Source organism: Schistocerca serialis, chromosome 4, assembly GCF_023864345.2.
Source record: "Schistocerca serialis cubense isolate TAMUIC-IGC-003099 chromosome 4, iqSchSeri2.2, whole genome shotgun sequence".
Taxonomy (NCBI): domain Eukaryota; kingdom Metazoa; phylum Arthropoda; class Insecta; order Orthoptera; family Acrididae; genus Schistocerca; species Schistocerca serialis.
The window spans coordinates 120,292,642-120,355,086 of NC_064641.1; the positions used below are offsets into that span (position 1 = coordinate 120,292,642).

General features: G+C 41.3%; 2 protein-coding genes across 2 annotated transcripts; both read right to left on the reverse strand.

The window, feature by feature from the left end:
* Positions 1-40,169: 40,169 nt before the first annotated feature.
* Positions 40,170-40,691, reverse strand: LOC126474307 (piggyBac transposable element-derived protein 3-like). The gene has a single exon (XM_050101772.1). It carries the CDS (start codon positions 40,689-40,691, stop codon positions 40,170-40,172), a length of 522 nt encoding a protein of 173 aa, XP_049957729.1.
* An 81-nt stretch (positions 40,692-40,772) lies between these two features.
* LOC126474308 (piggyBac transposable element-derived protein 2-like) lies at positions 40,773-41,333 on the reverse strand. Its single transcript, XM_050101773.1, has one exon. The coding sequence runs from the start codon at positions 41,331-41,333 to the stop codon at positions 40,773-40,775; it is 561 nt and encodes a 186-aa protein (XP_049957730.1).
* Between the last annotated feature and the right edge of the window lie 21,112 nt (positions 41,334-62,445).

Consider the following 62,445-nt stretch of genomic DNA (forward strand, 5'->3'; position numbering starts at 1 on the left):
TGCCATATGAAAGCAGAGAGTGAAAAGAGGCATAGTAGGCTAATTTACTGACATGTTTATCACAAAAATTTGCAATAACCCTAATAGCATAAGTAGCTGAAAATAACAATTTCAGCAGATCATCAATGTGTTTCTTCCAATTGAATTTATCATCAATACACACACACAGAAATTTCGAATATTCTGTCTTAGCAACATATTTCAGTTCAAAATCTATATTTATCGGTGATATATGCCATTTACTGTACATAATTGTATGTATTGTGGTTGCTCAAACTTTAGTGAGAGTCCATTTGCTGAGAACCTCTCAATAATATTCTGAAAGACACTATATACAATTTCCTTAGCTAATTCTTGTTTGTTGGGTGTGATACTACACTTGTATCATGAGCAAAAAGAACTAGCTTTGCATATTCATTAATGTAGAGTGGCAAGTCATTAAAATATATTAAGAACAATAAGAGACCCAAAACTGAGCGCTGTGCGACACCAGTCTTACTACCTATCCAGTTTGAGGACTCTGCCTATTTTTGCAGTCTCTCTGTACTGTTAATTTCAACATTTTGCAATCTTCCAGTTAAATATGAATTAAAACATTTGTACACTGCTCTACTCATACCACAATACTTAAGCTTATCTAGAAGAATTTCATGATTCACATAGTCAAAAGACTTTGATAGATCACAAAATATCCTAATGGGTGATGTTCAGTTATTCAGAGCATTGGCTGATAGTTGCTAGCATCAGACCCATCCACTTTTTTATGCAATGGTTTCACAATAGCGTATTTCAGTATCTGTAAAAATTACCTGTTTCAGTGAGTTACTACATGTGTGGCTGACAATCCTTCTTCCCTGTTGGGAACAAGCTTTTAGTACTCTCTTGGTAATGCCATCAATTCCATTTTGTACAGTAAAGCACATCATGATATAGGACATGTCAATTAAAAATTATGGTAAGATGGTGGTGGTACATATTTCGCATAGCAGAATACATGTAAGAATTATAGACAAAAACTTAAGGTTAAAGCTATAGCTTAAGATACAGTAATTTAAATTATTACTAAGTAGAAATACATACAAGTGCCAACAAATAAGAATTTATATTACTAAGAAATAATCCACATGTTTTGTATAGTTATCACTATCAAGAATATTCCATACAGATGGGTGCTTACTTGAAATTGTATTTGTATTATGAAGTTTTGTTCACATAGCGCACACACAGATAAGAATTATGTGCCACACATTATATTTAAAACAGAATACAGCTAATTAGAAGTACCTAACATTTTGTGTCAAGAAATTCGTGTACAGCTTAGAAACACTGACTTAGTAATAATTCCTTTAATTTAATCCCATTATTTTTTGATTTCTTCTAGGGTTGTTACCTGATGGGAGGTGGCTGTATATTTTAATGCCCATTCGTTTAATCCCATTAGCATATAATTTTGTGTTGTGTACTATAATTTGTGATTTGGTTTTGTTTCTGGTTTCATGTATGTGGCAGTCTAAATTTCTGTGGAGGAATTTCAAGTGTTGTACTGTACAACAAGTCAATTCCATTATATAGAGACATGGCAGTTGCAGGATTTTTAACTGCTTAAACAGTGGTTTAAACTACTGCGTTCTTTTTTGTAATGTCATTATTCTTACCACTTGCTTTTGTAGTTTGACAATTATGGGATATTCAGAGTTATTTACCCAGAATATCAGGCTATAACTCAAGACAGACTCAAATAGGACATGGTACACCAGCTTCAAAATATCTACACTGGCTGCATCTTTTAATCATGTTAATAAATAAGAGATTTTGTTAAGCTTTTATGCCAACACCTCAATATATGGTTTCCAGCTTAGAGTGTTACTGATGGTAAGTCCAAGAAATTTTTTTCTCCTGCTTATCTGTAATGTTATTTTCGCCGGCAACTACAACTGCATTGAAAGGGTGGTCTTACTTACAATTTTCTGTGTACTTATGAATAGTCTATTTGTTTCAAAACAAGATTGTAATTGACAAGTAATTTCATTGACTGCATCTTGCAACATGTCATCTCTACTGGTTATTAAAATATTTGTGTCCTCAGTGTACTGAAAGGAGTTAGCTTTTGATATGTGTTCAGGGAAGTCACTGATTAACAATATGAAAAGGACAGAGCCAAGAAGGGACACCTAAGAGACACCAACTTTTTTTTGGAACATATCTGACCTGCAATACCTGGATGTGTTAGAATTTCTTATTTCTACATATTGCTTTCTTTCACTGAGGTAGCTACTGAACCAATTGTGGGCTACAGCTCTAATCTCATACCTCTGGAGTTTCATAAGGAACAGCTTGTTGTCGACCATCTCAAATGCCTTGGACTGATCAAGAAATATACCTTTAGGAGGTTATTTATAGTCAACAAAGCTTAAGCACTTTTCCAAAAATGCATATAAAGCATGTGTGGTGGAGCTACTTTTCCGAAATCCATATTGGGAAGTTGAGATTACGTTGTCAGAATTTGAAAGTATTTCTAATCTTACTGACATACAGTATACAAAGATTTTTGAGAAAACAAATAGCATAGCAACTGACCTATAGTTTGCTATGTCAATTTTCTCTCCCTTCTCTTAGAGAGGTATAATCTTAGCAAGGTTTAGCCAGATCAAAAAATATTCCCTCTAGAAATGAGATATTTATGATATTCGACAGGGGCCCACTGATGTAGTCTGAACACTAATGAAGTAACAAACAGGGTATCATATCATGCCCTGCAGAATGAATCTTTTCTACTTTTTTTTATAGTATCTTCATTCCACATGATGTTGTAGGATATAGGAATAAGGAGTTCAGATGAGTATTGTTTTTGAGAAGAGAGTGTACAGTGTTTGAATAATTGGTCAGGAGATTTGTGGAAATTTAGCTTTTAACATTGATACTTTTATGCATCTGTAGAACCACGTCCGCTTGTGACAGCAAAGGGAAGAGTATGTCAAGTCATAAGAATGGTACTGATATTTCTATTTCCAGAGCCATAGCCATCAACAGGGTGTATTTCCTATACTTTGCTCATCATCGAATGTTGTTCAACTGACATGGATATCCTAACATTTAATTCTAAGTATAGCGATCAAATATATATGTGACTGATTCCTCAGGATGATGATTCTACCTGTGTGTGCTCGGTCTGCAGAGTCGGTGACCTGTGCGGGGGTGATTCATGTTTCCCTTCAACGGTAGGAGCTGTCAGAATGGAGAGGCCTGTTGGAGTGTAGGAATGTAGATGAATTAACCGTGTTGCCCTCTAGACGACCGAATAGCGAACTAATACTTAGCTTTTGTGATCGCGTGGAAATTTGAGAATGAAAATGGAGGTGCGTTTGTGCTGGACCATTATTCCCTCCAATGTAAATTGTTTTGTTGACTGCTTCTTCATATTTCACACCTGATCGATTGTAGGGTGTGCATCTAGCATATGGAAGACACATTTGCTGGTTTCCTAGACATGAGAAACACCTTAATTGACCTTGTAAATTATAGGGATGATTTCGAATGTGTTACATCACTGAGATTGGTGTTCGCGGGTGGAAATACCATTTTTCGTCTCTTTGTTTCTAGTTACTCAGTGGTGTAGAGCACGCTCCACCTAGCTAAAGTTTTGGGTTTATACAGAAATAATTCCCAGTCTATATCTTTGGAATTATTTTGCATGAGCAATCGGTAGGATACTGCTGTGTGGGAACCATGTGAAATTAATTCTTGTAATCCCAGAGCCTGGAGATGGGTGTAGAAACGCGAGCAAGCAGGCAGGTCTGGACCAAAAACCGTAACCCATTTGTACCAAGGGAGGGAAACGAGCCAGTCTTTGCACAACAGTTCTGAGAGTGAGTTCGATCCATTGACGACTTTCTGATGCAAAAGGGATGATTTTGCATGGTGGATGTTATGAATTGTATGTTTACTACATCGACATGGTACGCGGTGATATATTTCTGGGCTGAAGATTGGTTTCATGTTCTAATATTCAAGCTCCTGTCCTCACTGGGAGAGCAGTGTAATAGAGTATGAGTCTTTCCGTATTTGACGAAATGTATGGCACTTTGTGAGGTTTAGTTGTCGGTGCAATGTGGTGATCAGTGTAAAATAGTTTATTGCCGCTGAATGTCATGTCTGTAGAAAGAAAGAAAAGGCTGACGGTGCTAACCCTAGGACTGATGAGCATCGCGACATATAACTGGTGTGAGTTTAGGTATACCATGATTTTTTCGGGTGCTGTACAGATATAAAAGGTAACTGCATTGTTTGTGTAAAATGTGTATATATTGTATTGTAAAGTTACTGTGGCTTACGTTGTGTAAAGTTACTGTGGTTTATGTTGTAGCATGACTAGAGAGAATGACTATGTGTCCTATCGAGAGGGACATATAGATTCAGCACATCGATTACCATGAAGGTATGAGAGAGATTTTTTGCATGGAAAATTATGTGCGCTATAGATACTGAGATTCGTTCCAGAAGCACAGTCGTCATGAGGAGACATTACTTGTATGTCGATCGGTGTCAGACTGCAGCAGCAATCGTAATATTTAATTGTAGTTACACTGGTAAATATCTTCCTGGTTTCCAATATTCTTGTGCATCTCATATGTATTCAATGATCTGTAGACAACTCTGTGGGTTTAACTGTCAATGCAATTCAGCGATTTGTGCAAAATAATTTTACAGGTGAAAATCCTGTGTGCAGAAAGGAAGAAAAGGTGGATGGTGCTTCGATACCGGCGGCATTAGTAATTTGGCATGTAAATTCGATAAGAGCCAGTCATAATGCTCCATTCATTCGCAAGACAGTCTTTGTGCTGGGGTATAGGACTCTGTACATAGCGGTGAGAACATTTGCGTATGTTGAGAGCAGGAAGGGTAATGTGGTGGACTGGGTTATTATGCACTGTTTTCGTAAGCAGCTTCTGTTAGGATCAGAATTTCCGTGCATACAAGCTGAGACATCGGGAAAGTTCTTACAAAAGAGACTGTTAACTATTTCTGGGACACTATACAATTTTTGACAGGTCGACTTGGCTCTTATTTTACATAGCCATGTGATATCAGTATGACATTGAGAATGTTGCTAGATGTTCTTGTTCTGGTATGTAGCTACACACAGTGATGCGTCAGCCACATGTCACGCTTGGTCCGTTAGAATCGCTAGGGGGAAAGCAGCCTGTGCTACTCTGGAACGAATTTCTGCAGCGTCGCTCAGCAATTAGCTCTTCGCCGGACCGCAAGAGGGAGGGTTCAACCCAGCAGCGGCGAACACATGCACATGCGGCCCACCTTGGTGCGTATGTGCTCTGGAAATAGATCTTCACTTCCCTCTGCTCTTGTCATCAACGGTGCCTAGGTGATCACGTATTTCGAGATGAATTTCTCAGGTACCAAGTATGAAAGGGATGTCGCTGCCTCATGCTTAGGGAACAGCTGTGCGTGATTTGGCAGCTGATGGCCGCGGCTCTTCGCTGGGGCTGCCTGTAGCCTCCAGTGCGATCTAGTGGGCAGGGGGTGCCGGAGGGTGCTTGCACGTGTTGATTGCGTGTCTGTTGCATTATTTTGAACGCAGGTCTGTAGGCTGTGCTATGCATTATTTGGACAGTTTACGATTTCGTGTATGCACATGTGTGTACTGCATTATTTAGGAGGAGTTACCATGTCTGCACTGAAATTATTTAGGTAATTTAGGAGTTATCTGCGTGTCTGCAGAGCATTATGTAGGAGTAGTTTACAGATCTGTGGGCTGTGTGGAGTGACCCCAAGCATGTCAGAGTGTGTGTTTTGTATCAGGGTGATAAACTTACTCCATCCCTAAATAAAATGTTCCAAAATAAATAGAGAACACTCCTTCCTTACTCTCCCCAGCAGCCCAGTGCAGGCTGAGTCATTTTCGTACCATTTTCCCCCTCCAGATCACTATCTTCGATTATATCACAGTAGGGATGACAGCATGCTCTGGTGGCAGTACTGTGTACTAGGTCAGTTGGACTCTAGTTCTCTTGGTGAAGATTCTGTTTCCTGCCATTTTCCCCTGCCATCTTGGATTACATCACAGATAAGAGCATCTTCTGGCTGCGGTACTGTGTACTAGGTCCAGACCTATAGGTGACACACTATTTTCCTACATCTTGGATAATGGTACTTGCATCATCAGCTGAAGTCATGGTTGCCATCTTGGATTACGTCATGGAACAAACGACAGCACCCTCTGGTGGTGGTACTGTGCACTAGGTCAGTTGGGCTCTGAACCTCGTGGCAAGCACACTGGATGGCAGTAGTGGCTCAAATTGTTTAAATAAAGACTGGTGCACGTTTTTGACAGTTGATGATTAGCAAGCATGTTTGCAGAGTCTTTTAGATCATTATTACTTACACAACTTACGAGTTTGTTTGCCTCTCTGGACGTAAATGTACTGCATTATTTACGAGTGGTTTGCAGGTTGTAGGCTGTGAAATGCGTTATTTTGACAGTTAACAATTAGCAAGCGCATGTGTAGAGCACTATACATGAGTTATTTAGGAGTAGTTAGCAGGTCTGTATGCTGTGTGGCATGTCAGAGAGTGTGTTCTGTATCACTGTGATAAATATGCTCCATCCCTAAATAAATTGTTCCAAAATAAATAAAGTACACTCCTTCCTCTCTCTATCAGCCTAGTGCAGGCTGAGTCCTTTTCCCACCTATCACTAGGAAAAGGTGGCGGTCAGGTGACTTAGGTTAGTTGAGGTGAGCTTTGTTTCCCGCAATTATCTTAGGTTGGTAGAGAAACCCCAAGTGACCTTTCTTTACCTCCAAAATTCAAATTTGGCGCCAGTTTCTAGGAGGAGGTGGTAGTCAGGTGACTTAGGTTAGTGGGGGTAGCCCAAATCATCTATCTTCCCACGATTTTATTAGGTTAGTAGAGGTAATCATGGTGTGATGCATTATCCTGTTGGGATTTGAACTTCCCGCCATTTTTCTGAGAGAGGGAAGGGGAGGCAGATTAGGTTAGTGGAGGTAGCCCTATTATCCTATCTTCCCGCCACAATCCGCCATCTTGGCTGACGTCATGGCCGCTATATTTGATGATATTTGATGACATCATGCACTGTTGCCAAGTCTATACACCACCATTTTGGATGACATCATCGCCGCCATATTGGATACATCGGGCAACAACGGAGAGTGGGGCCGCATCGGCCTAGCCCCACTACTCGCGTAAGGGAAGCTTGCGGAAATACTTCAAAAGATATATTGCGTAGATGAGGTATTGGTTGGAGCCAAACCTTCACAAAGAAGTGCTCTGCGAACTGAAGGCAAAACTTCCCACCCACCTAAGAGAAAAAGTTGATTAATGTACCGGATGAGGCCTTGGAACAGTTTCTGTTCTTGATCGACTCACTCGATCTCATCAAAGAAGATGCTAAGTCGTATCAGGCTTATTCCAACAACTGGAATAGGTATCACAATAGTGATAACACTACGTCATTGATGGTAACAAACAACACCAGAGTGGAAAGAACCAGGACGCAAAAGTGAATGCGGCTGCCTACAGTCAAAATAACCACTCAGCAAATGAACCAAACACGAATTACGGAAATAATAAGTTGAATCATAACAACGCTAACCCGGCAAGTGGTTCCAATAGAAAACGTAAGGATGGTAGCGGAAATGGTTACAATGATTCCAACCACGATAGGAAAACGCCATGGAAAAACAGTCGAGAAATTCCTGGAATAATAGCAGTAATGTACCGATCCAGCAAGGTGCAAATAACAGGAACAAAAGTAGTCAGCGAAATCATAATCATGGAAATGGTTGGCCTAACCAGCAGCCAGTTTTATGGTTTGGGAATCCAACGCAAAACATGATGCAAGCCATGCCTGTTATTTCGAACCCGAACAGTTGCAATAACAGTGACAACGGCTGCCCTACAACGAATCGCTTATGCAAAGTCGTAGAGCAGGATACCAATCCACAACAGTTAAACTAGAACCGACCGTTCTAAACAGCCTTCCTAGTGCGGTCGTATTCCAAAGTGGAGGCAACTTCAAATCTGACCTGAACACATTGAGGTACAACGACGGTGTGGATATCAGGGAAGAACTTTTACAAGAGCCGAACACATGCACGTAAGATTATGTTATGCAAGCTGCAACGAAAGTCTTGATAAACGGTATCAGTGTGGAAGCTATAATAGACACAGGAGCAACAACAAGTGTCATGAATTACGCATTATACAACTAAGTAAATCGCATAAGGAGACTTCCTGTTCTGCCTGTGCAAGACTGCCGTGTTTCGGGGGCATTAGGCGCATCTACACAGTGTGTGAAGCAACAGGTGCAGGCCGATTTGATAGCAGAAGACGAGCACATACAACACCACTTCTTACTCATAAAAAAATTATCGGTTTCCTGCATTCTTGGCTGGGATTTTCTGCGCAGTAGCGATGCAATGATCGACCTACAGACGGGAAGATGTGTAGTCACAAATGAGGGTAAAAGGATTGCACTGCAGCTCATTAAAACTCCGAGCGTGCACAACACATACTGTCGTAACGTTGTTGTAAATGAAGGAGGTCCACGCATACTACATACTGCGGAACAATTTGGAGAGACAGAATTCCTGCACTCAAATGATTCAGAAGCAGCCATACACAGTAATCTTGCCACTATCAGAGCTAAAGTATCAGGATCAACCTATCAGGAAAACATAGAGAAGGAAGAGCTGGCGAATCTCATTCAGGAGTACGCAAATATTTTTGCAGATAAACCCGGCGTAATAAAAAACTTTGACTATGACATGGAAGTTGCCCCACATGAGACATTTTGCAGAACATCGTACGCCGTACCATGGACTGAAAAGGAGGCTGGCAAAGACTTTTTATTGGACCCTATATAATAAGTGAGATGCCTCATGGAGCTAGCTATTAGTTAAAAGTGCCATTTACAAATAAAGTTAAAGATTTATGTATATAACCAAAGGGACTTCAGAAAGTACTATGAATGATAAGGTGTACATAGGAAAACAAACACTTCCTACACTTCGTGAAGTGAACTTTATTACTGAAGTGTGATTCATTTTTATGATGTGTATATACCGTACATAGCTAACGACCTGTATGTTATTAATGGATTCTACACTACTGGCCATTAAAATTGCTACACCACGAAGATGACGTGCTACAGACGCGAAATTTAACCGACAGGAAGCAGATGCTGTGATATGCAAATGATTAGCTTTTCAGAGCATTCACACAAGGTTGGCGTCGGTGGCGTCACCTACAAATTGCTGACATGAGGAAAGTTTCCAACCGATTTCTCCTACACAAACAGCAGTTGACCGGCGTTGCCTGGTGAAACGTTGTTGTGATGCCTCGTGTAAGGAGGAGAAATGCGTACCATCACGTTTCCGACTTTGATAAAGGACGGATTGTAGCCTATAGCGATTGCGGTTTATCGTATCGCGACATTGCTGCTCGCGTTGGTCGAGATCCAATGGCTGTTAGCAGAATATGGAATCGGTGGGTTCAGGAATAATAAATTCAATTGGGAGGAGCACACCACAGAACTGCTGAAGCGTCTTAACAAATCTCTGTTTGCAATGCGAATTTTGTCAGACGTAGGGGATATAAAAATGAAAAAGCTGGCATACTATGCTTACTTTCATTCCATAATGTCATATGGGATTATTTTTTGGGGTAATTCATCAAGCCAAGCTAAAGTTTTCCGGGCACAAAAACGTGCAGTAAGAATTATATGTGGTGTGAACTCAAGAACATCCTGCAGAAGCCTGTTTAGGGAACTAGGGATACTAACTACAGCTTCCCAGTATATTTATTCCTTAATGAAATTTGTCATTAAAAATATATCACTTTTTCAAACCAACAGCTCAATTCATGGAATCAATACTAGAAATAAGAATAATCTTCACAAGAATTTAAAGTCACTTAGTCTTGTACAAAAAGGTGTGCATTATTCAGGAACACACATTTTCAATAACTTGCCAGCAGCCATAAAAAGCTTAACAACCAATGAAATTCAGTTTAAGAGAAGCCTAAAGGATTTATTGGTGGCCAACTCCTTCTACTCCATTGATGAATTTCTTAGTAAAACCAACTGATTTGTATATGAGTACAACATAACTTCTGCACAATTTCAGTGCAGTAATGTGTTCACTGAAAATTTGTGTGTGTGTGTGTGTGTGTGTGTGTGTGTGTGTGTGTGTGTAAGTATAATCTAACTTCTGCACCATTTCAGTGCAGTAATGTGTTCATTGTAAATAAGTATTACAGTAGTTGTATTACATGTTTATTACCTTATAAATAAATAAAAAACGTTTTTTATTTTAAATTCAGTGCATTAGTATTTGTAAAATGACTCTTAGTGTTCATTAAAAATGACGATCATTCCACTTGGGACCTGTGGAATGGTACATTAGTTTATTTGTTTTAGTTGTAAATATTTGTCATGTATTGTTGTTTTTCTGACATGTTCCACATCCAGGAGGACCTCCTCACTACGGATCAATTGGAATGAAAGTAAATCTAATCTAATCTAAAGGAGGGTAATACGGATCGCCGTGCTGGATCCCAACGGCCTCGTATCACTAGCAGTCGAGATGACAGGCATCTTATCCGCATGGCTGTAACGGATTGTGCAGCCACGTCTCGATCCCTGAGTCAACATATGGGGACGTTTGCAAGACAACAACCATCTGCACGAACAGTTCGACGACGTTTGCAGCAGTATGCACTATCAGCTCGGAGACCATGGCTGCGGTTACCCCTGACGCTGCATCATAGACAGGAGTGCCTGCGATGGTGTACTCAACGACGAACCTGGGTGCACGAATGGCAAAACGTCGTTTTCTCTGATGAATCCAGGTTCTGTTTACAGCATCATGATGGTCTCATCCGTGTTTGGCGACATCGCGGTGAACGCACACTGGAAGCGAGTATTCGTCATCGCCATACTGGCGTATCACCCGGCGTGATGGTATGGGGTGCCATAGGTTACACGTCTCGGTCACCTCTTGTTCGCATTGACGGCACTTTGAACAGTGGACGTTACATTTCAGATGTATTATGACCCGTGGCTCTACCCTTCATTCGATCCCTGCAAAACCCTACATTTCAGCAGGATAATGCACGACCGCATGTTGCAGGTCCTGTACGGGCCTTTCTGGACACAGAAAATGTTCGAGTGCTGCCCTGGCGAGCACATTCTCCAGATCTCTCAGCAATTGAAAACGTCTGGTCAATGGTGGCCGAGCAACTGGCTCGTCACAATACAGCAGTCACTACTCTTGATGGACTGTGGTACCGCGTTGAAGCTGCATGGGCAGCTGTACCTGTACACCCCATCCAAGCTCTGTTTGACTCAGTGCCCAGGCGTATCAAGGCCGTTATTACGGCTAGAGGTGGTTGTTCTGGGTACTGATTTCTCAGGATCTATGCACCCAAAATGCGTGAAAATGTAATCACATGTCAGTTCTAGTATAATATTTTTGTCCAATGAATACACGTTTATCATCTGCATTTCTTCTTGGTGTAGGAATTTTAATGGCCAGTAGTGTATTTCTCAGTACTTAGATTTTAAATTTGTATTTTTTGAATAGAGTGAAATATTTCCTACTAAGAGAAGTGATTAATCATTTAACAAGTCAAGTCATTTTGTTCAGTTTCTTGACGAGTTTTGCATGGGCATTACTTGTTTGTTTTTCATACAGATAAACTTTTAAGTTAAAGAAAGAAATACATAGATCTTTTGCTTTTCTTTTAAAATCAGTTATTAGTTCTTAAAGAGTTTGGTGGTTCTGATGAACGTTTTCATTTTCTATAGACATTTAGAAGTAGATTCTGAATTTATGGTGATGGATAGTTCTAAGTATGTTTTATATTTGTCTTAGCGTAGGAAAGTCGCTATGGAGAATCAAAGGAAATGGCTTCCTTTTACTTATCAGAATCTACATGCTTCACATGCGTATATGATAGCAAATTGGCTTTTCCTTTCTTTATTTTTGCTTTCCGCCAGTAGGTATAAAGCAGCGAGATTTTTTTCTCTCTTGGCTGAGCAATAGAAACTTCACTTGTGTGAGTAAAGTTATGCTTTCTCGTGTAAATATGTAAATGAGTGTAATCCTCAAATGACTGAATTTTGTAAACCTCTTGTGTGGAATTCATATTAATTCTGGACAGTAATGATGGTGTAATGATCAGCATTTGTTACTGTGAAACTTAACGATGAGACCTCCATCGTGTGTGTAAATTTTGTGCACAGCAAGGGACTGTGTTAACTAAACTTTCAGTGGAACTTATATGGGACAATCTGCAGTGAATGCGTCGATAGAGACTTCCACCATGAAGCATGTTGGCGTAGTTTCCTGTGGAAAAACGTGATTCTCTGACAACTTTACAACAAGGGAAAGTTTATCACAACTGTGTCTTGTGTTAGAAGAGTTCTAGACTTGTGAACCGTGGTTTTGTGTGGTGACAGTTCCCCATACATTGCTACGTGTAAATTGTGTGAAATGCTTGTTTCACTGAGCAAAAACTGTGTGAAAACCAGATATTGATCTCTGAACCATGTACGTTAGTGTGACGAACCGAGGACAAGTATGATCGTAGGACAAAGTCCGTACCGGAACTGCAATTTCGATCTACTTGTGAAAGACTGTGTTTCGTAAGTGCATCGGAACGCTGAGTCGACGTTTTTGCTTCGGCATGAACATTCACATATCAGCCGCAATCTGCGTCGGGAGAACCATTATTGACAAATTACCGCCGCGGTGCGCGGAGCAAACCAATATTTGCCGGACGGCTTGTAGTGCAACTCCGTGCGTCACGTCTCTGTCGCGCCCTGCGTAACTTAAAATGCACCGCGAGGATGACGAAGTTCAGGACTGAATTTGTTTAAGCACCTGACTTACCTTACAGGACACTAACATCTGAAAATTCTGTTTTTATAATATGTACCCGACCTATTTCATGTACATCGCCACCGAGCTGCCATCCCACCTTAATGGGCCGCGATACAGAGAAGTGCAAGAGTTCCGGTCCATTCCGAAGGAAGGAAGGTTGCATCCGGGAGCCGAGGATGAACTGCAGCCGATTCATCCGGGTGGCAAATCCATCTTCAGTACTTTTATATGTGGGCCCCCGCACGACGATTCTACGCTTCATAACCTTTGTTTCAGCACTGCAATCAACATCCTACAATCAACCAACGCCATGAAGACATCGAGTATGCTTTGCATTATATAGAGTCATTCTTGAAATCAAACCACATCTAACTAAAAAGCTGTCTGTAAAGTAAACTGACACCTAACGCAAATTATGCAGTACACACGCAGTAAAATTCACGAACGCATTTATTTGACTTCTGCAACAAGTATCTTGTATAACAGTAACAGCGATTCTAATAATGTTTTTGCATTGTATAAAATACCTGAAATATTTAAATTTTATTTTTTAAGCCGTAATAAACTGTCACATGCATTACTATTTAACAGTATTAAATTGAAATACTTAAGAAATTTACCTAAGTTCTCTTCAGATTTAACTGAGATATTAGCGAGTACAAAAACGTATTTAACATCTTATACAGTTGTATGTAATGAAATATTTGCTATAAAGATTTTCTTTTTTGCAATAACAATTCGCTATCCTAATGTGAAGTCTATATGATTCGTCTGTAAGACATAAAATACTTGAATTATTTAACTCACTCGCATTGGCAGCTTTAACCAAACTAAGAATAATCAACAATAGGAAAATATTTAGATTTGTTGAGAAAGCATAACGTTGTATATGACACGTATACTTCTGTAACTATTTTAACTACCGTACTAGAGAAACCGTTGATTTTTTGAAATAACTAAGTAAATTATCGGATTATATAATTTTTTAACCAAAATGGAATCCATAATTGTGTAAGTGACTAAAGACATGTAAACCTGAAAAAGATTTGTAATCGTCAATACTAGGACATGTTATTTTAAAATTTCAATTTCAAATATAATTTTAAAATACCAGTCCGGGGAGCGATGTGAAATAACCCCTCCCGTGACTCGGTAGAAATAATTAATTATTTATGTCTAAGGAAAACTATATTTTGCGTTAACTGCAGTGATCATGTAACGCTGATTGAGTGTTAATGCCAAGATTACTGTGATCGGCGCGGCATTAACATCTCTTTTACTACTATAAATTACGGTGCGTGACCGGTTTTCCGCTCTCTATTGTTCTAGCGCTTTTATGTTAGCCTCTCGAACTAACAGCTTCTATCTTGTCAGACATTTTAGCTCTAGTGAGCTCTATTACTTAATATTATAATTATTATTTTTGTCTAATGACGTATTATTCGTCGCAATTACCGCGATATTATTATTTCCCACAATGATTTGCTCTGCTGATGAGCATTCTAATTTCTAAGCGGGAAATATTAAACTTTATTAACGATAACTAATTTTCGCCGTAAGTTGGCAAATTCCATTGTGTTTTCTTTGCAGAAGATGTTTGCCATGAAACTTGTCAATGTACGAAACAGTTTTTCTAAATAATAACCTGAATTGTAAAAAAAGGCGTTTTCAGAAAATTATTTAGTAGTTAGATTTCCAGAGTCTCAGATATTCTATATTTCATCATTAGCGACCCCACTTCTGGACACTAATAAGAAAAAAATACTTTTCTTTGCAAAGTTTTACTCTGCTCTTTAAAAGCTAGCCATCATACAAACTAAAAACGATATATTTACCGCTGAATTACTTCTTCCAGAACTTTGCTACAGAAACTACAGAAGGTAAATCTCATGTTGCTAACTTGACTTATAAGAGTTACTATTTACTGTCAATAGAAGTCATCTCATTTATAAAATATTCTCTCTATTTAACAAGATTTAACATTCTTTCAAGTAATATTAATAGAAAGTTATATTTTATGTTCTAACACACTTTGTATATTGCCATACATTTTGTTTTTCTGAGACGAATTGGGGATCTGTGTCAGGTTCTAAACTGACATTAACACGAGCTAATCACGGCCACTCACAGAAAACTAGACCTCGCTCTGTGACGCGACTGACGTCATTCAAGATGATAACGTGATTGACATCATTCGAGATGACGCGAGTACCGTTAACCACGATGGTGGGAAAGTGCCACGCTCCCCCTGCCATGCGCCCCTGGCAGGAAGTGTGAATTTTGGAGGGAAGATAGGTCAACTGGGCTACCTCTCCATTAAACTCATCTGTTATAAACAAGAGAGTTTGTTTACATAGAATTTTAAGAAGGGCCAGGAAAAGTTTTAAATCTCTGAAGCCAGAAGTAAATTTCTATTTCACTGTAATATTTTCAGTCAATAACTACAGCAAAAATTGTAATCATTATACTGAAATAAAAAATAGCTTTCAATGTGACAACGTCAGTCATTATGTGCACAGGCAGCCCCAGATCTATAATGTTTCCGAATCGTGGCAAAAACTTGATAGTATCCTAGTAGCCAGTCCCTCCCCCCCTCCCCCCCCCCCCCCTCACGAACACACCCTGGAGAGTTTGAAACAGGACGTCAAAGATTAAAAACATGATTTTCAAAAAGTATATTCATTTGTAGCGCAAATCTTCTGAAGAGTTCGATGTATAAAACATACATGTTCGAGGAAATGTAAGACATGTTATTCGGTCTTAAGTATGCCAAAGTGCTGTGGTATTCATACGCATATATTTTGTAATGGAAGCCACCATACATATATTCAGGACAGTGGAAAATAAAATGTCCTGTGGTGCCTCTCCTGCTCTCAGTCAGCTGGTTTGAAATCCCAACTCCCTTAAAAACACTCACAAGTAATACTGGGTGGGATTCTTTGTAATCAGGAGAATAAGATCTCTTCAGATAATTTGCCCTTTTTGTTTCCTGTTAGCTAATAACGTTATCTTTTGTGTGACATGAAATTAAATGTAGGGAACCTAAAACGAGTAAAGAGAAGAGACAAGCAAGACAGTACACATTCCTTCAATCCTTAGGTCTCAGCATTTTTTCTCTCTAATCTTGCTATAGATTTACACAGTGTGCTTTCCTTTCTGCGAAAGTTCTATTACGTCATCAAAGTTCGTCAGTCGTTTTGCTACATGAAAAATCAAAATGCCGTTGTCTAATACGGAAAAGCTTTTAACATGAATAGTACCAAAGAATGGTGTGGTTTCTCGAATTGACTACGTTTGTTTTGTCACTGTCTGCTAGATAAAACGAACTAGGCCTTTCTAATATTGCAGCAATTGTAACACACGCCAATAAGCGAAACTGTTCGGCACAAATGGTCATTTTTATCCAAATCATTAACAAAAATAACACGACAGAATATAATTCACGAAGTACCAATATCAAATGCCTATTATGCCTACTACAACCAAGAAGTTTTATGTTAGGAAATAGTTTCACATTTCATTCACACGCTCCAGTTTCTCAAGCATGAGACCGAAAAGTAGCAGTACTAAATTTTTATATAAATTTGGAGTCTTCATATTCTTCCACATAATTTATGTGATGTCCCCGTTTTTTCTCAACAAACGATCTTGTCAACACTAATTCTTTAACTATTCCTGCCATTCTCAAAACTTATTCTCCAGTTATCTTCACTAACCCTGCCAGAAATACCAGTTTACTTAACCCGCGTTTATTTTCCAGCTAGGGGTTGTTAAGTGTTCGTACAACACGTTTTCCGCGCAATTCCGAGAATAGAACTTGAGTGGCTGCTAATCGGAGACTGTACAAATGGCCCATAGTAGTGCAGCGATCTGGCAAAAATTTTCTTTCAAAATTTCACTTTCTTGGACACACCGAGAAGATTTACATGTAATATTTCTTATCTGTTATTCTTGTCGGTCGTTTATTTCCCCTCTGGCAGCCTGAATCTATGGATTTCGCTAATAATTATAACAACGCTGATTATGCATCCAATCAATCACATAAACAAACAGCGATTGGCGTTCACCCGTTCGAATTTATTCGTATCAGCTCATATACCACCGTTCTATTTTGTGTGCGGGAACGTTATCTATTTCTAGATGCTGCAGGGATTCCCCTGGCAGAGGCACTGAGTACACTATGCACACATTCAAAAATCAACTTATGACACGTTCGGAAATCAACTTAGAATGTGTTCAAAAATGTTCTAAAACTAGCAGGGATGCGTTTCAAAATCATACGAATAATCGATAGACTAAAGTGCACTGGATGGTAGGCGGTTTGTGAAACAAAGTCTTTTTCTTCAAGAATAGGAATTTCTCGCCCCCTGAAATTGCCGCCCGGGGCAGACACCCCGGTTCGCTTCCCCCCCTCCCCCTCCCCTCTCCTACCAGCCGACCGACCACTAGATTCGGGCATGTGCACTTGCGAAACAAGGGACCATAGCGATATGATAAGGGGAGATGGCGCGGACGACTTCCCATGTACGTTGCTTTGAGGCTGGCGCCGCCAAGTTCATTTGTCCATAACATTAGCAGGCAGTGGCTTCTAGATCTTCATTTCTGTCGTGTGCACGCAACTATTGGTTTAAAGAGTAAATGTGCCAGTGCCTTTGGAGTAACACAGAGTTACGAAGGCATTTTCAATCGATTTTCTGGTCTTGAGTGCCTATTTGAGCCAGTTGAAAATGGTTCAAATGGCTCCGAGCGCTGTGGGACTTAACATCTGAGGTCATCAGTCCCGTAGAACTTAGAACTACTTAAACCAACTAACCTAAGGACATCACAGACAGCCATGCCCGAGGCTGGATTCGAACCTGCGACCGAAGCGGTCGCGCGGTTCCAGACTGAAGCGCCTAGAACCGCTCGGCCACAACGGCCGGCTATTTGAGCCAGTAATAAAGAGCATTTCACCTTGTTAACGTAACCTCCTTTTTGTTATACGTTTCGAATAACCAAGAAGAGAAGTATTTAATGTGAACAGGCAGCAGTCATAGCCCAACATTTTTCTTAATACGGAATGACGAAACATGTTCTGCCTGTGTCCTCTTCTCAAAATGCTGAGAACATACTTTACTACGTCTGAACGGTTTGCAGTACATTTTTCTCTCAGAGTTCAACTAGTGCTTTTGGAGTTGTACTGAAATGCAATCTAAAGTCAGATGAGAGAAAAAAATGGTACAGTAAAAGTAAACAGCGCAACCGTTATTCAACTGCATAAACAAAAAATATCACTTGAACGAGGCCACTTACGACTGATATGTGATTCCTTTACACTTTAGACTATAATCAGAAGGACTAGTACACCTGCAAATTATGCAAGCTGGCATTTTTTTATCAAAACACTCCACCAGAAGTTAATATTTAGCCCTACTAACATGGCAGACATCAGCTTCAAGTTTGTGACATCATGACAGCTTCTTCCCTCATTATACCCCTGTGCAAGGGACGGAGAAAGATTCTTTCGTTGAGCAAAGAGTATCTACAAGCAATTTAAAATTCATGTTGTTATTCCATGGACGTTGTGCTAGTTACGATTTAAGTTACAATAAGCAATTGCAGAACACATATATGTGTGTCTCCAACTAGCATCACAACGAGCAGCGTTTCGCAACCGAAAATGCATGAAGTTGCGTTGGAGAAGGCCGAAAGATGTTATTACCGCTGTTTCTTCACTTCCTCTAGCGCTAACGAATTTCTAAATATGCCATTTTACAGTAAAATACTCTTCAATATCTGAGCTTGAGCGATAATGTACTTAAAGTCAGTCGCTAGAGGCAGGGGGTAACGATCGGCGATTGTTACAGACGTTAAGGTCCTGGAATCCCTACACGTCGCCGTTATCTGTCCCCTTTGCACACCATGTCGAGTGGGGTTGCCCAAGAACTATTAAACTGTTCACAATAACTGCTTTCAGTATCTATTTGAAACCTGCTTGTGCTACCAGGGTCTTGTGAGGGAGAAGTCTTCTCCGCCGAGCACCCATGGATTGTCCCACTGAAGTGTGAAAGTGGTGCACTGTCGTGAGATATCTCTTCTGGTAAATGGCGGCCTAATAGAGAAGCGATGGAAATTCCTGTAGCAGGTGACCAAAAAAGATCGCTGTCCCGAACTGCTGTGACCCTTCGCATTGGGTGTAAAATGTCTTTGTCCCACAACACAGTAATAGTGGAACAACGGGAGTGCCACTCTACTCTTCATTGTTGCAGATGCATCCAACATAGCAGAGATGACATCTTCCAAGATGACTGCCTGAAGATTTGGCAACAGCGCATGATGTCATCGAAGAGGGCAGCTGTGACGTCACTCAAGGTGGCGGATTTTGGCAGGAAGCTAGGTCGACTAACCTAAGTCATCCAACCGCCACCTCTTCCTAGGAACTGACAGGAAGTTCAAATTCCATCAGGACAATGCATCACACCTCTACTAACCTAAAAAAATGGCGGGAAAGAAAGGGCAGTTGGGCTATCTCAACTAACCTAACCCCGCATTCTCTCCCCTCCCCCAGAAAATGGTGGTAAGTTCAAATTCCATCATTACAATGAAACACACCTCTACTAACGTAAGAAAATGGCGGGGAAAAGATCACTTTGGCTACCTCCAGTGACCTAAGTGATCTGACCGCCACCTCTTTCTAGGAACTGGTGGGAAGTTTGAATTGTGGAGGGAAGATAGGTCAATTGGGCTATCTCTCCTAATGTAAGAAAATGGCAGGAAAGAAAGAGTAGTTCGGCTACCTCTATTAACCTAAGTCATCCGACTGCTACCTTGTCCTACACCTTGTTCTAGGAATTGAAAGGAAGAGGACTCGATCTTTACTGGACTTAAGTTTTTATTTTGCATGCACTATTTATTTAAACAATTAGAGGCAGTACCACCATAAAGTGTAGCCGCCACAGGGTCTGGAGTCCAACTGACCTAGTACACAGTACTGTCACCAGAAGGCGCTGTCGTCCATACCATGATGTAATCGAAGATGGCAGTCTGGGGTGGGGAAATGACAGGAAACAGTGTGGTCGCCATGGGGTCTGGAGTCCAATTGAACTAGTACACAGTACTGCCACCAGAGGGCGATGTCGTCCGTTTTGTGACATTATCCAAGATGGTGGGGGGAAATGGCATGAAACAGTGTAGTCACCAAGGGGTCTGGAGTCTAACTGACCTAGTACACATTACTGCCACCAGAGGGTGCTGTCATCCGTTCCATGATGTAAGCCAAGATGGCAGGGGAAAATGGATGAAAACAGTGTGGTCAACATGGGGTCTGGAGTCCAACTGACATAGTACATAGTACTGCCACCAGTACTGTCATCCATTCTGTGATGTAAACCAAGATGGCTGTCTGGAGGGGAAAATGACTCAGCCTCCGCTGGGCTGCTGGAGAGAGGAAGGAGTGTACTTTATTTATTTTGGAACAATTTTTTAGGGATGGATTTTACATAGTATATTTATCACGCTGATACTAAACACAGCTTCTGACATGCTTGGGGTCATGGCACACAGCCTACAGACCTGTAAACCAATAGTAAATTACTGAAATAATGCTCTGGAGACATGGAAACAACTCCTAAATTACCGAAATAATTTCAGGACACAGCACAAAGATATGCAAACTCCTCCTAAATAATGCAGTACAGTGATGTGCAGACACGAAATCAACTCATAAACTGTCCCAATAAAGCATACCACAGCCTACAGCCATGTCTGCAAAATAATGCAACAGACACGCAAACAACATGCAGAGGCACCACACGCCACTTACTGTCCATTGGACCGTACAGGAGGCTACAGCACACGCTCCCAGAAGTTGGGATGTACCAGCAGCCCATTCAGGTCCCTCAAGCATGAGGCGGTGGCATCCCTTTCATACTTGACACCTGAGAAATTCCTCTCGAAATACATCATCACCTAGGCACGACCAGATGGGAGTGAAGACCTATTTGCAGAGTGCAGACGCTCCAAGGGCACGTGTGTGTCGACGTCGCCGTGAGCCATCGCCGGACGTAAGCCAGCATAAGCCATCGCTCTCACGCCACTGCTGCCTACAGTGAGCAGGTGAAATGGATCTGTTTTCAGGTATACAGTTAGAGTTCTTCAAGTGTTATACTGATGTCACAGAACTCTAAGGGGCGTTCACACCAGTCCCACACACGAGACGCCTCTGGGCACTACGTGTCTTTACTGTTGTTGATGCGATACCCATGGATGCTGACATCACAGAATAGCACAGTGTGCATTACTCCTAGCAGTCCTAACGGGACATGCGAGCTACGCCTAGCTGTGCACGCATACGCAGCATGGCTCATGAATCATGCAAAATGTTTGTCCTGCTATCAATATACATCTCAGAAATGTTAAACGTTCTCACCGCTAAAAGCCTGTGCACGCTCGCGAAAACACCATTAATCATAAAAGCATTCTTGTTGATTGGAAAGGGAGCACTCTCTAAGCACAGATTGGGAGGAGGGGGGAATCAGAACAATTACACAAATAGGATTCGAATCACTGTCTTATAGAAGAGAAAAAAAGTGACTGGAATTTTCGGCCTCCTACAGCTACAGGTCTGGAGATGTCCTAATGCCACAGTGGCGGATGAGTGACAGCATCCCCACCAGAGATGGATGGTCTGCCTAAACCTGTCTTTGAACACTTGCTTTCTCAGAACTTTCCATACATACCTTGTATCCATCTTGTTTGGATCAGTTTGTAGATGTTCCTATGTCCTGGCACAAAGGATGTCTTGTGAATGAATAGAGCATTATCATTGTAATTTGTACAGATCACCATATTGTACCGACAATTAAACCCTGCAAAGTGGCCTACAGATCGTCAAATATGGAAAGACTCTCACTCAATTACACTGCTCTCCAACTGAGGACAAGAGCTTGAATATTAGAGCCAGAAACAGATCTCCAATCCAGCTATATATCGCCGTGTATTGTGTCGATGTAGTAAACCTACAATTAGTATCCTGCACCATACAAAATCAGCCCTTTGACATCATTCATACATATACCGTGAAGACAGACAACACTGTGTACACTCCTTGCAGCACTAGATATTTCCCTACGAGGTCAGTGGTCATCCACCCCTGACAGGTGACCAGAGCGCCCTCAGCAGACTGACATCACTCTCAGAACTGTTCTACAAATTCGGGCTTGTTCCCCCTCAGCACAAACGCATTACTGTTTCAGGTCCGGATCTGCTTGCTTGCTTGCTTTTTCTACACCCATCTCCAGAATCTGGGATTACAAGAACACATGTATTTTTCCGTGGTTTGCCATAATATTATACCATTTTCGTGGTACTTCTCGATATCAAGCACAGAGCAGTATCCTACTGATCACTCGCGCAACATAATTCTGAAGATATAGACTGGAAATTATTTCTCTACAAACCCAAAACTTTAGCAAGGGGGTGGGGGGCGTGCTGTGAACCACTGACTAACTAGAGACTTGTCATGTCTGCGAAGACATTTATGTGTTAACTTGAAAAAAATAGAGAAAACTGATATTTTCACTTGCGTATACCAATGTCGGTGATGTAGCAGATTCCAAATCCTCCCTGTGTTTTACAAGGTCAACTAAGGTGTTTCTCATGTCTAGAGAACTGGCAAACTAGTCTTCCATATACTAGATGCACACACCACAACCGATCTTCTCTCAGCTAAATAAAGGCGCGAAATGTGCAGAAGCAGTCAACCGAATAATTTACAGTTAAGTCATCTACATTCCTACACTCCGACTGACCCCTCCATTCAGACACCTCCTACCGTTAATGGGAAACGTGAATCATCGCTGCACAGGTCACCGACGCTGCACACCAAGCACGCACAGGTAGAATCATAATCCTAAGAAATCGGTCACATATACGAGGGCAGTTCAATAAGTAATGCAACACATTTTTTTTTCTGAAACAGGGGTTGTTTTATTCAGCATTGAAATACACCAGGTTATTCCCCAATCTTTTAGCTACACAACACTATTTTTCAACGTAATCTCCATTCAATGCTACGGCCTTACGCCACCTTGAAATGAGGGCCTGTATGCCTGCACAGTACCATTCCACTGGTCGATGTTGGAGCCAACGTCGTACTGCATCAATAACTTCTTCATCATCCGCGTAGTGCCTCCCACGGATTGCGTCCTTCATTGGGCCAAACATATGGAAAACTGACGGTGCGAGATCGGGGCTCTAGGGTGCATGAGGAAGAACAGTCCACTGAAGTTTTGTGAGCTCCTCTCGGGTGCGAAGACTTGTGTGAGGTTTTGCGTTGTCATGAAGAAGGAGAAGTTCGTTCAGATTTTTGTGCCTACGAACACGCTGAAGTCGTTTCTTCAATTTCTGAAGAGTAGCACAATACACTTCAGAGTTGATCGTTTGACCATGGGGAAGGACATCGAACAGAATAACCCCTTCAGCGTCCCAGAAGAGTGTAACCATGACTTTACCGGCTGAGGGTATGGCTTTAAACTTTTTCTTGGTAGGGGAGTGGGTGTGGCGCCACTCCATTGATTGCTGTTTTGTTTCAGGTTCGAAGTGATGAACCCATGTTTCATCGCCTGTAACAATCTTTACAAGAAATTGTCACCCTCAGCCACATGACGAGCAAGCAATTCTGCACAGATGGTTCTCCTTTGCTCTTTATGGTGTTCGGTTAGACAACGAGGGATCCAGCGGGAACAAACCTTTGAATATCCCAACTGGTGAACAATTGTGACAGCACTACCAACAGAGATGTCAAGTTGAGCACTGAGTTGTTTGATGGTGATCCGTCGATCATCTCGAACAAGTGTGTTCGCACGCTCCGCCATTGCAGGAGTCACAGCTGTGCACAGCCGGCCCGCACGCGGGAGATCAGACAGTCTTGCTTGACCTTGCGGCGATGATGACACACGCTTTGCCCAACGACTCACCGTGCTTTTGTCCACTGCCAGATCACCGTAGACATTCTGCAAGCGCCTACGAATATCTGAGATGCCCTGGTTTTCCGCCAAAAGAAACTCGATCACTGCCCGTTGTTTGCAACGCACATCCGTTACAGACGCCATTTTAACAGCTCCGTACAGCGCTGCCACCTGTCGGAAGTCAATGAAACTATACGAGACGAAGCGGGAATGTTTGAAAATATGTGGACATGTGTCCGGAAACGCTTACTTTCCATGTTAGAGCTCATTTTATTACTTCTCTTCAAATCACATTAATCATGGAATGGAAACACACAGCAACAGAACGTACCAGCGTGACTTCAAACACTTTGTTACAGGATATGTTCAAAATGTCCTCCATTAGCGAGGATACATGCATCCACACTCCATCGCATGGAATCCCTGATGTGCTGATGCAGCCCTGGAGAATGGCGTATTGTATCACAGCCGTCCAAAATACGAGCAGACAAGAGCTTTCAAATGCCCCCATAAATGAAGATCAAGAGGGTTGAGGTCAGGAGAGCGTGGAGGCCATGGAAGTGGTCCGCCTCTACCAATCCATCGGTCACCGAATCTGTTGTTGAGAAGCGTACGAACACTTCGACTGATATGTGCAGGAGCTCCATCGTGCATGAACCAAATGTTGTGTCGTACTTGTAAAGGCACATGTTCTAGCAGCACAGATAGAGTATCCTGTATGAAATCATGTTAACGTGCTCCATTGAGCGTATGGGGAAGAACATGGGGCCCAATCAAGACATCACCAACAATGCCTGCCCAAACGTTCACAGAAAATCTGTGTTGATGACGTGATTGCACAATTGCGTGCAGATTCTCGTCAGCCCACACATGTTGATTGTGAAAATTTACAATTTGATCACGTTGGAATGAAGCCTCATCCGTAAAGAGAACATTTGCACTGAAATGAGGAGTGACACATTGTTGGATGAACCATTCGCAGAAGTGTACCCGTGGAGGCCAATCAGCTGCTGATAGTGCCTGCACGCGCTGTACATGGTACGGAAACAACTGGTTCTCCCGTAGCACTCTCCATACAGTGACGTGGTCAACGTTACCTTGTACAGCAGCAACTTCTCTGAAGCTGACATTAGGGTTATCGTCAACTCCACGAAGAATTGCCTCGTCCATTGCAGGTGCCCTCGTCGTTCTAGGTCTTCCCCAGTTGCGAGTCATAGGCTGGAATGTTCCGTGCTCCCTAAGACGCCGATCAATTGCTTCGAACGTCTTCCTGTCGGGACACGTTCGTTCTGGAAATCTGTCTCGATACAAACGTACCGCGCCACGGCTATTGCCCCGTGCTAATCCATACATCAAATGGGCATCTGCCAACTCTGCATTTGTAAACATTGCACTGACTGTAAAACCACGTTCGTGATGAACACTAACCTGTTGATGCTACGTACTGATGTGCTTGATGCTAGTACTGTAGAGCAATGAGTCGCATGTCAACACAAGCACCGAAGTCAACATTACCTTCCTTCAATTGGGCCAACTGGCGGTGAATCGAGGATGTACAGTACATACTGATGAAACTAAAATGAGCTCTAACATGGAAATTAAGCGTTTCCGGACACATGTCCACATAACATCTTTTCTTTATTTGTGTGTGAGGAATGGTTCCTGAAAGCTTGGCCGTACCTTTTTGTAACACCCTATAGAGACGCAGCCCTATATATTACTTGCATTTATCGTAAATTAACTCCGTTTTCGAGTTTGCTAACAACTATAACCAGCTTCGAAACGTTTTAGGAAACTAGTAATTTTTGCCACATGTTTTTGTGACGCCTTAATGGAAATTCCGTTTTGTGTATCTGCTTCAATTCTCATAGGGAATTAGTAGCTTTTTGGCTCAACAGATTAAAAGATAATCAAAGGGCTTAATTTAAAGTAATTTATTCACTACCTTGCAATACATTGCAACACCCAAAATGCAGCCCCACTGAATGTTGTTGTCAATCACGAGATGAGTTTGTTAAGTTTGTAAGCAGCTGGAAATCGCAGTGACTACTGTCAAACGGTTGGCAGCTACTATAAATCGGTGTGCTGTAAGAACTCCCGAGAGTCGTTTTCTTGTGATACCTGTACCAGAGCTACATCTAGTACTATCCTCTCCTGTGGATCCTATCTCCTCTGCAGAAAGTACAGGATCTGTTATTACCCGTCCAGTTGACTGCGAGTGGCATGTCAGTGGTAGATCTAGGAGTCCTGTACAAGGTGGATGGGGACCAAGGAGGACTCAGGGTGTTGTAATGGTCCCGCCGAACAACAACTTTGAGGTGTTGTTTTTCACTGAAACTGAAACTGAGCCAATGGGACTCAGTTCACCTGTTTTGGGAAAACCCTGTTCTGTCTGGTATCAGGAGGGGGCAAACGCAAAGGGACAGGCTCTATTAATAGTCAGCAGTTTAAATGTATGGTGAATGATGGTACTCCTTACAGAAATGGCAGCTAGGGACAAGAAAGGACACCAGGTGCATTCAGTGTGTATGCCTGAGGGCCTCATTCAACATGTTGAGGGAACAGGGTTCAATCAGCTGCAGATTGTCATGCTCGTTGGAACAAATGATGCCTGTCATCTGGACTGCGAGGTCATTCTTGGGTCATTCCAGTGACTGGCAGAGGAGGTTGAGATGAACAGCCTTGCGTGTGGAGTTTCAATGAAGCTCACAATTTGCAGCATTGTCCCTACAACTGATTGTGGCCCTTTGGTTCTGAGTCGAGTGGAGGGACTGAACCAGAGATTTTGAAGGTTCTGTGCAAGCTAAGCTACGGCTTCCTGGAATTGCGCCATACGGTTGAGAACTGTAGGGTCCACCTAATAGGTCAGGTGTGCACTACACATCAGAGGCTGCTAACCAGGAAGCTGACAGTGTGGGGTACACACAAGGGTTATTTAAGTTAGGCGACTCTCCATCCAGCAGCATTGTCCAGCGCATAACACGGAACCCATGCCCAGGTGAAGACCTTAATGGCAGCGACGGCGGAGAAGGAAGACTTCGGAAAGGCGTAGCTGGCAGATGAGGCAACCCTCCTTTCTGGGGATTAAATGAGAAGGGAACCACTGCCTTGTGGTGGAGGAGAAATTCCAAAGGCTAAGGGAGACAACCCCAACGGAAAATCCTTTCTTGCGATAGGCCTAGCAAGCCAGTAGAAAAGTCTTCATATAGTGCTTTCAAAACACAGACAATCCTCGGAACAAACCACTCAGGATAGGACCCCACTGCTTCTTCAAGTACTGGTGCAGATGGGAGACCTGATGATATTCATCAGTACAAGAAGATGAAACCAACTGGACTAAAAAATAACCTAAATATTGGCACCCTTAATATATTAGCCCTCAATGGAAAAATGGAAGAAATGACAGATATACTAACAAAGAGGAAGTTAAGATATATTGGGATTAAGCGAAACAAAGTGGAAGGGAAAAGGTGAGAAGAATTTGAGAGGAGGTGGAAAACTGTACTGGAGTGGGAATAACAGGTCTGGAAGAAATGGTGTGGCAGTGATGCTGAATAAGAATTTACAACGCTGTATTGAAAATGTGAGATATATATCAGACAGGATCATAATCTTAAACCTGAGATTCCAAAAGGAAACACTAAAAGTAATTCAGATTTATGCACCTCAGGTGGGATGTAACGAAGAAGAGAAGATGGACGGAAAATGTGTTAGAAAACCATATAGAGATGCTAATATAGTGATGGCAGATTTTAATGCACAGGTAGGCAAAGACAGAAAGGGATTTGAGCAAGTATTGGGATGTTTTGGATATGGAGGCAGAAATGAAGAAGGGGAAAGACTCCTGGATTTGTGCCAGAAGAATGAAATGAAAATAGCAAACAGCTGGTTTATGAAGAGAGAAAGTCATGTTATCACCAGATACAGTTGGGATGGAAGAACCAAGAGTGTAATTGACTATATTCTAGTAGATAGGGAATGGGGAGAGAAAGTAACAAATGTGAAGGTAATTCCAAGTGTGAGTGCAGATGGAGACCATAGATTACTGGTGGGACAATGGAAAATGAATCAGTGTGTGAAAAATAGAAAACAGAAGAAAGTGATGAGGATACGGGATTGGAAACTGAAGGAGAGCGAATGTGCTGAGAAGTACAGAGAATTAATCACACAAAAATTTCCAAAAGAAGTTTTCTGCGATGTAGAAAGAGAATGGAGTTTATTCAAAGACGTGGTCTCGCGGTTCTAGGCGCGCAGTCCGGAACCACGCGACTGCTACGGTCGCAGGTTCGAATCCTGCCTCGGGCATGGATGTGTGTGATGTCCTTAGGTTAGTTAGGTTTAAGTAGTACTAAGTTCTAGGGGACTGATGACCACAGATGTTAAGTCCCATAGTGCTCAGAGCCATTTGAACCATTTTTTATTCAAAGACACTTTAGTCGAAGCAGCACAAAAAGTATGTGGCAGAACATCTGGAAATCAAAAAATAAGACAGACAAGTTGGTGGGGTGATACCATAATCCAAGCAGTTCAAAGAAAAAATGGAGCATGGAGAAAGTGGTGGAAAACTAAAAATGACAAAGACCATAAAAGATAAATAGAGGAAAAGAAGAAGTGCAAAGAAATAGTGGAAACAGCAAAGAAAAAGGCATGGGAAGAGTTTACAAAAAAAACTTGAAGAAGATGTGAAGAGCGATAAGAAAATGTTCTATAAAATGATGAAAAATAAAAGGAAGGCTTCTGAAGTACCAGTAAAGATGGAAACAGCGGACGGTAACATTATTGAAGATCCAGGGAATATAAAAGATCTCTGGAAAGATCATTTTAAGAAGCTGTTAAACGCTGAGGAGCAGGTACATGAGGAAACAACAAATAATGGAGAAACTGAGAGAAGTTGGGAGGCAGAATTAGGACAAATTACGCGGGAAGAAATGGAAAAAAGCTGCGAAGAAGATGAATGGGGGGAAAGCCCCAGGACCTGATGAAGTATCAGTGGACATGATAAGAGCAGCAGGTCCAGTGGGAATTCAGTGGCTGTATAGAGTACTATCAAGTGTCTGGAGAAATAGTACAATACCTGACGACTGGAGAACAGGAGACATTGTTCCCATCTCCAAGAAAGGCAATAAAAGACTTTGTAAAAACTACAGAGGAATAACCCTTATGAGTCACACAGCCAAGAGTTTTGAAAGAATTTTACTAAATCGAATAAGTGAAAAAGATAGAAAAGGAGCTGAGCGAAGAACAGCATGGGTTTAGGAAAGGAAGAAGCACGATCGACCTGATATTTTCTGTCCGTCAATTGATGGAAAAAATTGGGAGTATAACAAAAGGGTGATAATGGTTTTTATAGACATAGAAAAGGCATATGACTCAGTTGACGGGGAAAGACTCTGGGAAGAAATGAAGAGGATAGATATAGAAGATGGATACATTAATGTTATAAAGACAATGTACAGAGGACACAATTGTAGAACTAGAACACCATTGGGGAACTCTGAATACTTTGAAATAAGACAAGGACTTAAGCAAGGAAGTACTCTATCTCCTGCACTTTTTAATTTTGTGATAGAGGGAATGAATAGGGCAGTCAAAGATATAGTAATAGGAAAAGACAAAAAGATTATTTTTGCACATGATATGGTAATATGGGGTGATAAAGAGGTAGATGTACAGTTACAGCTTTCTTCGTGGAAGGAAATAATGAAAAGGTATGGATTAAAAATAAATAAAGATAAGAGTGAAGTAATAGTATTTGGAAGAGAGAAAGGAATCAACGGAAATATTACCTTGAATGGAGAACCCCTCAAAGTGGTAGAAAGTTTCACCTATTTAGGGAGTGAAATATCTAGGGATGGAAGAATAACTAACGAAATTAATAGGAGGTTACAGAAGGGAGGCAATTTCTACCAAACAATAAAACACCTGATTTGGAATAAAGAAGTTTCAGAAAGAGTAAAACTCCTTGTGTATAAGAATTATTACATTCCTATTGTCACCTATGGTGGAGAAACATGGACAATGACAGAAAGGGGCTGGAGCAGACTGCAAGCAGGGGAAATGAAATTTCTCAGAGCAGTTAAGGGAAAAACAAGAATGGAGAGAGTAAGGAATGTAGAGATTAGAAAGGACCTCAAACAAGAAAGTATGAGAGAAGAAATTGAAAGAATGAGATTAAGATGGTATGGGCATGCTAAGAGGATGCATGGGCAGAGACTCTCCAAAATTATGGAAGAACTTAAGATGGATGGGAAAAGACCTAGAGGGTGCCCAAGAACACGGTGGAAAATGGGAGTGAGAATATCTGTAGAAAGGAGAGGTGTGACCTGGCAGCAAGTGGAGGAAGAAAAGTGGTTGGAGGACGAGCCAAATGGAGAGGACTCTTCAGCACCCAGACCAGGCAGTAGATGGAGCGGGATTCGGATATAGATAGACTCTCCATCCAATCCAGATAACGGTAGGTGTAGGAAACCCAGATGGCAGACTTCGGTTAATTGGTAGAGCACCGGTGAAGTGTAGTCAGTCTACAAAGGAGATTGTTTACAAATTACTTGTGCGACTGGTTCTAGAATATTGCTTAAGTATGTGGGACCCATACCACATATAACTAACAGGGTATATTGAACTGTACAGAGAAGGGTGGCATGAATGGTCACAGCTTTGTTTAATCCGTTGGAGAATGTCACAGAGATACTAAAGGAACTGAACTGGAAGGCTCTCAAAGATAGACGTAAATTGTCCCGAGAAAGTCTATTAATAAAGTTCCAAGAACTGGCTTTAAATGATTTCTCTAGGAATGTACTACAGCCTCCTACGTATTCTCACGTAACGATCATAAAGATAAAATAAGAATAATTACTTCATAATTAGTTCACGCACAGAGGCATTCAAACAATCACTCCTCTTCTGCTCCACACGTGAATGGAACATGAAGAAACCCTAATAAATGGTACTATGGGGTGTACACTCTGCCAAGCACCTCACCGTGGTTTGCAGGGTATAGATGTAGGTGTAGATGCAGATTAACTGTGATCCCGTGAAGTACGCTTCTTCAGTTATTTTCGAATGTCTCGCAAACAACTAGCAACGTTACACAAGTTATTTAACCGAAACTCCAAAAAACTGAAATGAACTAGAGAAAGGCCACGGGTGCAGAGGAAAGACTTGTCAGTTTATTTGAGGCAAGCATATTATTTATGATGTTAACTGAGTCTTCTGTCGCCGCTTAGCAGAACGTTATTTCTGAAATAACATTATTTATGGCAGAAACCACTTGCTTTATTTTGTTATTTACTTTAACTTTATGTTTTCAAAAACAGTAATAATCATAAAATATGGAACTTTACAGATGAAATACTGACTGAAAAAGCCGGCCGCTGTGACCGAGTGGTACTAGGCGCTCGAGTGTGGAACCGCGGTGCTGCTGCGGTCGCAGGTTCGAATCCTGCCACGGACATGGATGTGTGTTAGGTTAGTTAGGTTTAAGTAGTTCTAAGTTCTAGGGCACTGATGATCTCAGATGTCAAGTCCCATAGTGCTCAGAGCCATTTGAACCATTTTTTTAACTGAAAAACTTGTCAACACTGTGGGCACACAAGTGCGAGCTACAGGTCGATCGTCATCATCTACACCGGAATGAACTTTTGCCTTCTCATACATTTCTCTAGAGCTAGAAGAGCCATTGGAAGATTCTCCTGGTTCCAAAATTCCATTAGGGAGTTGATTGTATGATACATTGTGACACTGCTGAGTTGGATGATGCGAGAACTGTGAGAGAAGATACGGCGTTGTTTCAGTGTTTAATATCTCAAGTTCAATCTCTCCGAATACTGTGACAGTTGCACTTTAAATGAGTTTATATTTGAGATGGGAATATCTTGAACGACTGAGCACAACTCAAAAATAAGTTGCCATATGGTCGAGCTCGCACTTCTCTTGAGTCTCTGGTGTGTTGATAATGTGTGACTGCAGCTACATGTTCATTTATTTATTTCCGTTTTTTTTTTTTCGCTGAATGAACAGACACTACTGATTCAATTATGCCTCTTCCTCTCAACCACCTTCGTCAGGAAACGGTTCCTGTGACTCTTCACCGAGCGAGGTTGCGCAGTGGTTAGCACACTGCACTCCCATTCGGGAGGACGACGTTTTCAAACCCGCGTCCGGCCATCCTGATTTAGGTTTTCCGTGATTTCCCTAAATCTCTTCAGGCAAATACCTGGTTGGTTCCTTTGAAAAGGACACGGCCAACTTCCTTCCCCATCCTTCCCTAATCCGATAAGAGCAATGACCTCGCTGTTTGGTCTCCTCCCCCAAAGCAATCCAGCCCTTTGATTCTTCAAAATTTGATTATGTATAACACGGCAACATTGTGTCAAGACGAAACTCCAGATGACCTGCCCATGGCCAATTCTGATATTCCTTGGCTGAACCAGTGCCTCTCTCTGTCAGTTTTAGGTATTTGCAGTAGGTGTCTCATAGATTCTTCCGTTTTGTTCGAACAGTCTCACCTGTCAGTCAAGCGTACGCAAAATATTTTATTTCAAATGACGCATTTATGACAAATAGTACATTTTGTTCCAGATATTTGGCCACTGGTGATCCATAACACACCGTCACTTTTTAATTCCACATGGGATGGACAACTGATGCCAGTTTAATCAAATACGTGTGTCAAGAACAAACAATGGTTCAAATGTCTCTGAGCACTATGGGACTTGACGTCTGAGGTCATCAGTCTCCTAGAACTTAGAAAAACTTAAACCTAACTAACCTAAGGACATCACACACATCCATGCCCGAGGCAGGATTCGAACCTGCGACCGTAGCGGTCGCGCGGTTCCAGACTGAAGCGCCTAGAACCGCTCGACCACTCCGGCCGGCTGTGTCAAGAACAGTGCAACGTTTTACAAACACAACCAGCAGAGGAAACCTGGAAGAAAATTGAGATGGGATTGATGGAACGGTGGCAATTCCCTAACTGGACTGGCAGCATAGATGGGGAGCATGTTAGCATGAAGCGTCCTAAAAACAGTGGTTCAAATTATTTTTGTTGCGAAAACTTGTTTTCAATTGTCCTACTTTCATTTACTGATCACGATTACAGCTATGTGGTGATCAACGTGGGCAGCTCTGTCAGCCACTGTGACAGAACAGCTTTTGAAAACTGCATTTTTTCCACGAATTCATAAGAGGAAGATGAATTCTGTCTCATAAATCGTTGTCGGGCTCAAACATGCCCATCCCTCATGTACTGAGACTTGATGAAGGTTTTAACTTACAAATCTATCTGATGACCCTTTTGCCCAAATCAGCGACCTTGGAAGACCCTTCAGGAGCAATTTTCAATAAACAAATACGCAGGGGCCGTCGTGTGATGGCAAATGGCTACTGTATACTAGCTGAGGAGTGATGAGTCTTTTTAAGGCCTATAGATTCAACGATCGATATTGCAGAAGCTGTTGTCTAAGCTGCATTACGAAGGCATCACAATTTTGTGCCAGCACATCATTATTTCAACTGAACTGTGTTGTACACTACAATATTCATCTGGTAATACAGTATATCTTGCAACTTCGCATTTGTTTATAAACAAAGAAAACACCTGTTTGATACACACTTGCATCAATTTTCTTGCTTGTTGCCGCCTTTTTCATCACATTTTTATAATTACGATGTCGTACATCGTACAAAAGTACATATGCATGCACCAACTCAGTCAGTCCTACCGTTTCTGTCGCCATATTGCGCACAATTGCTCGCCACAGACTTTGTACAAAATCACAGCCAGCCAGCGTCACACCTCAGCCAAGGGCGATCAAAGGCCTCCTGTTTGACCGCGACAACACCACAGCGTAGCGTGAAACACAGAAACCCCGGCGGGTGACCGGACAGGTTGCGCTTTCATTGTTTGACAGAACTTGAATGTGCTGGTACACGGTAGAAGTTATACGGATGGAATAGTAGTAAAATAAGAGTTTAATGACAAGTACAAATATTTGTCAATACTCGGCCAATAGAGTATTGAGTGCGTGAGTGCTGATGCAATGAACACTAAAATAATACTTAATTTTTTTTCTGTAGCAACATTTTGCCACCCCAATGTTTTGCGACCCTGTGCAGTTGGACATGTTGCATCTGCCTAAATATGGCCCTGCCTATGAGCAATCAGAACCTCGACTAACTCTAAAGACAAAATAAATTGAACTGTTAGAAAAAACTTTACTTTCTGATATCCCTTCGATGCATTGCAAGTAACATACTGCTCGGAATACAATACTTGTATTCCATTGGTACCTTTAATTTAATGCGAGCTGGAACAGCATGTAGCGTATGTGTATCGGTATTAGACTTTTGTTTAGAGCCATAAATATGCCTAAAAATATTTCTAAATTGAATTTACTTATTTAAAAGTGATTTCCGAACGAAACGTCGTCCTTGGTAGATAATTCCCTTATTAGCGTATTGCATGCTCCCAAACGATTTCTTCGATATGCCCATTTCCATACCCAGCATCTGTGGATTCGTTTTTTCTTCATCAACGTCACTGTAAGCTCTTAAGCTGAAAGCTGCGCAACTCCCATACGAATAATTTCACTTGTCGCTATCCCGTCTCCGGCCATCCTGATTTAGGTTTTCCGTGATTTCCCTAAATCGTTTCAGGCAAATGCCGGGATGGTTCCTTTGAAAGGGCACGGCCGATTTCCTTCCCCATCCTTCCCTACCCCGAGCTTGCGCTCCGTCTCTAATGACCTCGTTGTCGACGGGACGTTAAACACCACTAACCTAACCCTAACCTAACTTGTCGCCATCTTGAAAATTGCATAAGTAGCATTTCCAACTTCAGCGTGTGGAAACGCTAATCTGCATGTAAGGTGGGGGGATGCACCTGTAAGAAATTCTTGCTTGTGAAAGTCCGGGTGAACATATGACTGAAAAAACTACAAAGAACGAAACTCATCTAGCCTGAAGGGGGAAAGCAGATGGGATTTTGGTTGGCCCGCTAGATGGCGCTGCCATAGGTCAAACGGATATCAACTGCGTTTTTTAAAAATAGGAACCCCCATTTTTTATTACATATTCGTGTAGTACGTAAAGAAATATGGATGTTTTACTTGGACCACCTTTTTCGCCTTGTGGTAGATGGCGCTGTAATAGTTACAAACGTATAAGTACGTGGTATCACGTAACATTCCGCCAGTGAGGACGGTATTTGCTTCGTGACGCATTACCCGTGTTAAAATGGACCAGAATGAGATTTTCACTCTGCAGCGGAGTGTGCGCTGATATGAAACTTCCTGGCAGATTAAAACTGTGTGCCGGACAGAGACTCGAACTCGGGACCTTTGCCTTTCGCGGGCAAGTGCTCTACCAACACAGTTTTAATCTGCCAGGAAGTTTCATATCAGCGCACACTCCGCTGCAGAGTGAAAATCTCATTCTGGAAACATCCCCCAGGCTGTGGCTAAGCCATGTCTCCACAATATCCTTTCTTTCAGGAGTGCTAGTTCTGCAAGGTTCGCAGGAGAGCTTCTGTTAAGTTTGGAAGGTAGGATACGAGGTACTGGCAGAAGTAAAGCTGTGAGGACGGGCCGTGAGTCGTGCTTGGGTAGCTCAGCTGATAGAGCACTTGCCCGCGAAAGGCAAAGGTCCCGAGTTCGAGTCTCGGTCCGGCACACAGTTTTAATCTGCCAGGAAGTTTCTTAAAATGGACCGTTTACCAATTGCAGAAAAGGTCGATATAGGTGTATGGCTATTGTGATCAAAATGCCCAACGGGCGTGTGCCACGTATGCTGCTCGGTATCCTGGATGACATCATCCAAGTGTCCGGACCGTTCGCCGAATAGTTATTTATTTAAGGAAACAGGAAGTGTTCAGCCACGTGTGAAATGTCAGCCACGACCTGCAACAAATGATGATGCCCAAGTACGTGTTTTAGCTGCTGTCGCGGCAAATCCGCACATCAGCAGCAGAGAAATTGTGCGAGAATCGGGAATCTCAAAAACGTCGCTGTTGAGAATGCTACATCAACATAGATTGCACCCGAACCATATTTCTATGCACCAGGAATTGCATGGCGACGACTTTGGACGTCGTGTACAGTTCTGCCACTGGGTACAAGAGAAATTACGGGACGATGATAGATTTTTTGCACGCGTTCTATTTAGCGACAAAGCGTCATTCACAGTAATTCACCGACAGCGGTAACGTAAAGCGGCATAATATGCACTATTGGGCAACGGAAAATCCGCGATGGCTGCGACAAGTGGAACATCAGCGACCTTGGCGGGTTAATGTATGGTGCGGCATTATGGGAGGAAGGACAATTGACCCCCATTTTATCGATGGCAATCTAAATGGTGCAATGTATGCTGATTTCCTACGTAATGTTTTACCGATGTTACTACAAGATGTTTCACTGCATGACAGAACGGCGATGGATGTCCGGCACAAAGCTCGCGTGCGGTTGAAGCGGTACTGAACAGCGTATTTCATGAGAGGTGGATTGGTCGTCGAAGCACCGTACCATGGCCCGCACGTTCACCGGATATGACGTCCCCGGATTTCTTTCTGTGGGGAAAGTTGAAGGGTATTTGCTATCCTGATCCACCGACAACGCCTGACAACATGCGTCAGCGCATTGTCACTGCATGTGCGAACATTACGGAAGGTGAACTACTCGCTGTTGACAGGAATGTCGTTACACGTATTGCCAAATGCATTGAGGTTGACGGATATCATTTTGAGCCTTTATTGTATTCATGTGGTATTTACAGGTAATCACGCTGTAACAGGATGCATTCTCAGAAATGATAAGTTCACAAAGGTACATGTATCACATTGAAACACTCAAAATAAAATGTTCAAACGTACCTACGTTCTGTATTTTAATTTAAAAAACCTACCTGTTACCAAGTGTTCGTCTAAAATTGTGAGCCATATGTTTGTGACTATTACAGTGCCATCTATCACAAAGCGAAAAATGTGGTCCAACTAAAACATTCATATTTCTTTACATACTACAAGAATACGCAATTTAAAAAAAAGGGGTATCCTATTTAAGAAAACGCAGTTGATATCCGTTTGACCTATGGCAGTGCCATCTAGTTTCCCCCTTTGTAGTTTTTTCGTTTGACGCTTATTTCGTGAGATATTTGTCCCGGTAATGATCAATGGAGCACCCTGTATATGTGCTATAAAGTGCAAATGAACAGTAACAATGCATACAGGTAACATATCCAGTAAATAAAAAAACTGAAATATGCAACTTTGGCTGGTTTTCCATTGCACTGATTAGCAGAAGCTTCTGACCTGTAATTACTCCAGCATGCTGTAAATTCGTGAAATATTGTTGTAACCACCTTTGGATACTTTCCAATCAATTTAATTTGCAAGTGACAATCTCTTTTGTGTTAAGAATAGTATAAATTAAAATATTGTTTGTTACAAGTTAACTTACTTCTACAATGAAGTACACGTTTATTTGTCATTTCTGTGACCTCACATCCCCTAATCTGGTGGTGAGAGGCACCAAAAGCAGTTCTTTGTAAGATTAGGATATGTCGCCTGACTTACCATTCATGTACATGAAGTATATTCGTAGTAGCGAATATATAATGGAATGATGACAATGAAAATTTGTGCTGGACTGGGACTCAAACTCGGATTTCCCGCTTATCACGAGCAGTCGCCTTACCATTAGGCTAGACACATGGCTGATGTCATATGGAAGTTTGTGTCTGTCCATGAGTCGTGCTCAGATAGCCTAATGGTAGAGCGACCGCTCGTGATAAGCGCGAAATCCCGGTTCGATTCCCGGCATGGCAAAATTGCCACTATCATCATGCCACTATACAGCTGAATTTATTTCGTAACGACTGTAGTCTCCACATTGTATCGTACTTCTGAGCAAAGGGGGCGCTGAAGTATTGTAGTTACCCGCCGACTGCGGGCAAGCGACTTTCAATTAAAATGTCTCCCCTGTACAGGAATATACGCGGTATGTCCACAAAGTAAGTTCCGTTTGGTTACATAAAACAAACGTGAACAGATACGGAAAAAAAAATATATTGTACAAAAATCTACAACTATTAAACTGCTTTTGAACATAGCTTCCGAAATTTTGTAGGTACTTTTCATAGCGTGGCACAGGTTTTTGTATGCCTTCTTCATAGAAGGTTGCCGCCTCTGTATTCAACCAAGTGGTAACATGTTCTTTCAGCTCGTCATCATCGTTGAAGTGCTGACCACCAAGGACAGATTTTAGGTGTAAGAAGAGACGAAAGTTGCTAGGAACGAGGTCCGGGCTGTACGGAGGATGATCAAACGCATCCCAGTGAAATTCCCGTAAGAGTTGTTTGGTCACATTCGCCGAGTGAGTTTGGCAATTTTCGTGGAAAAAAAACACCACCTTTTGACAGTAATCCTTGGTGCTTGTTCTGTATTGCGTGGCGCAATTGCTTAATGGTCTCGCAGTAACAATGTGCATTGATTTTTCGGCGTCGTGATAAGAAATTAATTAGCAAAATGCATATTTTTTCTCCAAAAAAAGGTGCACATAACTTTTCGAGGTATCAAGATTTGCTTAGGCTTAACCTTCGTTAGGGATGAAGTGTGCCTCCATTCCACTGATTGCCATTTTGCTTCAGGGGAGTTGTACGATACCTAAGTTTCATCCCCCGTGACTTTCCGAGAAAGAGAACCGTCGCCTTCTTCTTTGTAGCGTGTCAAATACTGAAGTGCACTGCTCATCCATTGTTTTTTGTGTTGTTCAGTAAGAATTTTGGGTACCCAACGTGAGCAAAGTTTTCGAAATTTCAGCTTTTCAGTTACAATTTCATGAATTACTGATCGTGAGATTTGTACAACTTCCAGAGCAAGGGCACTAAGTGTAAACTTACAGTTGTACGTAATCTTCTCTTCTATTGTGTGAACCAGTTCATCAGTAACCACAGACGGGCATCCACTTCGTTCTTCATCGTAGACTTGATCACGTCCCTCATTGAACTGTCTGACCCATCTTCTAACCATTGAATCACTCATAGCATTTTGTCCGTAAACCTCGCAGATTTGACGATGAATTTCCTTTGGTTTAACTTTCTTTACATTTAGAAAACGAGTCACACATCTGATTTCACATGCGGCGACATTTTCAGTTACTGGTGACATTATAAAGAAGCACTACGAAGCACACGATGGCAGCAGCGATCTGAAAATGGCGTACATGTCTTCCCATTGAGTCAGAGTGACTGCCGCGCATGCTCGGGACTGCGATCGTAGCGCTGCCGCGGATAGAAATACAAACGGAACTTACTTTGTGGACGACATTCGTATTAGGTTGGCACATAAGTTCGTAACGTTTTCCCATAAGTTAAACACAGCAGACACACAACACAGACTTAAGTCGTCGATAATGTAGTTACCTTCACTGTTTACAACAATCTGTCAATGCTAGAGTAGCTTTTCGATTTTGCGACTGTAGAAATCACGTGGTTTTGAGGAGCAGAAGTCGTCGAGCCATGTTTGGAGCGCATTTTCATCTGGAAAGGAAGTTCCTTGAAGGTTGTTCGACTGAGAGCGGAAATGTTGAAAATCTGAGGGCACAAGATCAGGTGAATAAGGTGGGTGTGGAAAGACTTCCCAACCCCAACTCCTGTATAGTGTTTTTTGTCAGTCTATCAGAATGCGAGCAGGTGTTATCGTGGAGGAGCGTCACTTAACCCATTAAGTACCAAAAATTTTTCCTTCTATCTACATTTATTTCTGCGTTGTCTGATTGTCATAGATATGATGAAAGGGAACATAAAATAAAAACTGCAATAATCTTGAAATAAATGGTTTATTTTAATCGATCCCCAAATGGGGATCATGGCACATGCCACTCTCTTTTTACATTTTCTTTCATTTTTTGTGCCAGACAACAAGACAGTCAATATAGAGTCCCACATTGCACACAGAACATTGTTTCCTCACATTTTTCTTGCAAATTGCACATTTTCTTTGCTTCCCCAGTGAAGTGGGTTCAATCACGTCTGTTCCCAGAAGTCCTGAGTTCAACTGAAACACGTGGAAGGGATGATTGTGGGTACGATGGACGTCCTGCCCATTTCGGATCAGAAGCAGCAGATGATTGAACAAGATATGTCCTTGCCACCATCCTCCAGAGAAAAGGAGTGGAATATTTTCATTCTAGAGGCAGTAGTTGCCGTGGACGTTGACCAACGCTACATCAAATGCATTGGTGAACAATGGGAAGTGCCACTTCTTACATCGAATTCTTACACAATATTTCTGCACATTTCAGTCCAGTTTGTCTACACCTCCCATATAATTGCTACATTCTGAAATCATTCTTGGCTGTGAAACTCGCACTTCTTTGTTCTTAGCTTTGCTCCACCTCTTTACTTGGTTTACTGGATGCACTGTCTCATGGTTTGACAAGAGCTGTACACAATTGTTATCCTTCCACATTACTGCCATTATCTCCGTATTCTTGTCAAACCTATAGTCATACCCTCCTCTTCGTTTCTTCTTCATGCTGTTCTCAGATTCTATTTGACAGTTATTCATTCGGTTCATATGGACATTTCCAGTTGCCCTTACTCTCATTTCTGAGAGCCCTTTCATCAATCTGAAACTCGTGAAAAAGTTATTAAAATATATTTTGTGTTGTTCAGGAGTCTTCGATTTTCCTTCATAGACTGACATATGGTAACAGAAACCGCTTTGAGAACGGCACACGGCCCACTGTTTGAATCCAGATCTCACTGGTTTCCTGCGAATGAACTGTCTTAGGTAATGGTGTCCACAGTATCGTACCATTTGCTCATCAGCGCTCAGGATGTCGGAAAAAACTTGAAATTTCGTGAAATTATTATTCAGTAAATCCATCAATTGACAAACTTAAAAAAGTTTATCCCTTTCGTCAGGTGGGATTCTGTTCAGACGTGTGTTATCATTGAAATGGTGGTGGCGCTTTATTTCCAGATATCTCTTGCGACTCGTACACTGTCGTACACGTCTTGTGTCGAAGTCCTCATCTTCATTCCAGCATAGCTTTTCGCGTGGAAGAGCATAGTATCCAGTGAAGAGTAGTATATCTATGAAACTTTTTATGCACCCACTGGATAACTCATAGCTGTGATAATTGTTCTGCGTAGCATATCGGACACTTTCACTGACAATCAAGCTCAATACCTGTTCATCAAAAAAGTCTTCAAAGCACTCAACAGCAGATTTTCCTTTTAGTGCTGCCACCAAACTGGATTTTCGCTGTTCAATTTCTACTATATCAGCATAGGTTTTAGAGTAAGTCACGTCATCTGTTGTCCAATTAGAAATGATAATTGTTTTCGCTTTCTTCTTTCGTTGGTCTGCGTGCTCCTCATTTTCCTTTTCTCCATTGACATGAATTTCCAAGGAACCTGGCTCATCAGATGGAACAGTATTTTGAAATTCACACATCAAAAAAGGTTTGCATCACCTCGGTCCCGAGACTTCCGGAAGAAGTGTTACTTAAACATCGTTAAACTATCGATTAATCAATAGTATCTGCACTATCGTCACTGTCGGTAGTCTGGTTTAACCATCCATAGTCTTATTCTTTATAATATAATTCTTTTTGAATTGGCGCCTGAAAAATTGTCGGTTCGCATTGCCTCCATGGTGTTTGGAGTGCAGAGGCAAAGTAGTTTGTATGGAGGTATTTAATTAACAACAAATATGGTGGCGCCTTAGCCAAAGTTGTTTATAAACTATGTTGTGAATAGATTGGTCTCTGTGATGGAGACGTCGCGAAAGAGGGAATTTTTTCGTTTGTCTTCCACTGATGACAACTCACGGTCGTGAGCATCTCTTACCGATTAGAAGCTTATGGTAAAAACTACAGACCTAAATAAGATGGATTTATGAATACGCATTATACTGACTTTCATCTTCAAATGTGTTAGCTTACTTGCTTGTAGCAAGGAATACAAATGTGAATTACGCTATTGTAATACAACGCAGCTAGTAGAGGAAAAAATGACATTTTAAAGGTTTGTTAAGTGTTTCTGATTGTACTTTACAGGTTGCCCATAACGTAAATATCCATTTTGCGGAAAACGTACATGTGGATTATTTCTGTTACAGGTACCGTGAAGAGACATCACAGTATTAACAATTACCGAAAGAATCACAATTCTGGAACATCGTTTACGTGGCGAAACCTATGCTGAGGTCCAGAGGCTGTTTGAGAGAAAGTATCGGAAGATTGCCCCTACAAAACTTGCCATTCGGAAGCTCGTCAAAAAATACCTACGTACAGGATCTGTACCTGATGGGAGACACGATGGGCGACCAGCGGTAAGCCCACAATCTGCACAGCGTGTGAGGGAAGCTATCGAAAGAAGTCCAACGGTATCTATCCGGCTGAGTCGTGAACTATCCATGCCGAAATCCACTATGTAGAAAGTGCTACACTACACCCTTAAAAAGAAGGCATATGATATCCAGGTGCTTCACCGGCTAGAGGATGAAGACCATGCGGCACGAGCAGCCATGTGTCAAGATCTGTTGGTGGCTGTAGCTGTGGAGGACCTGATGAATCATGTTATGTTCAGCGACGAGGCGACATTTCATGTCTGCGGCGTTGTCAACAAACACAATTGCCGGATCTGGGCAGAGGAGCAACCCCATGAATTCACTGCGTGGCAAAGGGACTCTCCCAAAGTCAATGTGTGGCTTGGTCTCATGAAAGATAGGATCTATGGGTCATTTATGTTTGCTGAAAAGACAGTTACTGGAGCAACCTACCTGGACGTGCTGCAGTTGTTCTTGGAGCCACAGTTGCAACAGGATGGTATCCTTGTCCCTGTCATGTATCAACAAGATGGGGCACCACCCCACAATGCAAACATTTTCCGGGACTACCTGAACGAGACCTTTCCTTGCAGGTCGCATGTGGGCTGCTCGTTCCCCCGACCTCACTCCCCTGGAGTTTTTTGCGTCGAGTTTCATCAAGAGCCGAGTTTATGCTACCAGGGTGCCACATTTGAATGAACTGAAACGGCGAATAGCAGAGGCATGCTTGCTAATAACCCCTCAAATGTTACAGCACGTGTTCTACGCAACCACAGGGCGATGGAAACAGTGTATTGCCAATGAAGGTGGACATATTGAACAGTATTAGCTACTCTCTCTAAATATAATGTTTATTTTGTTGTAGCACATCTGGAAAATGAAAATGGATACTTACTTTATGGGCACCCTGTACAATGCGTTTTAAAATAAATACAATTATTGTCGTTATTAACTTAACACAAAAATCGTTCAGATGGCTCTAAGCACTATGGGACTTAACATCTGAGGTCATCAGTCCCCTAGACCTAGAACTACTTAAACCTAACTAACCTAAGGACATCACACACATCCATGCCAAAGGCAGGATTCGAACCTGCGGCCGTAGAAGCAGCGCGGTTCCGGACTGAGGCGCCTAGAACCGCTCGGCCAAAGAGGCCGGCTACTTAACACACCCGCTACTGTCCTCTTCTGTTTCCGAGTCCTCATTGTAATTACAAGTGTTTTCAGTTGTACATGTTAATGTGTAAAGTAATTCGAAGACACAAAACACTGATGCAAACCTAATGCCCCTGCATCACTTCTGCTTTTGCAGAAGCACAAATATCATTGATATGTTGGTTGCCCATGTTGTGGTTGATTAGCGGAGCTTGTTCCTTCAAGGACACACCAGATCCCGCAAAACTGAATATAGTAAATGCACAACCCGTCTACTGTCGAGATTTTTTATTTGTGTGGTGGCTGGACGTAATCAATCAAATACGTGTGGATTTTTTTCAAGAAAGTGGGGGATAATAGTCAGTTTGTGAAGTGTATCATCTGCATTAAAGATTCAAAAATGGTTCAAATGGCTCTGAGCACTATGGGGCTCAACTGCTGAGGTCATTAGTCCCCTAGAACTTAGAACTAGTTAAACCTAACTAACCTAAGGACATCACAAACATCCACGCCCGAGGCAGGATTCGAACCTGCGACCGTAGCGGTCCTGCGGTTCCAGACTGCAGCGCCTTTAACCGCACGGCCACTTCGGCCGGCCATTAAAGATTATAAACATGATTAGGGAATAGAACTAATTTAAGAGACACCTAAAAAGAAAGCACGATGTAAAACTAGAGAACCACGAATTAGTAACAGAACTGAAAGGTGGGGGATCAACTTGTGAGCTAGATCAAGTGCAAGAGGTGCAACCAAAAGAACCGAGAAGCTCTATAAGAAATTATTTTAACAGAAGTCAGTTGTACGATGCCAGTTCAAAAGTAAAAAAAAAAAAGAAAGAAACAAATTATTGCTATCGATATGCTGCCGTACAGAACTTCCGCCCATCAAGGTTTGAAAAAAATTGATTATGCCTTAGACAACAGATTTGAGTTGTCAGATAAAACCACACTTAAATGTTTACTGATCTGAAAAGTATAGGAAGAGATAAAAAGTAAATTAGAGAAAGCCCTCACAAAATGTAATTTTTTTAGTGTTACAACGGACATGGGGAAAAGCAACGCGAATGAAGCCATACTACCATCGACTTGCCACTTTCTGATAGACGAAAAATTAGTTACAACCATATTAAAAGTGACAAAAACTGCAAGCCACCACAACGCAGAATCTATGCACATGTAACTAACATTTTTTAAAATGTTTCTTTCTTTAACTCGTCAATGTCATGATAATTTCGTTTCATCCTTGTGATCGATACATGTCGGTGCAAGTCAAGTCGGCGTAACTTGTAAGATATTTCATGGCAGTTTCAACCCTCCCCCCCCCCCCCCCCCCCAGCCCCTTTGTCGGTAGAAATCTGAAGCCGTCGTGTCATTTGTGTTCTGTTTACAGACACAGCCAACTGCAACAAATCATTGAATAATTGCGTCACAACAGGCTTAATATATTTTCTTCTTCATTGCTACAAATAAGCAACACATTTGAACATAGACGTCTCTATATTGCGTTTTCTCAAATGTTGTTACTTCCGCGCCCAAAGTATCCACTTGAGAGTTTTTGCGATAGCAGACTAACAAATGAGAAACGAACGTGAACCCCAACACCGTCTGAACCAAAATTAATATACACTATAGCAAAATCAGCTGGCAGTGGCTTTACATTTATTGTGTTGCATTCTTCCGAGTATGTCAACAACTTCCTTTTGTGGCGATTTACGCGCAAGTGCTTCCATTGTGTTAGCGAATCGGAACAGAATTAAAACTTTCGGTGCTTATTAAAACAGCGTCAGCATTAATGCATGTATTTGACAGAAAATACTAACCACAGCATGTTGTAGATATAGGCTGTACCGCCCGGGGACTGGGTGTTTGTGTTGTCCTCATCATTTCTTCTTCATCATGATCATCATCATTCGTGACAGTGGCTGGATTGGACTGTGCAAAAATTGGTCTGTGGAAAAATTGGGACTTCGTACGGGCGCTAATGACAGCGCAGTTGAGCGCCCGACAAAACAAGCATCATAAAGGCCGTACTAACCGAATCGGAACTTTCCAGTGGTAACAGAAAACTCTCAGCTATTGGGTAATCGAAGCTGTTGTATCGCCGCCACAGTGAAGCCTACGAAACGCTATCTATCAGGTTCTGTCAAGTGCAAACTCTGAGCGGCGCAGGTATATTATAGGAATACATCGGTATGATGGGTGAAGATGCCAGCACTGCTGTCTCTCGCTGCATATAGGTTTAAAAAACTTGCTTCAGGACATTTCCAGAGGCAGAAAACGCTGTACAAATACTCCAGAAAGAGTATGCTGCTATCATCGAACCAACTACAAAAATAATACCTGGAACCGAAGCGTCCATGAGCAGTGCTAATAGGCCTACGTCTACTAATGCGTCTACAAGATTGAAATCGGATGATATACTTTCCTTGTACAATTAGCAACAGCGTAACGTCGATGTCGTTACACCAGACAGTGAATCCATAATTGGCCTACGTCAATAACTTGAACAATCCATAGTAGACAAGCACGCTTGTGTTTTAGGATATTGTGCAAAATCTAATAGTATGTTGCGTGTAACGGTCATTAAATTTTTGTGGTGCCAGCGACTTCAGTTCCTGCAGAGAGGGTTTTCTCCAAGGCAGGATAAATGATTACTTGAAACCACACCAGACTGAAGGAGTATAATTTAAACACCTTAATTGAACCTTTTAATGCTGTATTTTTAACAACAGACTAAAGGACAAGAATTTAAATAAATACCCTAGTTTTTATAAAACATAATTTGCATATCTTCTATTGTTATATTTTAAGCAATACAAAGTCTTAGAAAGCTATTTTTCATTTGAAGTACCTTCCCTAAACAATCGATAATCAACCGATACATCAAACGCCATTAAGAATAATATCGATAATATCAGATGTGACAACTATCGTTGTTTAAGTAACACTATCCGGAACCTGTGCAGAAAACTGAAATGGAGATGAATATAAACATCATTTCCACTCTTTTTATTGCTCACGAAAACCACACATTGCATGTTGTACCACCATACAGTGAGACCTGCAGAGGTGGTGGTCCAGATTGCTGTACACACATGTACCTCTAATAAACCGTAGACGTCCTCTTGCATTGATGCATGCCTGTATTCGTCGCGGCATACTATCCACAAGTCCATCAAGGCATTGTTGGTCCAGATTCTCCCACTCCTCAACGGCGATTCGGCGTAGATCCCTCAGAGTGGTTGGTGGGTCATGTCGTCCATAAACAGCCCTTTTCAGTCTATCCCAGGCATATTTGGTAGGGTTCATGTCTGGAGAACATGCTAGCCACTCTAGTCGAGTGATGTCGTTATCCTGAAGGAAGTCATTCACAAGATGTGCACGATGGGGGCGCGAAGTGTCGTCCATGAAGACGAATGCCACGCCAATATGCTGCTGATATGGTTGCACTATCGGTTGGAGGATGGGATTCAGATTTCGTACAGCCGATACTGCGCCTTCTATGACCACAAGTAGCATACGTCGGCCCCAGATAATGGCATCCCAAACGGTCAGGGAACCTCCACCTTGCTGCGCTCGCTGGACAGTGTGTCTAAGGTGTTCAGCCTGACCGGGTTGCCTCCAAACATGTCTCCGATAATCGCCTGCTTGAAGGTATATGCGACAATCATCAGTGAAGAAAACGTGATGCCAATCCTAAGTGGTCCATTCAGCATGTTGTTGGGCCCATCTGTACCTCACTGCACAGTGTCGTGGTTGTAAAGATGCACCTTGTCATGGACGTCGGGAGTGAAGTTGCGCATCATGCAGCCCATTGCACACAGTTTGAGTCGTAACACGATGGCCTGTGGCTGCACGAACAGCATTATTCAACGGGGTGGCGTTGATGTCAGGGTTCTTCCAAACTGTAATCCGTAGGTAGCGGTCATCGACTGCAGTAGTAGCACTTGGGCGGCCTGAGCGAGGCATGTCACCGACAGTTCCTGTCTCTCTGTATCTCCTGCATGTCCGAACAACATCGCTTTTGTTCACTCCGAGACGCCTGAACACTTCTCGTGTTGAGAGCCTTTCCTGGCACAAAGTAACAATGCGGACGCGATCGAACCGCGGCATTGACCATTTAGGTATGACTGAACTACAGACAATACGAGTCGTGTACCTCCTTCCTTGTCGAACTACTGGAACTGATCGGCTGAAGGACCCCCTCCATCTAATAGGCGCTGCTCATGAATGGTTGCTTACATCTTTGGGCGGGTTTAGTGACATCTCTGAACTGTCAAAGGCACTGTGTCTGTTACACAATATCCACAGTCAACGTCTATCTACAGGGTTCTGGGAACTGGGGTGACTTTTTTTGATGTGTGCTTATTTTCGTCGATATCTTCACAGTCAGATATATCACGTACACGATCTGGAAGGAGCTCGAAGAGGTCAATGGTTTCATTCACATTACCATCATCACCAAAAGAAGCCATGAAGTTCGGGTCATTTACAATTTCTTCAATTTTCCTCCTAGAATGTGCTTCATAACGAGTCGTTGTGCCTGAGGCGCAAATAAAAGCAAAATAAAGTTTTACATGGAAACTGTCATGAGCCTAAAATGGGGATCGAAGAACTAACAGGTGTCATGTTGAAATGAAAAGGATCTTTGAAATAAATGATTGATAAACATCTTCTCAAATCATTACAGAACATGCCTGTAGACAGATACTGCTAGTTATTTAGATAATAATATAACTTATGCTCTCTTGTAATGCTGAAAAACGTAACTTCTTCACAGAAATAAAAGTCTACAACTGGCTCGTTTAACAACAACTGACGAAACTTCAATGCAAGCACTCGACAAAGGTAGGACAACAATGGGAAATTGTAGCATTCACTGCCAGTATTATTAGAATTACAAAATTTCCGTTACAAAGACAAATCCCCAAATGGGGATCATGGCACTTAATGGGTTAATTCAGTCCTCCTGGTCGCTCTTCTTGGACTGCGTCTGCAACACAATTCAGTTATTGACAATGAATGTCAACAATGATAGCCTTGGTGAAGCAGTCTCTAGCACATCACACTGTCGCTGTTCCATCGGATGCATAACTTATCTTTTGATGATGCCCACAGCTCTTCCTATAGGGAAAGGCTAATTTGTTTTTGCTCAACCATACTCTTCTTTTTCTTATGTCACAAGCCAGCTGATGATGAGCAAGTAGAGATGCACAATCGACCAGCTGATGATTTTTGTGATTTTGGCTTAGAGCATGTGGTAGCCATACACCCGATTTTTGAACCTTCCGCATTGGATGCAAGTGTCGCACAAAGGTAGTATGATTACAGTTCATCACATCTGCCAGTTCTCGAGTACACTGATGTGGATCATTGCGGATTAATGCACTAATATTATCTTCATCAGATCCCGTAGGTCTTCCTGAACGTGGACAGTCACTATTGTCAAAACAGTTCTCCTTGAAACGAGAAAACTATTTTCTTGCTATGCTCTGTCGAATCCCATTATCCCCATACATGGCGCAAATGTTTCTGGCTGCCTCCACTGTTGTCACTCCTCTACTGAATTCAAAGAGAAGAGTATGTCCGAAAAGTTTTGATTCCTCCTATTGGCACTTCATTTTCTAGCATCAACAGCTCCACTCACTACCTATAAATGACAAACTGGCAATATGTAAATTCAAATAGCAACAATGAACTATAAACAAAAAATAAGCTGGAAATCCGGTTTCGAGTCCCGATCCAGCAAAAATTTTCATTTTCGTCATTCCATTATACAGTTGATGATGATACATATTCGCAACTGTGAATACATTTCATGTGTTTGACAATGGCTGTAGTCACGTCACTGAATGTTACTTTGGACATGCATGCATTTCCGAAGGAACATTTCATCATACTTCTGAACAACACAACCACTGCAATACCGTATCTTCCATGTAGTTTTGGTGATATCCTGCCAAAATTAAATTGGTAACTCTGAAACAATATGGCCGATGCTTTATTAGAGTATGAACTGTGATTTCTGTGAACAGTATGAATGATGTTTACCAATTAACCACATACTATGAATTAATATTTCGACTTCTTTCTTAACATCTGGAACACTGGAAAAGTGAACCCAGGGACCAACTCCTGGAATGGAACTGCAGCCATTTTAAACAAATCATTGTTATCGATGAGGTCCATTAGATGGATTTGTGGCGTCTTTTTAATTTATGTGGGCCCAGAGCTTAATTGATTTTGACGTCCAGTGATAGGAAACGCCACACATTGAAGAATAAGATGGTGCCTAGATTTTATACTATGAAACTTAAAAACTGTGGTACTAGCTACCAAGAGAGAGTGAACGAAAATAACAACATCACGAACGCCTCCACAAACTGAGACCACTTTAGGGATGCCAATTCAGGAGACAATCTCCAGCAGATCTAAGGAGAATGAGCACTTGGTGGTCCACTGAAAGCGATGATGGTGAACAAACCTGACAGCTAGTGTGGATCAAATGGCACCAGAACAAAAATGAAGATAGCCTACAAGCCTTTCTTATAAAAAGGAAGACCACAGTTTGCATCACAGGAGGAGCAAAGAGGAAGTACAACAAACAGGCAGAAGAGAACTTTCAAAGGAATAACTCTAGAGACCTGTACCAGAACCTCATCCAATAGATGCCCCAATTTGCTCCACCTGCTTTACATCCCCAGCAAACAAATAGATCACTGCGCCTTAGTGACAGCGAATACACTAAAAATCTAGCTGACTACTGCCAGAAACTTCTCAATCCAGAAGAACCTATTCAAGAGAACCCACTAATCCCAAAACCGAGCAGATTCCTCCTCCAACATACAAAGAAGGCAAAGAAATCGTGAATCTCCTAAAAACACAGCAAAAGTTCCGAGGAAGATGGGATAGTGGCAGAAATGCAGAAACTAGGTGGAGAAAATAAACATAGGCGCATAGATACAGTAATCCTAACTGTTTGAGCATCCCAGAAATTCCTTGACGACTGGCCCTCAGCCATTATCAAGTTGACTATCAAAAAGTGTAAGATAAAGAGGTCCTGGCAACTAAAGAGGAATATCTCTCCTTGTAGGCACATAGAAAACCTTTTCCAGAATCCTCAAACAATGTGTAACAAGACAGCTGGTCAATGAGTTGGGGATATATCAAGCAGGTTTCAGAGGATGGAGATCCTGTATTTGACAAATACAAAAACCTCAAAATCATCCTCCAATACAGAGTGTAACGAATCCAAAAAGAGTTTGATTCCAGTGATAGAATCATTCTCTTTGGCATTCTAAGAGAACTACGATTCAATGAAAAACTCAGTAAGCTGGTGCAGTCTAAAGTTTAGCGAAAAACTCTGAGACAGTTATTGATCAATACAATGAGATATGGAAGCGGTATTTCATGTATATTATTTATCTGTGTCCTTTATGAAGTCGTCAGGGAACGAAGCAGATCTGTACCAGTGGACACCAGATTAAGAACTGGGATCAAAGGATCTCATGGCTGTTGAAAACACTGTCTTACTGGGAGACGACATTCGAGAGACGTCTAGGCAACTCCAAGCTTAGCATTAACTAGGAGAGAGCAGAGTTCTTGATCAACACCAGAAAGACTAAGTTAATTGCTGATACTGAAGACTATTCTGAGCAAATTAGATTAGGAAATGAGACACTTAAACTAATGTATGAGTTTTACTATCTGGGCAGTAAAATAACCGATGACAGCTGAAGAAGAGAGGATATAAAACGTGGACTGGCAATGACAAGAAAAGTGTTTCTGAAGAAGAGAAATTTGTTAACATTGAATATAAATTTAAATGTTAGGAACTCGTTTTCCAAAGACGTTTATCTAGAGTGTAGACGTATATGTAAATGAAACTTGGACGATAAACAGTTCAGACAAGAAAAGAATTGAATCTTGTATAATGTGGTTCTAGAGGGGAATCCTGAGGATTAGATGGGTAGCTCTAATAACTGATGAGGAAGTACTGAATCAGATTGAGGAGAAAAGAAGTTTAAGGCCCAACTTGACTAAAAGAAGGAACTGATTGATAGGACACATTTTGAGACATCAAGAACTCGTCAGTTAGAATTGGATGGAAGTGTGGGGATAGGAACTGCAAAGAGAGACCAAGAGTAGAGTGCAGCAAACAGGTTCAAATAGATGTGAGTTTCTGTAGTTACTCAGGGCTGAAGAGGCTTGCAAAGGATAGAGTTGTGTGAAGAGCTGCATCAAACCTATCTTCAGACTGAAAACCACAACAACAACATTAAAATGCCTTTAGAATGATGAGAATCAGCACAACTAAACTTTTCAACAGAACTGAAACCTTAAAGAACGCTGGAGATGTCAGTGAAACAACAGTTCTCGATCAAAGGAAATTAACATAAGACATACTATGCTTGGAGAAAAACTTGGGCCTCAAAATTTCTCTAACTGAGTATCAAACTAAGATACTATAACTCCTCTACACAGCAGAGTGTCTATGCCTAACCAATAAGATCCCAGTAAGATCTTCAAATTACATTAAAGGTAATTGGACCAAGAATCATACCAGACTGTGGTACAAATATAATTGTGAATTCTTTGGCAACACCAAGAAAACCTCGCAAATGCAGTTAGAAGAAGACACCCAGCTTAATAGGGCCACTTGTACAGAATGTACCCCGTAGGTTATCCCATAATATCTTCAAGGTAGCCAACAACAACAAATCGACTGCATCAAGGAAATAGAGGAAGGCCTTGCACATCTTCATATTACACTCATGCTCATAAATTAAGAATAATTGCAGAATGTGGTGCCACACAACGTGGCACTACACAAAACTGGCGCTAATAGCATAGTCACACAGGGAACACACACGACACACATCTGTAAGTCCACGGTATTGGTGATAAGCTGAGAAAACTGTCCCGAGACACATGAGCTACAAAACGCCACTGTTTCCTGCGGATGTACCCTGACATCAATATGGGATATGATCACCACGCACACATACACAGGCCGCACAAAGGGTTCGCATACTCTGGATCAGGTGGTCGAACAGCTGCTGGGGTATAGCTTCCCATTCTTGCACCAGTGCCTGTCAGGATTGCTGAAGTGTCGTAGGGGTTTTAAGACGCGCAGCGATACGTCGACCGGGAGCATGCGAGACGTGCTCGATGGGGTTTAGGTCTGGAGAACTGGAAGGCGACTCCATTCGCTTGATATCTTCTGTTTCAAAGAACTCCTCCACGATGGCAGCTCGATGGGGCCGTGCGTTATCGTCCATCAGGAGGAAGATGGGACCCACTGCACTCCTGAAAAGGCGGACATACTGGTACAAAATGACGTCTCTATACACCTGACCTTTTACAGTTCCTCTGTCAAAGATATGCAGGGTTGTACGTGCTCCAATCATAATCCCACCCCACACCATCAAACTACGACATCCATACAGGTCCCTTTCAAGGACATTAAGAGGTTGTTATCTGGTTCCTGGTTCACGCCAGATGAAAACCCGGCGAGAATCACTGTTCAGACTATACCTGGACTCGTCCGTGAACATAACCTGGGACCACTGTTCCAATGACCACGTACTGTGTTCTTGACACCAGGCTTTACGGGCTCTCACGTGACCAGGGGTCAGTGGAATGCACCTTGCAGGTCTCCGGGCGAATAAATCATGTCCGTTCAGTCGTCTGTAGACTGTGTGTCTGGAGACAACTGTTCCAGTGGCTGCGGTAAGGACCCGAGCAAGGCTATCTGCAGTACACCATGGCCATCTTTGGGCACTGATTGTGAGATATTGGTCTTCTTGTGGTGTTGTACACTGTGGACTTCCCATACTGTAGCGCCTGGACACGTTTCCTGTCTGTTGGAATCTTTGCCATAATCTTGAGATCATACTTTGTGGCACATGGAGGGCCCGTGCTACGACCTGCTGTGTTTGACCAGCCTCCGGTAGCCCTAGTATTCTACCCCTCATAATGTCACCAATATGTGTTCTTTGAGCCATTTCCAACACACTGTCACCATTAGCACGTCTGGAAACGTCTGCACACTTACTTAATGCACCATACTCTGACATGCACCAACACACCTCTGCATATGTGGACTGCTGCCAGCGCCACCATGCGACGACAGCATGTCAAAAGCACTGCATGGTCATACCCCGAGGTGATTTAAACCCACAAACCGCCCACTAGAGCGTTGTTTCACCGTGTATCAGCATTATCCTTAACCTATTAGCATGATTGTGGACAAGACAGAATAACTAACAGGGGTGGCTACCATTTGGCTTTTGAAACCAGATCCTCCTAAAATCCGTTACGGAAGTTAACCACAATGAGACTAGAAAATAGTCCAAGGTTCGTTTGACCCACAGTAGAGTGTCATGAGAATGCTGAATAACCTACGCTGGCAAATGGTAAACGATAGTCTCCAACTACCGATGAAAATATACTTTCAAAGTTACCAGCACCAGTAATAAGTGAACAATCTAGGAATGTACTACAGCCTCCTACACATCACTGTCTGGATAACTATGAAGTCAATAATATATTAATTATGGCGTGCACAGAAGCATTTGGGCAGTCAGTATTCTCTGCTCCACACACTATTGGAAAGGGCAGAAGCCACAATGAATGGTATGATAGGAAGTATCCTTTGCCATGTACTTCTTAGAGTTTTACAAAGTATGGATGTAGATTGTATTCTAATCGCCATGGATAGTAGGAGCGAGAGGCATTCATTTCTTATGTATTTTTCGAAAAGTGTTCAATTCGGTATCACTCTGATGCCAACTAAAGCAAATATTTCGCCTCGGATATGGAGTTAAAGCTTCTTCCCATGCGAAATGCTACTCATGGACGAAGGGCGCCCACAAATGTTTTGAATGTATTCCAAATTAATGTACTACGGCTCCTTCTGAGGTCATGACACAAACATGATACCTCTTGGTTTGCATTTTTATGTACCCACAGCTGCTATAGGTTGCCTCCAGTTCGGTAATGACGAAATGAATTGATGACTGCGATCTTTCGGAAATTCATTCTTAAGAAATTGAGGGTAGCAAACTAAAAGGAAAGTGTTGAATTCGATTTACAAATGTTCCTTTACAAATGAAAATACATGGGTATTGCGCCAGTTTAAAGATGAGTGAAATAGACATTAAATAGTGTCAGTGGTGTTGAGAAACAACTGCAATCTTAAAAACTGAACAAAACTCCAGGAGTTAACGTAATCCTATCAGATTCTATGCCGACTATGCAGCTGAGTTAGCATCTGTTTTAACTATAGCCTACTGCAGATCCCTTGAACAGAAAGTTGTGTCCAGTAGTTGGAAGAAAGCACTGGTCACACCCATCTACAAGAGGGGTAGTAGAAGCGATCCACAAAACTGCCGTCCAATATCATTGACGTCCATTTATTGTAGAATCCTAGAACATTTTCTTAGCTCAGACATAATGAATTATCTCGAAATGAATGACGCCCTCCATTCAAACTAGCATAGATTCCGGAAACGCCCCTCACGTGAAACCCAACTCGCGCTTTTCTCACTCTACATCCCGAAAACAATGGATTAAGTAGATGCAGTATTTCGTAACTTACGAAAAGCATTTGACGCAGTACTACATTTACGTTCATTATCAAAACCTCGATCGTATGGGGCATCACGCGAAATTTGTGACTGGATTGCGGATTTTTTGCTACAGAGGCCACAACATGTTATATTGGACAGAGAGACATCGACAGATTAGAAGTAACTTCGAGTGTACCCAGGGAAATGCTTTGGGACTCTTGCCGTTCGTGTTGTATATTAATGCTTTTCTAGACAATATTAATAGTAACCTCAGGCTTTTGCAGATGATGCATTTATCTATAATCAAGAACTATCTGTAAAAGAGCTGCACAAATATTCGGTCAGATCTTGATAAGATTCCAAAGCAAGACAATATTGGCTAATGTTACAATGCCTATCAGGCAATCATCCACTGAGTTGCCCCTGCAACTTTTGCCAACTGGTTTAGATGTTCAGAAATGTAAAACTATGTACTTCACAAAAAAGAAAAAAAGTAGTATTTTATGTCTACAGTATCGAGGAGTCACAGTTGGAATCGATCATATCACACAAATACCTGGCTGATAACACTTTGTAGAAATATAAAAATGGAATGATCTCAAACGCCGAGTCGTAGGTAAAGCAGGTGGCGGACTTCGGTTTATTGGCAGAATACTACGAAAATGCCATCAGTTTACAAAGGACATTGCTTACAAATTTCTCCTACGATCCATCGAAGAATGTTGCTCACGTATGTGGGACTCATACCAAATATGACTAGCTGGGGATATTGAACGTATACAGCGACAGGATATTGAAATTATAGACAGAAGAGCAGGGTCAATGGTTTCAGGTTTGTTTGAGCCGTGGTAGAATGTAATAGAGATGCTGAACTGGCAGGCACTTGAAGATAGACGCCAACTACCTAGAGAAAACCTGTTGGACTTACAACATGGCTCTAGGAATGTACTATTACCCGTACGCATCACTCCGTAGACATCGTTAGGACGAGATTAGATTAATTACAGCACGCACAGATGCATTTAAACAGTTGTTCTTCCCGCGCATCATATGGAACGAGGAGATTGGGAAGTACCCTCTGCTATACACTTCGCAATGGTTTGCACACTATTGAAGTAGATGGATGTAGGATTTGTGTTGGCCACACTGCACGTTTTGTACATCTGTGGCGTGGTTGTATAAGCGCTTGTGATTTGAATTAAATCCTCAAGGTTGTTGTAGATTTGCACATGTGTTTTATACTCCAGCGTTCAAAGATGGTAAAAGACACTCTTTATTTCTCATGTAAACGTTGGCGATCAGTCACGCAGAGCTCTTATAAATACGAGGTGGGTAAGCAACATCAGTGACACATTAAAAGTAATAGAAATATATGTGCCCTGAGCATAGTGTTACGAAACACTGATATGGGTGTACAAGTAATAACACAGCCTTGAAATAACACCAATTACTATGTAGTGTTTATTTCTTAAATAAAATTCCAGCACCATAGAGATCGTAATACATAGCTTTAAAGAGCATACAATTCACAGTTTAGCTCCCATGCAGAGTATTCCAAAATAATTTGTAACAGATATGTGATCGAGACTGTCTATTGTACAGTAAACTCTTACTGTAGTAAAATTTGAATTACTATCCTATTGCTCCAAATTCTTTATTAGCGTACGTAGACTGCAGTAAACATTATCTGTCACGGTTTTTGTTTAACCACTTGTCAGATATAATTTAACTTTATTACTCTGTTTTTAAGTATAGCACATATCAATAACATGGAAAACTGAAAAAGGTAATCTTAATACAATTGTTAGCTTTAAGAGACCACAACAAGCGGTGGAGATCGCTGCTGTGTTGTGAATTGTGCAACACAGGTAGCCATTCTATAGGTATAATAACATTCAGTGTTTGCCAGTGCATGGGTCAGGCTAACATAATGTTCCTGAAGAGGGTCAAGAGTGTTTCCAGTTTTTGCAGGGTCAACCAAGTGGATAATAATGATATATGTAGCTAGGCCGGGAGCCATACTGTGTGGAAACTGGCCACCTGGTGCAAGTCATTTTATTTGATGCATTGGCGACTTGTGTGTGAATGAGGATGAAATGATGATGAAGACAACACAACAGCCAGTCCCTGAGTGGAGAAAAAGCTCCAACCTGGCTGGGAATCGAACCCGAGCCCCTTGCATGGCATTCCGCTGCACTGACCACGCAGCTATAGAGAGGCAGACACCCAAGTGGATGATTGCCTGATTGGCCTACGCCAATTGGATGATTGCCTGATTGGCCTTGTAACACATTAACCAATTTGTCTTGTTACGTTGATACTGTGAATGGCTGAAGGCAGGGGAGAACGACAGCCGTTATATTTCCCAAGAGCATGCACCTCTTCTCAGTATACTTTAATGATGATGGAATCCACTTTCGTGTCATATGCTGGAGGCTCCCAGTTCGGATGCCCAGGTGCGGACCACGTAATAGTACGTCATCTTTGGGACAAATTACTCTGGAGTTCTGCGGGTTGGAGCATCGAATGTTAAATCCCTTAATTGGGCAAGTATGTTAGAGAATTCAAAAAGGTAAATGGTTAGGTTGAATTTATGTATGGAATTTTCAGGTTAATACGGGGTTATCAACACAAAATTGGTAAGAGTAATGCAGGAATAGCTCTGATACTAAACAAGAAAAATGAGATATGTAGATGAGCTGCTGTGAACAGCCTAATGAGTGCATTGTCGTAGGCACAAAGGCAACTCCCACCACTTTTATACACACAAATACAGATGTTTTACAGGTACTAATGTTTTATTCCGCCTTTGAGCATGTTTACATACAATTGGTGTCATCAGTGTTAACACAATAATAATAATAATAATAATAAAGTGGACAAGTGTCATTAACTACAATATAATAATCCAAGATGGATACAATACATACTTATGCAAATGTCAAGACAACAAAAAGTTTCCTAACAGATCAATTACAAGATAAATAAACTACATAGTTCAGCAAATGACAAATAAATAATCAAACAGATAATTAACAATAAGTACATGATACATTCAGTTAATTTATTGTTCATTCTCACAAGGAAAGTGGATCATCTGTCACATACTCGAGGAACTCGGGAGCAGAGTAAATTACTTTACTTTTCATCCACCCTGAAAGACTAGTTTTAAATTTATTTACTGGCACAATATAGGCATTTTCAGGTTATTTGTTGAAGTAGACAGTACCAAAATATTTGTAACTGATGTGTGCGTTTGCAAGCCTAGCATATGGCATATTAATTCTATGTCCACTTCTTATGTTATGGTCATGAACCGTCTTCCTTAAGTCAAATTTACTCATATTCTCATTAACGAAAACAAGGCAGTTGTAAATATACAGGCCAGGCACTTTCATTATATCTAGTTTCATAAAATAATCTTGACTTTATTCATATGGGCTAAGTCCTGCTATGCACATTATGGCTTTCTTTTGCCATTTAAACACTAATTTTGGGCATTCGGAATTGCCCCATAATAGTACTCTGTAACTCAGATGGGAATGGAAGAATGTAAAGTATGCATATAATAGAAGTTCCTTGCTGACGCTGCTCCTCAGCTTGTACAGCAGATAGATGACACGTGCCAATTTGCCACACAACTTCCCTGTGTGGGTATCCCAGCTGAGTTTTTGATCTAGGCACTATATGAAATCCTAATAATTTTACTGTTTTGTTATCATGACTGGGAGCATTCAGATTGAATACAATAGCTTCAGTTTTACTATGATTCTTATGCAGTACATTTGCATCAAACCAAGTAGTGCATCTCTCCATTGGCAGTGCCACACTTTGCTGCACATTTTCAAGGTTGGTATCACATGTGATGAATGTTGTGTCATCAGCTTAAAGCACTGCATCGCATGATAAAACTGCAGGTAAATCATTTATGTAAATAATGAAAAGGAAAGGTCCAAGGACAGATCCTTGAAGTACACCCTGTATAACTGGGAGACATCCTGACATTTGATTATTTACCTTAACTAACAGTTTTTTATTGTCCAAGTAAGCCTGTATTAGGCATAGAGCATTCTCTCTCACTCCGTAGTGGTAGAGCTTTTTCATGAGAGTATTGTATACCACATCAAAAGCTTCCCTGAGGTCCAACAGTGTTGCACAGATAATATCTTTATTTTCAAAACAATTTTATATTTTTGGTGCCATACTCTCAACTGCTTTGACTGTAGAAGACTGGATCTGAAACCATACTGTGAGGAGATAGGTATATCATTATCTTCAAAATATCGATTCCTTTGTTTATGCATGCAGTATTCTATTATTTTTGATACTGTGGGTGTAAGTGATATTGGTTGACAGTTATATGGAGATGCTATATCTCCTTCCTTATGTTATATTTTAACTACATATATTTTTAAACATTCCAGATAACCAGATAATTACCATCATTTAAAATTTTGTTGATTATTTTAGTCAGTGTTGTTACAATTTGATTTCTGATGTATTTAATAACATAATTTGAGAGACCGTAGTAATCCTCTGCTCTAGAATTACTGAGGTTAGCTATTGATTCATTAACCATCTTGTCTGTTACATGAGGCCATTGAAAGCTGTCTGTCTGCTTACTGTTCATTGCTGGCAGCAGTGCCTCTGCCTTACTCACCCCCCACCCCCCACCCCCCCCCCCCCCCATTATGCTGCTATCTGACTGAGGACTGACAAAATATGCATTTAAAATATCAGGTAGAATTGGTGTCTGGTATACTTTATCATCGCAGTTTATTTCTTTTTTAATAATTTCCCATGCAGCTTTGCATTTATTCACTGAGTTCAGTATATATGCATCATTTGCTTTGCACTTAACTGCCTTGATTTCAGACCTGTAAATCTTTTTCACTTTCATATACATTTCCTTGTCAGCATTATTGTGCTTAGACCTATCATCGTAGAGCAGCATTATGATTCTTATTCTACTTATGTGTGGGGTGTACCAGCTTTATGGATTTATTGGTCTGGTGTAACGATTTTGCTGTGATATTTTCTTGCAACGTTTAGGACAATGTGCTTCAACATTTTCAGTTAACAGTTGTAAAAATTTGTTTGTAGATTCATTTGCACCCACAGTGGTTATTATTTTATCCCATTTTATTAAATTCAGTTTACTTATCAACTTATGTAGCATTCATTCATTGATTGTTCTTAAAATTTTTGTGCAGTCTGTGAATGTTTCAGTTGCTTTTCTGTTAAGAGTTTGCCTGAGCCTTAGTCTGTCATGGTCTGAAATGCCTAGCTTGATTGTGTTGAATTCTGTTTTGTTTAGATGAAAATTACATGTTATGTTATCTAATCTAGACATGCTTCCTGTCTTGTGGGTTTGTCATTTACGCAACTGAAGTTAAGGGACCTTAATGTATTTAGCAACTGATCAGCATTTCTATTCTTAAACCTAATGTTTATATTGATATCACCAAATATTAGTATTCTGTAATCTTTGTATTTCAGTAGCAAGAATATCAGTTTCTCCAGAAGCTCCACAAACAGATCTTCATTGTGTTCTTGGGGGCGGTATACTGAAGCTATTATAATTTCCTGTTTTGGCAACATTATGGCTGCAGCTTCAAACTTTGCTTCTATACACAGTCCACTTACATCAATAACTTCATAGATTAGGCTCACACTATTCTTAACGTACACATATACACCACCATGTTTAATACTTGTTCTACAGTAGTTGGTTGCCAATTCATATCCCAATGGTACACTTAATTTTAGTTCCTCATTGCGAAGCTAGTGTTAATTTATTGAAATCACAGTGCAGTTTAAGTTTTCCAGCCAATACTGAAGTTCATTAAGTTTGCTCTTAAGAGACTGCACATTAATATGTAAGAACATTACACTTGTACTTATCTTACTGTGGTTCTCCTGTAGCCCTCCAGCAAAAATTCATTGGGATGGAATGGAACTGCTGCTTTCCTCTTCTGCAGTATATGACCATGTGATGAGTTTTCCAATGTTGACTGCTCCTTCAGATGGCATGGTGGTGAAATTCTTATCTTGTTAAGGGGATGAGTGGTTCCTTTTACTTCTGACAATGTTGATGATGCATTTTCTGTTATTGGTGTTGATTCTTCTCTTGTTGCCTGTGTTTCTGATGATAATGATTCTGGGGATGCTGCTGCTGTTGCCAATGGTGGTTGTGGTTTTGCTGTTGACTGGGGTGATGATGACATTGCTTTTTCGATTGTTATGGCTGCTTCTGATAGTAGATTTGTTTTTGTTGATGCTGATTTAGCTGACACTGGTATTGGTTCTGCTGAAGTAGCAGCTGCTGGTGATGGCTGCTGTGCTATTGTTTGTGTCTGGCATCCTGCAGTTGGTTCTGCTATTTTAGACACATCATTTATTCTTTTGCTAGATGTGGTCAACATTTCCAGAGTTTTATTTCTGAAAAGTCTCACACATACTGTGTATCCCGCTTAATCTGCAAATGTTGATGAGATTGAATAATCGTATCAGGAGATGAAAGAAATTATTCAGATCTTTAAGGGAGATAAACATGTGGTATTCAATAGTAAAAAAGAAATAAAAGAAAATATAGTTGGAGAATGAATGGTGGAAATGAATGAAAGAATTTTGCCCAGTGCAGAGTTAAATTATCGGTTATACTTGGTTTAAAAATAGTGAAAGAAGGTTGCATACATGGAAGAGACCTGGAGATTCTAGACACAGATTTCAAATCCAGATTGTGAACTTCAGTACATTTCCAGTGGCAGGATTTGGGCCTAATTATTTGTTTATGAAGTGGACATTGAAAATGAAGAAAGAGGAGAGGAGTAGGATACTAGGGAGATGGAATCCAGAGAAATTGATAGATCCAGAAGTTGTGGAGTTTCTAAGGAAGCATAAAGAAAACTTTTGATTAAAACGAGGCTGAGGTACACTATAGAAGACGAGCAGGTAGCTTTGAGGGATGGAATAGTGAAGGTACAGAGGAACAACTACACAAAAATAGAAGTTGTAGTAGAAATCATTTGATAACACACGAGATATTGAATTTAATTGATGAAAGGAGAAAATATAACACAGCAAGTGAAGCAGGCAACAGGAAATAGGCAACAGACATATAAAATATGAGGTTGACAGGAAGTGCAAAGTGGCAACTTGGGAATGGTTAGAGGAGAAATACAGAGCTGTAGAAACATCCATGACTACAGGAAAGATAGATGCAATCTATAGAAAAATTAAAGAAATATTTGGAGAAAAGAAAAGCAGCTGTATTAATATCAAGAGCTCAAATGGCAAACCAGTACTAAGTGAAGAAGGAAGGCTAGAAGATGGGAGGAATGTAAATGGTGTTTCACAACTCATAGTAAAGGCCTCTTAGGGGCTGTAGAGGGAACTTAGTGGATAAGTTTTGATAAAGAACCCATGTCTGGAAGTGTATGCTTTGAATATAAAATAAATTTGAATTTTAGATCACTGTCAAATCTCCTGTTTCGTGGAATGGTGCAT

Coding starts and splice junctions, on each gene's coding strand:
- LOC126474308 (XM_050101773.1), bottom strand. CDS start 41,333: ATGTGTGAATTTCAAAATACTGTTCCATCTGATGAGCCAGGTTCCTTG.
- LOC126474307 (XM_050101772.1), bottom strand. CDS start 40,691: ATGGTACGATACTGTGGACACCATTACCTAAGACAGTTCATTCGCAGG.